Source organism: Triticum aestivum, chromosome 6B (genome assembly GCF_018294505.1).
Source record: "Triticum aestivum cultivar Chinese Spring chromosome 6B, IWGSC CS RefSeq v2.1, whole genome shotgun sequence".
Taxonomy (NCBI): Eukaryota; Viridiplantae; Streptophyta; class Magnoliopsida; order Poales; family Poaceae; genus Triticum; species Triticum aestivum.
In genome coordinates this window covers 283302703-283374791 of record NC_057810.1, presented here as the reverse complement: position 1 = coordinate 283374791, position 72089 = coordinate 283302703, and the positions used below count along the sequence as shown (strand labels likewise).

The 72089-nt window shown below is 44.7% G+C and overlaps 1 protein-coding gene across 1 annotated transcript; it reads right to left on the bottom strand.

Moving 5' to 3' along the window:
- Positions 1-43024: 43024 nt before the first annotated feature.
- On the bottom strand, positions 43025-69729 carry LOC123136939 (nuclear pore complex protein NUP205). Its single transcript, XM_044556455.1, has 44 exons — positions 69446-69729; positions 69254-69349; positions 68608-68682; positions 68404-68508; positions 68209-68319; positions 67076-67235; positions 66787-66869; positions 66550-66672; positions 66217-66444; positions 63612-63701; positions 63273-63428; positions 62223-62339; positions 61946-62152; positions 61208-61309; positions 60991-61122; positions 57481-57611; positions 57274-57393; positions 56884-57001; positions 55963-56160; positions 55759-55877; positions 55291-55441; positions 55090-55202; positions 54937-55018; positions 54759-54845; positions 54594-54671; positions 52345-52539; positions 49838-49930; positions 49657-49770; positions 49424-49582; positions 49289-49344; positions 49135-49207; positions 48843-49033; positions 48529-48739; positions 47671-47835; positions 46639-46809; positions 46422-46556; positions 45658-45801; positions 45461-45583; positions 45290-45382; positions 44542-44670; positions 44224-44324; positions 43724-43843; positions 43558-43633; positions 43025-43353 (listed from the first exon to the last, which is right to left on the bottom strand). Exons 1-44 carry the CDS (start codon positions 69590-69592, stop codon positions 43270-43272), a joined length of 5562 nt encoding a protein of 1853 aa, XP_044412390.1. The 5' UTR covers positions 69593-69729; the 3' UTR covers positions 43025-43269.
- Positions 69730-72089: the final 2360 nt, after the last annotated feature.

Below are 72089 nucleotides of genomic sequence, written 5' to 3'. Positions count from 1 at the left end.
TGAATTGTATTATCATCGACCACTCTATTGCCTTCCCACCAACACAAGCTTGTTCATGCTTGGTGTAATACCTTGAGCTCCTTGCTACCCAGCATTTGATCTTCCTTACCTCGGGAGTATTACCATCTTTTATGTCAAGAAGGTCGTGAGGGTTACTCCACCTCTTAAGAATTCTTGGTATGGTGATACTTCTCACCCTCACCATTCTTTCTTGGTACCCGTGTTATTTCTAACCAGAATACCGACAATTGAACTATGAGGTGTGAATTCAAAACTTCTAGCAACCCTATTGCTTTGAAGTAATGGTCGAGTTTCATTCTAATTCTTTTGTTCGTCAAGTCACCACTCTAACATTGATCGTGTGACCCAACCCATATTCGGGTGCACCTTTCAACCAATGTTTAATTGAGTATGTTTCCTCGAGCATACATCATTATACCATTTGATCTGACAAATGTTATCTCCTTGTTCACATAATTGTGGAAATCCATCTTGTCGGAAATCTCGATGGATTATCGCCGAGCCCATCAGCCACCTCCTCATCCTCAACTTGGTTTAATGATGGACTATTGCTTTAGGAACCCGCTCCCATAGTTCATTTCCCGAGAATCTTGCAATGTCATTTTGTCGATTTGCGTTGCACCTTTCCTTCTCAGGTATCCTAAGTCTGAGGTATCCTGACACCAATCGGATCTGAATCTCGGTCAGATATGATGGTTGGGACAACTTTCCAAGAGTTATGATGTTGATCCTTTGATGACCCGGTAACATGATGTCATGCCTAGCACCCCCCCCCCCCCGGCTGGAGGACCTATCATTATAGATACCTTTTCAGCAAGGTTATCCATTCGTCCATGAGGAAATTGTAAGACTTATTCTACAAGTTATTCCTGATGGATCCTTCGTGTTTTCCAAAGTCTGATCTTCATCTGATGACCATGTCAATGCTATCTCGAAGCATGTCTATGGTACTCCGATTTTCAACAAGAACATTTGAAGCCCAATGCCAAATGTTTCTTGCTCAATTATCCAAACACCGTTGTATGGTTAATGGCAGGAAATTTCTCTCCCCTTACCTAAATGGTATTCTACTTTCTATCTTATCATGGATATGATACTCTGCTTGTCCTTGGGAAGGATATACCCCTGAAATATGTGTTTAAACACATTTTTCCCATTCCATTGTTCTGTATAACCTGATGATCACATTTTCCTTTCCATTGGTTTGTTTGACCTTTTCTTGTGATCTTATAATCTAAGCAGTAATAATTCACTGCTTATGTAAACACCTCGGTGTACAACTCTTTCAGTGAGACCCTGTTTCTACTGTTGATGACTTTCCGGTAACCGCCGATGGACGAGAACTTTGCCTATTGGTCCGCCTTGTTCAACGAGCAGGAAAATGGTTCTCTTCGTCCCTCGCCCTTGGTACCATTGTTGTTGCCGACATAACTGACAGGCTATCCTCTGACATGTCTGCTTACATGATCGTGCGAGACATTACCCCCCCCCCCCTTCCTACTTTTGACCACATGGTGGGCCCATAACCCACAGTTCCACAAGATCGAAACCTGACTCCCATGTACACCCCCTGTTCCCAAGGTTGTTCCTCGCACGTGACCTCGCATGTAATTCACGAGCCACCTTCAGTTCTGATATCAGACACAATACTTATTCCCGTTGTTTTGACCCTTTCACGCCCTATAACAGACATCGAACGATTGCCTGCCCGCTCGAAACTTCCCAGGTTACCTCCTTACTTTGCTCTCGATAATTTCTTAAGATTCGATTCGAGAGTTACTTTCCGCCGCCTTCCTCGATGTTGTCGACCCGATAGTCAACCTTGCCGACGTCCGTTCTCCCAGAATGCCTACCCTTTATTCTTTCGTAAGTACAATGGAGTTCCTGAAGAAAGGGCGTTGACTTCATCATGATGACCTGAAACAGAGAAATGAAGACATCAACGTAATGGATCGACCTCTTCGAGAAGAGCAACCAAGATCGAGAAGACCCGTCAGAATTTCGTAACCAGAATTTTCCCCTTAGTCCCCCTCTTAAATCTTGGGACGAGATTTCTTGTAGTGGAGGAGATTTGTAATGCCCGGATAATCTGCTACAGTAATCCCGCGCTAATCATGGCACGTCATCCCGATTCACTGTTACTATCCTCGCAATAATTCGAAACCGTTCAAATTCAAAATTCAAATTGATGAAGACAATAAAAGTTTTCAAAAATTAAAATAAAATTGTTCGGTGGTTGACGAATATTACAAAGGTAATTATAGTGCAACAGACATATTTATATAAAATGGCTAAATGGATTAAATGATTTAAACAGAAAAGAAATAATAAAAGAAAATACAAAAGGAAAGAAAAACAGAAAACCAAAAAAAAAAGAACACCCCCTCCCCCCCCCCACTGGGCTTCGGCCCAGCAGGCCACCGGGCCGCCTGGCAAACCCACCCCCTCTCTCCTTATTCCCCCCCCCCCCCGGGTGAGACCCTGAAACCCTAGCCACCCCCCCCCACTCGCATCCACTCTCCCCCTCCCTCCCGATTGGATCGGGAGGATAACGGCGCCGCGCCCCGGCCTGCCCCCGTCCTCCTCGCCGTGGAACGACGCCGCCGCCCGGAGCTCCTACCCCGCCGGCCTGCTCCCCGTCGCCCGCTCGTCCCCGACGGCCTCCCCAACCTCCCCCGAGCTCGCTCCCGAGACCCTACGCGTCCCTCCCCGTGAGCTCCTCTCCTCCCTTTCCCCTCTGTCGCCGGCAACGTCCGCACCCAGTCGCCGCGCCCGACGGCGTGCGCCGCGCGCCCCTCGCGCGTCCAGGCCACGCGCCCGACGCCTCGACCTCCTCAACTGCCCGCACGGGCGCCCCTCCTCCCTGCTCGCCCCCCCCTCCGTGCCGACTGCGCCATGGCCTCGCGCGCCCCGGCCGTCCTCCCTCGCCGTGGCCCGCGTCCCGCTTCGTCTCCCCTCGCCTTGGCCTCGCCTCTCCACGCCGGCCTGCGCGTGGCTTTGGTCGCCGACGCCCGCGGCCGGCCACCACCGCTACCTGCCGGCCTCACCCGCCTGTGCCCCGCCTCCTCTGCACACGGCACCCGGCCCCGTGGCGCCCCTGTTTCCCCCGCTCCGCCCTGTGCGCCGTCGCCGCCACCGGCGAGCCTGCGCCCCGGCTCGCCGTGCCCCCCCTTCCCCGTTGGCCGCAGACGGGCGCCCGCTGCGCCAATTCGGGCGGGTGCCCAGCACCCGCTAACACCGAAACCACTCTGGCCACTAGTGCCAATGACATGGGGGCCCCACGGCCCCAGAACGTTTTATTAAAAAAAAGGGAATTAAAATTAATAATAATAAAAATAATTAATTATTTATTTAATTAATTAATTAAGTTAATTAATCATAATTAGATTAATCAAATTAACTAATTAGTCTAATTAAACTGTGATTAGTTTAGCTAAAACCTGATTAGCCTAAACAGGGTATGACAGGTGGGCCCCGCTGGACCCACACGTCAGTTTGACCAGTCAACGCCCCTGTTGACTGCTGACGTCATGCTGACGTCATGATGACGTCAGCAAACACTGTTTTGGATAAGGTTGGATTTAAATGAATAAATAAAATCAGAAAATGATTTAAATCTTTAGAAAATCATATCTTTTAATCCGTAACTCGGATGAAAATACTTTCTACATGAAAGTTGCTCAGAACGACGAGACGAACCCGGATACACAGTCCGTTTGTCCACCACACACCCCTAACCTATCTAACTCGCAACTTTCCCCCTTCGGCTCCTCTGCCCGAAAACACGAAACACCGGGGATATTTTCCCGGATGTTTCCCCCTTCACCGGTATCGCCCATCCTACGTTAGGTCACCCCTAGCACAACGTATTGCCGCGTCTTGCTTTGTGTTACATTTGATTGCTCTGTTATTTATTGTGTTCCCCCTCCATTACTCCTTTCCGGTAGACTCCGAGACCGATGCTGATGCCCCAGTTCGACTACGGAGTTGACGACCCCTCTCTCTTGCCAGAGCAACCAGGCAAGCCCCCCCCCCCCTTGATCACCAGATATCGCCTACTCTTCTCTATACTGTTTGCATTAGAGTAGTGTAGCTTGTTACTGCTTTCCGTTAATCATATCCTGATGCATAGCCTGTCCTTGCTACTACTGTTGTTACCATTACCTACTATCCTACTGCTTAGTATAGGATGCTAGTGTTTCATCATTGGCCCTACATTCTTGTCAGTCTGCCTTGCTATACTATTGGGCCGTGATCACTCGGGAGGTGATGACGGGTATATACTATACATACATACATACTATACAGACAGTGACTAAAGTCGGGTCAGTTCGATGAGTACCCGCAAGTGATTCTGATGAGGGGGCTGAAGGGACAGGTGGCTCCATCCCGGTAGAGGTGGGCCTGGGTTCCCGACGGCCCCCGACTATTACTTTGTGGCGGAGCGGCAGGGCAGGTTGAGACCACCTAGGAGACAGGTGGGCCTGGCCCTGTTCGGCGTTCGTGGATACTTAACACGCTTAACAAGATCTTGGTATTTGATCTGAGTCGGCTACGAGCCTATACGCACTAACCATCTAGGCGGGAGTAGTTATGGGTATCCCGGCGTCGTGGTATCAGCCGAAGCCTTCTTGACGTCAGCGACTGAGTGGCGCGCGCCGGGTTGGACTGCGTTAACGCAACTTCCTTTGTAATGGAGGTTGCTAGGTCTGCTCACCGGCCGCGTACGCAACGTGCAGGTGTGCAATGGGCGATGGTCCCAAACCCCTGCGCGCATAGGATTTAGACCGGCGTGCTGACCTCTCTGTTGTGCCTAGGTGGGGCTGCGACGTGTTGATCTTCCAAGGCCGGGCATGACCCAGGAAAGTGTGTCCGGCCAAATGGGATCGAGCGTGTTGGGCTATGTGGTGCACCCCTGCAGGGAAGTTAATCTATTCGAATAGCCGTGATCTTCGGTAACAGGACGACTTGGAGTTGTACCTTGACCTTATGACAACTAGAACCGGATACTTAATAAAACACACCCTTCCAAGTGCCAGATACAACCCGGTGATCGCTTTTCTATAGGGCGACGAGGAGAGGATCACCGGGTAGGATTATGCTACTGCGATGCTGCTGGAGATGCTACTTGGAGATGCTACTTGGAGATACTACTTGGAGGACTCAATCTACTCTCTTCTACATGCTGCAAGACGGAGGCTGCCAGAAGCGTAGTCTTCGACAGGATTAGCTATCCCCCTTTTATTCTGGCATTCTGCAGTTCAGTCCACCGATATGGCCTTTTACACATATACCCATGCATATGTAGTGTAGATCCTTGCTTGCGAGTACTTTGGATGAGTACTCACGGTTGCTTTCTCCCCCCTTTTCCCCCCTTCCTTTCTTTCTGGTTGTCGCAACCAGATGCTGGAGTCTAGGAGCCAGACGCCACCGTCGACGACGACCCCTACTACACCGGAGGTGCCTACTTCTACGTGCAGCCCGCTGACGACGACCAGGAGTAGTTAGGAGGATCCCAGGCAGGAGGCCTGCGCCTCTTTCGATCTGTATCCCAGTTTGTGCTAGCCTTCTTAAGGCAAACTTGTTTAACTTATGTATGTACTCAGATATTGTTGCTTCCGCTGACTCGTCTATGATCGAGCACTTGTATTCGAGCCCTCGAGGCCCCTGGCTTGTATTATGATGCTTGTATGACTTATTTTATTTGTAGAGTTGTGTTGTGATATCTTCCCGTGAGTCCCTGATCTTGATCGTACACATTTGCGTGCATGATTAGTGTACGATTGAATCGGGGGCGTCACATTACTCCAGCTTGGTAACGTGGTAAATATTTTGTTTGGTGATGATCAAACACTAAGGTAATGCTGATCACCAAAAAGCAGGCTAAGAGAAGGAGTTTCGATGAGGGTTGCTGTAGAAAGTGCCATAATGGCCAGAAATGGTGATTTGGATGATGCACTCACATGGAGTATCAACTTAAGCTCAATTTGGACAACACATAGTTATTTGATCATATGAAGATGTTGCAAAAGGTTTCATACCATTTGGATAAACCAAAATGGTACTTCCTTCACAAACATTTCCACTGACCAGAAACTTGCAAACATCCTATAGGAATAATGGCTTGATTAAATATGCCCAAAATGGGTGGATGTAGGTTATATTGATAATATAAGGCCTAGAAAAATTTGCAGCCACAATGGAGCAAGATAAAATATACTTGCTTCACAGACTGAAATTTTGGACAGAAATTAAGATTTGAAGTTGTGCTCACATGGAGGCATGACATGAGCTCAACTTTGGTGGAGGGCTATGATATGATGATATGAAGGATCCTGCAAAATGGCAACTCATTTGGATGTGCCTAGCTTGTACCTCCTTCACAAAGTTTCTTTCTGGACAGAAACTTTGGAAAATCATAATTAAATAATTACTAGGCAAATGAGGTTGCATTTTGGCATGTGGCAATTATATGGACATGAAAATATGTCCAAGGAGTTTTAGGTCAATTGGGAAAAGGAAAATAGCACTTGCTTCACAATGTGCCATTCAGGGCGGAATAGGAAATGAATTATTTGAGCTTGATTATAAACATGACAAATGAAATATTTTGCCATATTTGAGAAAGATATGACCCAAACAATTTATGAGAACTATTTGGGAATTTTAGGAGTGATGAAAATATAGGGTGCTTCACAACCTAGGGCAATTTGAGTTATTCCTTTAATAGAAAAGGAATATTCTCAATAAAAAAGAATATTGGGATTTGGGCTAGGATGAAAATTACAGGGTCTACGGAAGGATTTGGGAATGACAAGCCACTCTGGAAACAAAGAAGAGGGCATCTTCTTCAGTTTCCAGACCACAAAGACACGGAAAAAGAAAACTCAAGCAAAAACCTCAGAAAAACAAAAGAAAAAGAAAGGGCCAAAAATCAGGTTGTCACAAACCTTACCCCCTTAAAGAAATCTCGTCCTCGAGATTTGGTTGCTCAGGGAACAAGTATGAATATACTGACTTAAGGAAACCGTTTCCAGCTCGTGTCTCCTTTTTCCTGTATTGTTGTTCCCACTAAATTTTTACTTGAGTGGCTCTGGGTGGTCTGATCACTGTATCCATATTCTAACAGATCCTACCTGGCTGGTTCATGTTTATATATGCTCCCATTTCTTTTAAGATCTGCTGACTTAGGTAAGTATGATTTGTTATCATGCTGAAATATATGCCCGTCTCACAAATCCGGGAGTGATTTCCGCTGGGTGTGTCATCCGGCACTGACAATCTTTCATAAAGTGGTGATCAGATTTTTCTAGTGGACACCCAAGCTCCATTGGGTTTCTCCACTAAATGCATGTCCTTCGGGTTCCAAACAGTGAGTTGGGTCATAACCGCTGGCTTATCATGGAAGTTTCTGAATCATCTTAACTGGTTGCACTGTCTTGAGTACCGGGTACATACCAAATATTTGATTGTCGCCTGTCGTGGCTAGCACAAGAGTTTGACATGTATGATAATATCTGCAGACTTGTCTATCGATGGTTCTGCACCACGCGGGTCTTGCAACAGTTTTCATACCTACATCACTGGTCTTGCTCCTTCATTATTGTTTTCTTGGTCTGGATTCTTGGCTGAAAGAGCTAGGCCATATTGCTTCTTCGTATGACCATAGGTACTATCGGTGCAATTTTTTGGCAATCATAGCTTATCCTCATTTTTCTGACAGGGTAACCCATTAAATGGCAGTTTCAACACCTCTCAAGTTGGGAAATGATCATCTGAACTGTTGCAAGAAATCAGCAAATAAATCATTAGCCACCAGAATGGTCTTTACAACTCAGATCTGGGACATTACTGAAATAACTCAACCACGGCTCATCAGGATCATTTTCCAGGTTCACAGGTACTTGTACTGAGCTCATTGATGTCGTCAATCCTCATAATCCTTTGGCACACTATGGTGTATACTGGTTTTCTTCTCTTAACCATCCTCACGTGGTTGTCAGATCCTCATCCGAGTGACTTGTAAGATCTTGGTGGTATGCTCACCGCATATATATGAGAATCTGATTCCCGAGACAGCCGTGTATTCTGACTGATTCTTGCTTCTGACCAAAATGTTGCGGATCTGATTCTTGGGATTCACTGCCATATGATGTCAATTCACAGCGTACTACCTTGTACCAATGTCTTACTGAGGAAGATTGGCTGGCTTGTGCTCGAAACTTTCATCGGACGGCTTGCTAAAGAAGACTGGGTATCGTGCTTCAGAAGCTTACCCCCTTAAAGACTTTGCTGGGGAAAGACTCAGTACCTTATGTCGGAAGCTTTTGCGGTTGCTTACTAAAGAAGATAGGGTACCTTGCGCGAGAAGTCATCCATGTATCGTACTGAGGAAGATAGATGAATCTTGCCTTGGAAGCTTCTTGGGTATCGTGCGAGGGAAGATTGGGTTGCTTACACCAGAAACTTCTTATTGTGATATGCGGACCGATTTCCACATATATAACCATCTTAATATTTTTGTTATTGATTTCTTGTATGAAACGGGGTTTTGCAGGACTATCCTCCTTTCTGAGTACATGCCATATTTTTGCTTGCTTCCAGGTACATCGGGTTCCAAAATCATCCCCAACGAAAAATTAAACTTGTATCTGAGCCATACCTTTGATAATATTCTGTCAATCTTTCACACAATTTATCTTCTTGCTGATTTGATCATTTCTGCTACGAGGAATACACGCTGAGGGAGACTTGACACTCAGTAACATGATCAGATATTCCCCAATCTGAATGCAGTCGGCTGAGAATTCCATACTGTTGTGAGGAGTGCATGTTAATGCAAACTTTATACTAACATTCCATCCAGGATTTCTTTTGTATTCAGACGAGCTATTTCCAATTTCACTGCAGTCTGCTGACAATCCCATTTTGTTTAGCTGAGTTTCCAAATATATGAATTTCTTGCTGACTCTTCGGGTCCGGTGTCGGTTGACGAGAAACTTTAATAGGGGGAAATTTGTAACACCGAAGGCCCAAAGAAAGAAACAAAAGAAATGACTAAAACAAAAGCACACAAGCATACTACTAATATAATTAATCAAGCAGTCATCACATATTACTGCTACTCACACAATTGTCACACCCAATATGCGATACTATCCTAAAGAGACTCGAAGGTCCCACCAAGGATAGAACCGCATATTGAAACGATTTTGCAAGGTGGATATCATTACATCAACATTACATAATAGATGGGGATACATACAAGAGACATACAATGCCACATGAATACAACAATACATCATACATAAGACTAACATCCGACTACGGATGAAACACAAACAGAAGCTCAAACGACATCCACCCTGCTAGCCCAGACTGCCGACCTGGAACCTATCCCCTGATCGAAGAGGAAGCAGAAGAAGAACTCCAAAACAAGCAAACATCGCTCTCGCGTCATGGTCATCGCATAACCTGTACCTGCAACTGTTGTTGTAGTAAACTGTGAGCCACGCGGACTCACCAATCCCATTACCCTGGGTATCAAGACTAGCAAAGCTTAATGGGAAAGGAAGGGGTAAAGTGGTGAGGTTGCAGCAGCGACTAAGCATGATATGGTGGCTAACATACGCAAATGAGAGCGAGAAGAGAAACAAAGGAATGGTCGTGAAGCTAGTAATGATCAAGAGGTGATCCTGAACTCCTACTTACGACAATCATAACACAGAAACTGTGTTCGCTTCCCGGACTCCGCCGAGAAGAGACCATCACGGCTACACACGCGGTTGACGCGTTTTAATTCGGATCTGGTGTCAAGTTATCTACAACCGGACATTAACAAATTCCCATCTGCCACATAACCGAGGGCACGGCTTTCGAAAGATAATACCCTGCAGGGGTGTCCCAACTTAGCCCATGATAAGCTCTCGCGATCAACGAAGGATATTCCTTCTCCCAGGAAGACCCGACCAGTCTCGGAATCCCGGTTTACAAGACATTTCGACAATGGTAAAACAAGACCAGCAAGACCGCCTGATGCGCCGACATCCCGATAGGAGCTGCACATATCTCGTTCTCAGGGCAACACCGAATGAGCAATCCGTACAACTAAAACCAGACCTCAAGTTTCCCTGAGGGGGCGCTGCAAAGGGTTCTAGTTCAAACTAGCACTTAGAGAAGCACTGGCCCGGGGGGGCTATAATAAAGATGACCCTCGAGAGAGCGACTCCCAAGGGAAAAGTAGGTGGTGGTGAGGCAAATGGTAAAACCAAGGTTGGGCCTTGCTGGAGGAGTTTTATTCAAAGTGAACTGTCAAGGGGGGTCCCATAAATCACTCGACCGCGTAAGGAAAGCAAAATCCGGGAACATAACACTGGTATGACGGAAACTAGGGCGGCAAGAGTGGAACAAAACACCAGGCATAAGGCCGAGCCTTCCACCCTTTACCAAATATATAGATGCATTAATAATATAAGAGATATTGTGATATCCCAACATAACCCTGTCCACCATGGAGCAATCTTCAACTTCACCTGCAACTAACAACACTATAAGAGGGGCTGAGCAAAGCGGTAACATAGCCAAACAACGGTTTGCTAGGAAGGGTGTCAAAGGTTAGAGGTTCATGGCAACTTGGGGAGGCTTGAAGAACAAGTGATAGGAGGCGCAGCATAGCGATAGAACGAAGCAACTAGCATAGCAATGATAGTAGTGAGATCTAGGGTAGCGGTCATCTTGCCTGAAATCTCGCAAGGAAGAAGAACGAGTCCATGAAGAATATGAAGCCATGAAGACGAACCAGGCGTAGACGAAGGAATCCTCACGATCGCAACGAAACGGGAACTATTGAGAAGAAGCACACAACATGGTAAACACACCACACATAAACAAGACATGATGCACACTCAACCATGATGCATGACAAAGGCTACATGAAGCTACTCATGGCAAGAGATGATGCAAACAAGAACAACACAACAAAGCAAGTTTAAATGAGGCCGGAAACAACATATAACAATTCCGGTAAGTCCCCATATGCAAATTTAGAAATTGGTCCAGATCTGAACAGATATTAAGTTGAAGTTATTAAACAGCAAGTTAAGATGCACCAAGATGATCTACACGAGATTCTAGTCAAGTTACATATAAAGTTCATTTAGTTCGGAGCTACGGCCTAGAAGATATGAGCAAAACAAGTTAAACATGGCATTGATGCAAAATGCACCCAAACATCAATTAAACACCTCAAAACAAGGATGCAACATGATAATATGAATCTACATGCAAAATCAAGCAAGTTTCATATAAAGCACACTCAAAACGGAGCAACGGTTCAACACATACACTCTATACAAGTTTAAAGGACAAGCTGTCCAAAACAGCAACTAGGCATATTGCAAGCATCAAAACAATATGCTACAGCATCTCAACATAATAACAAAAGGCATGGGCATGAAGTACAGGTAAAGCATGACAAAACATGAACACTGAGCTATCTCCAGAAAACACTATAACATGCTCAAAAGGACATGACAAGATTGCAAATAATAACAGTTTCAGGCTTAGCAGAAATAACATCAGGTTGCAATGTTTAGAGCTATCAAACAACAAGCTACAGGAACTTATCATGGCAAACAAAGGCATGGCATGAATCTACTAATTGCATAGAACAAAAGCCCCTTACTAACCATGAGCCAAAAAGGATCAGAAGATATGATGACACCCATGTAAACATGGCAAGTTATATGACAGATTCATACATGGCAGGAACAACAATAAGTAGGCATGTTGGTGAGCTTGAACCACTCACCACAGAGCAATGCATGGCATGACAAGGCAACCAACAGTAAGAATACATGTTTATGAAGCTAAGCATGGCAAGAGCAAGTTCATAGGGTGCATGGATCACTAGCAACAATCATGGCAACATTGTACTTAATGTTAACAGGCTGACAACAACATTATTTAGCAACTTTGGAGCAAGATTACAACATGTTACAGTAGGCTATAAATGCAACCAGGGGCATGAATGGATATAGCATGACATGTATAACAAAACATCCTTAGTGGACATCTCCAGATTATGCATGGAATGACTTGTAGCAGCAGGTTTACATGGCAACAAAATATAACAGAATCAGCCTAGCAAAACAGCAACAACAAGTACTCTACTTAACAAGCTTGATGCACTCACTACACAACTCGCAAAAATACATGGATGGCACCCCTGTAAAGATGGCATGACATAGATCAAAACACATGTAGACATCAACCTCATAGGATGCACACATCAAACATGGCAAAAATGACAAATGAGCAAGTTCTATTAACAGACAGCAGATAACATTATATTGCACGCTTCCAACGATGATTCAGGCATCAAGATGGACTCAAATGAACATGATGCAACATAATGAAATGAAGTACTCGTTGAGGCAAACAATTTTACATATTACACGCACGAAACGGAGCAGTATGCAACAAGATATGGCAGGTCAAAGCATGCATCAGAATATGCAAATTTCGGGGACTTGGCAGATTTTCAGGAGAAAAATAGACGAGCGTTATATAGTGAAATGTGCACTGGTGGGTTTTGAGGGTGGCTCACCATGGGCCAAGGCCCAGGTTGGAAGGGGAGGCCAGGCGGGCTGAGGGAGATGGGCCGGGGAGGCCGAGGCCCACGCGGGACTGGGTAGCCGCGAGCGGAGGCCGGCTGGATCGGGCTCCTCCCGATCCGCGGCGGCGGCGCGTTCTCCAGCGGCGGGGAGGTGCTCCGGTGAGGGGCGGAGGCCGGGGATGGCCGGAATGGGGAGATCCGGCGGTGGGGATCCCAGATCCGGCGAAGATCGAGGGCGAGGAGGTCGGCGACGACGACGGCTAACTCCGGCGATGGGCCCGGTGACCCTGTGCGAGAGAGAGAGAGACGGGGTCAGGGAGAGAGAGAAGGAAGAACGAGGGAGGAGGAGGCGGGGCGGCGCTCATCTGGTCTCTGGCGGCGGGGATGCAAGGCGGTGAGGGAGCACGACGCCGGCGAGGTGGAGGCGCGCCGGCGGCGGGGACGAGTCGGGCGCGGGCGGCTGACGGCAGCGAACCGCGGCGGAGCGCGCGGGCTGCGCGGGCCGGGCGGCGGCGGCGGCCGGGCCCCGCGGGCCTGCAGCGGGATCGCGCGGGCCGGCGGCGGCGGAGGGCGCGGGGAGGGCGACGTGGCAGCTACCCGTTGGCTGCGGGCGGCGGTGCGGACATGTCCGATCCAGATCGGACGTGTCCGGCGGGCGAGAGGAGCGGGGCTAGGGTTTCGGGGGGAAATTGATCCGAAAATGGAGAGGGGAAGACGTTTTTATAGGTAGATGGAGTTAGGAGAGTCCAAATGGGGAGCGGTTTTTGCCCACACGATCGTGATCGAACGACCGAGAGCATGGAGGGGGTTAGGATGGGTTTTGGGCCACTTTGGAGGGGTGTTGGGCTGCAAAGAGAAAGGGCTTTAACGGTTCCCCGGTTAACCGTTGGAGTACCAAACGACCTCCAAATGGCACGAAACTTGACAGGCGGTCTACCGGTGCTATACCAAGGCCGCTTGGCAAACATTGGTCCATTCCGAGAACGTTTAACACCTGCACACGAAAAGAGGCAAAAGGGGAACGCCGAAGGGCATAGGAGTGCCGGATTGCAAAACGGACAACGGGGAAAATGCTCGGATGCCTGAGGCGAACACGTATGCAAAATGAAATGCACATGATGACATGATATGAAATGTAGATGATGACATGGCAATGACGGTGAATAACTGGCAGACACCTGGCGCATCAGATCCGGGGCGTTACAACACTCCTCCACTAACAAGAGATCTCGTCCCGAGATCTTAGGACCGAGACGAAGGGGAAAAGGGATGAGGTGAAACAAGAACTCAAGAGAAGAAGCAAAGAATCAAGAGCACTCGATAAGAAGAGAGGAACGACGAGAATGACGAGAATCGAAAGCTCACGGAATCAGATAGACTATGAAACCACTCCGGTTAGAACGAGATAAGAAGCGAATAAGACTGAAAAGGATTTAGGCAGCACTCCGGTTGAAATATGGAGGAATAGAACACGAGCTTGAGAGGATGGAATGATACTTGATGAAGACATGACACGAAACCTCCGGAAAGAATTGAAAGAGTTGAATGAAAAGAACGGAGAAGAAAATGACAACTTGTGCCACGAATGAAATTTAAAGCATCTTTAGAAGGAAGGATTGAATGGAGTTGTTGAGAAAATCAACAACGAAAAGAATAAGCTTGTTGTGGTCTTATAGGTAACATCTCAAGATCATAAGGTGATAACCGGCCACAAACGGAAATGATTGGATAGCTGAGAAGAACGAAGAAATGCAAAACTCCACTTCAAAAGAAATACGGAGAATTAATTGCACTTCGAGACGCGAGAAGAAAAGATACTTGAACTCCATCAACAAAATCTTGATGAGCTCTTGAAGAATGAATTAAATTTTGACGAGCCACCGTGAAGAACTCCGGTAACAAAAGGATGATGAGATACAATTGGAGGATGGAAAGAATAAGGATTAAGCCTTGCTATGATTTAGATGGAGGTTCCGACGAGATGGCCGAGGTAATTTGAACTCCGGAAAAGAAAAGATGGAAACACTTGGAACTAGAATTTATTCACCAAGAACAAACTCCGAAGAAAAGGATTAATCACTTGGATGAAATAAGAATAAGATTTATTGTATGCTTATCCTTCATCAAAATGGATTTTGCATACCACTTATTCCTCTTGAAAAGGATTGAGAAGTGACATATCGCGAACTTGAGAAGGTCTTCATGAACCACCGGTAGGATTGAAAAGAACGAATGGATTAATATGATAAACAAGGAAAATAATCTTGAATGAACCACCGTAAGAATTCGAAAATGACTGATGAAAGAGACTTAATCACCGGGAAGAATTAGAAGAACAAATATGCTTGATGGGGATTTAGATGCAAAAGAACAAAGAGATCATGAGCTGATTAAAGAACACTTGAGCGAAGCACCGGAAGAATATTGATACGAACGAAGGGGCACGGATATAGAATAATTGGAGAACGAATCTGAAAACATAGAATGAAGAAATCTTCCGAAAAGATGGCCTCCGGATGATCGAGAGAGAAAGCAACTCCTGAAATGCTCCGGGTGGATGAAAAGAATTTGCATGACTAGAAACAATTTGATAGCATAACATCGAGCTAGGACCGCGAATCTCCGGGGGAATGGACAAGATTTACGAGAAATCTTCTTCGATCTTCAAATGATGACGAGAAACACCACCAAAATTACTGAGATACTCCGGGGAAATGAAAAGCGAAGGGGTTTGAACCAACAATGAAAATGATTTGAAATCGATCTTGGAGAAGGCATGTGACTGATGTGATCCATTCTTACATCACACTTGAAAAGAATTGAGAATAACTCCGGGGAAAAGAAAAGAGTCAGGTATGATCCTGGGAAAAGACCTGTGGGTTAGGGCCCACTAAAAGAAAACACCGTTGAAAAGGATTGTTGAAGAGATAGATGATGCACCAGAACAATTGAAATATTTGAATGAGGTGACACCCTCGAATTAATTCAAACACAGACGAATCTCCTGAGATTTCTTGAACACTCCAGAAGGATAAACTGGCAAGAGGCGAACGAGCAAGGAAAACACTTAAGCCGAGGAAAAGAATATGATCACTACCAAAAATTGGAATTGAATCCACCTGAAAAGAAAAAAGAGATGAAGAATGTCCACCGAGACGAGAATTCACCGGTTGAAATGATTGATGGAAGACTGAAGAGACTCCGCACGAATGAAATTGATGGTCGAAACAGACTCAGACTCCGGGAAGAAGAGGGTGGGAGGGCGGGAAAAAACAAAGGCAACTTGGAAGTGGGAGAGAAAACACCGGTTGAAATCATTGAGGAAAGAAAGCAACAACTTTGCACGAGTAGGATGGATACTCGATTACAGACTCCGGATCCGAGATGAAAACGGGTGGGCGGGTGGGAAAAGAAAACAACTGAGGATTGAACTTGGCAAAGGTGAAGAGACTCGAATCAACTTGACGAGAAATGCACCGGACAAAAGATGATGGACAACTCACGAAACTAACCACGTGATCCTAAAGAAAAATTTGAACGGGAAGAGGAGTAATTCAAAACACCTACGTCAAGATTCCTCACCAGAGCGACGAAGGGCTGAGGAGTAAAAAGAATTCCTACTCTCCGATATAACTAGACTCCGAAAAAGTTTTCTTCTAGACTCGACAACGGCCAAACTACACGATCAATCAAGGGGGCTCCTATGGTCGGTCGAGGCTCTGATACCAACTTGTCACGCCCAATATGCGATACTATCATAAAGAGACTCGAAGGTCCCACCAAGGATAGAACCGCATATTGAAATGCTTTTGCAAGGTGGATACCATTACATCAACATTACATAATAGATGGGGATACATACAAGAGACATACAATGCCACATGAATACAACAATACATCATACATAAGACTAACATCCGACTACGGATGAAACACAAACAGAAGCTCAAACAACATCCACCCTGCTAGCCCAGGTTGCCGACCTGGAACCTATCCCCTGATCGAAGAGGAAGCAGAAGAAGAACTCCAAAACAAGAAAACATCGCTCTCGCGTCATAATCATCGCATAACCTGTACCTGCAACTGTTGTTGTAGTAAACTGTGAGCCACGAGGACTCAGCAATCCCATTACCCTGGGTATCAAGACTAGCAAAGCTTAATGGGAAAGGAAGGGGTAAAGTGGTGAGGTTGTAGCAGCGACTAAGCATGATATGGTGGCTAACATACGCAAATGAGAGCGAGAAGAGAAACAAAGGAACGGTCGTGAAGCTAGTAATGATCAAGAGGTGATACTGAACTCCTACTTACGACAATCATAACACAGAAACCGTGTTCATTTCCCGGACTCCGCCGAGAAGAGACCATCATGGCTACACACGCGGTTGATGCGTTTTAATTCGGATCTGGTGTCAAGTTATCTACAACCGGACATTAACAAATTCCCATCCGCCACATAACCGCGGGCACGGCTTTCGAAAGATAATACCCTGCAGGGGTGTCCCAACTTAGCCCATGATAAGCTCTCGCGATCAACGAAGGATATTCCTTCTCCCAGGAAGACCCGATCAGTCTCGGAATCCCGGTTTACAAGACATTTCGACAATGGTAAAACAAGACCAGCAAGACCGCCCGATGCGCCGACATCCCGATAGGAGCTGCACATATCTCGTTCTCAGGGCAACACCAGATGAGCAATCTGTACAACTAAAACCAGACCTCAAGTTTCCCTGAGGGGGCGCTGCAAAGGGCTCTAGTTCAGACCAGCACTTAGAGAAGTACTGGCCCGGGGGGGCTATAATAAAGATGACCCTCGAGAGAGCGACTCCCAAGGGAAAAGTAGGTGGTGGTGAGGCAAATGGTAAAACCAAGGTTGGGCCTTGCTGGAGGAGTTTTATTCAAAGCGAACTGTCAAGGGGGTCCCATAAATCACCCGATCGCGTAAGGAACGCAAAATCCGGGAACATAACACCAGTATGATGGAAACTAGGGCAGCAAGAGTGGAACAAAACACCAGGCATAAGGCCGAGCCTTCCACCCTTTACCAAATATATAGATGCATTAATAATATAAGAGATATTGTGATATCCCAACATAACCCTGTCCACCATGGAGCAATCTTCAACTTCACCTGCAACTAACAACGCTATAAGAGGGGCTGAGCAAAGCGGTAACATAGCCAAACAACGGTTTGCTAGGAAGGGTGTCAAAGGTTAGAGGTTCATGGCAATTTGGGGAGGCTTGAAGAACAAGTGATAGGAGGCGCAGCATAGCGATAGAATGAAGCAACTAGCATAGCAATGATAGTAGTGAGATCTAGGGTAGCGGTCATCTTGCCTGAAATCTCGCAAGGAAGAAGAACGAGTCCATGAAGAAGATGAAGCCATGAAGACAAACCAGGCGTAGACGAAGGAATCCTCATGATCACAACGAAACGGGAACTATCGAGAAGAAGCACACAACATGGTAAACACACCACACATAAACAAGACATGATGCACACTCAACCATGATGCATGACAAAGGCTACATGAAGCTACTCATGGCAAGAGATGATGCAAACAAGAACAACACAACAAAGCAAGTTTAAATGAGGCCGGAAACAACATATAACAATTCCGGTAAGTCCTCATATGCAAATTTAGAAATTGGTCCAGATCTGAATAGATATTAAGTTGAAGTTATTAAACAGCAAGTTAAGATGCACCAAGATGATCTACACGAGATTCTAGTCAAGTTACATATAAAGTTCATTTAGTTCGGAGCTACGGCCTAGAAGATATGAGCAAAACAAGTTAAACATGGCATTGATGCAAAATGCACCCAAACATCAAGCAAACACCTCAAAACAAGGATGCAACATGATAATATGAATCTACATGCAAAATCAAGCAAGTTTCATATAAAGCACACTCAAAACGGAGCAACGGTTCAACACATACACTCTATACAAGTTTAAAGGACAAGCTGTCCAAAACAGCAACTAGGCATATTGCAAGCATCAAAACAATATGCTACAGCATCTCAACGTAATAACAAAAGGCATGGGCATGAAGTACAGGTAAAGCATGACAAAACATGAACACTGAGCTATCTCCAGAAAACACTATAACATGCTCAAAAGGACATGGACAAGATTGCAAATAATAACAGTTTCAGGCTTAGCAGAAATAACATCAGGTTGCAATGTTTAGAGCTATCAAACAACAAGCTACAGGAACTTATCATGGCAAACAAAGGCATGGCATGAATCTACTAATTGCATAGAACAAAAGCCCCTTACTGACCATGAGCCAAAAAGGATCAGAAGATATGATGACACCCATGTAAACATGGCAAGTTATATGACAGATTCATACATGGCAGGAACAACAATAAGTAGGCATGTTGGTGAGCTTGAACCACTCACCACAGAGCAATGCATGGCATGACAAGGCAACCAACGGTAAGAATACATGTTTATGAAGCTAAGCATGGCAAGAGCAAATTCATAGGGTGCATGGATCACTAGCAACAATCATGGCAACATTGTACTTAATGTTAACAGGCTGACAACAACATTATTTAGCAACTTTGGAGCAAGATTACAACATGTTACAGCAGGCTATAAATGCAACCAGGGGCATGAATGGATATAGAATGACATTTATAACAAAACATCCTTAGTGAACATCTCCAGATTATGCATGGAATGACTTGTAGCAGCAGGTTTACATGGCAACAAAATATAACAGAATCAGCCTAGCAAAACAGCAACAGCAAGTACTCTACTTAACAAGCTTGATGCACTCACTACACAACTCGCAAAAATACATGGATGGCACCCCTGTAAAGATGGCATGACATAGATCAAAACACATGTAGACATCAACCTCATAGGATGCACACATCAAACATGGAAAAAATGACAAATGAGCAAGTTCTGTTAACAGACAGCAGATAACATTATATAGCACTCTTCCAATGATGATTCAGGCATCAAGATGGTCTCAAATGAACATGATGCAGTGGAATGAAATGAAGTACTCATTGAGACGAACAATTTGACATATTACACGCACGAAACGGAGCAGTATGCAACAAGATATGGCAGGTCAAAGCATGCATCAGAATATGCAAATTTCGGGGACTTGGCAGATTTTCAGAAAAAAACAGACGAGCGTTATATAGTAAAATGTGCACGGGCGGGTTTTGAGGGTGGCTCACCAAGGTTGGAAGGGGAGGCCAGGCGGGCCGAGGGAGATGGGCCGGGGAGGCCGAGGCCCACGCGGGACTGGGCAGCCCCGAGCGGAGGCCGGCTGGATCGGGCTCCTCCAGATCCGCGGCGGCGGTGCATTCTCCGGCGGCGGGGAGGTGCTCCGGTGAGGGGCGGAGGCCGGGGATGGTCGGAATGGGGAGATCCGGCGGCGGGGATCCCGGATCCGGCGAAGATCGAGGGCGAGGAGGTCGGCGACGAGCTCGGCGACGGCGACGACTAACTCCGGAGATGGGGCCGGTGACCCTGTGCGAGAGAGAGAGAGAGAGAGAGACGGGGTCAGGGAGAGAGAGGAGGAAGAACGAGAGAGGAGGAGGCGGGGCGGCGCTCATCTGGTCGCTGGGGGAGGGGCTGCAAGGCGGCGAGGGAGCACGACGCCGGCGAGGTGGAGGCGCGCCGGCGGCGGGGACGAGTCGGGCGCGGGCGGCTGACGGCGGCGAACGGCGGCGGAGCGCGCGGGCTGTGCGGGCCGGGCGGCGGCGGCGGCCGGGCCCCGCGGGCCTGCAGCGGGATCGCGCGGGCCGGCGGCGGCGGAGGGCGCGGGGAGGGCGACATGGCAGCTACCCGTTGGCTGCGGGCGGCGGCACGGACATGTCCGGTCCAGATCGGACGTGTCCGGCAGGGGAAAGGAGCGGGGCTAGGGTTTCGGGGGGAAATTGATCCGAAAATGGAGAGGGGAAGACGGTTTTATAGGTAGATGAAGCTAGGAGAGTTCAAATGGGGAGCGGTTTTTGCCCACACGATCGTGATCGAACGACCGAGAGCATGGAGGGGGTTAGGATGGGTTTTGGGCCACTTTGGAGGGGTGTTGGGCTGCAAAGAGAAAGGGCTTTAACGGTTCACCGGTTAACCGTCGGAGTATCAAACGACCTCCAAATGGCACAAAACTTGACAGGAGGTCTACCGGTGCTATACCAAGGCCGCTTGGCAAACATCGGTCCATTCCGAGAACGTTTAACACCCGCACACGAAAAGAGGCAAAAGGGGAACGCCGGAGGGCATAGGAGTGCCGGATTGCAAAACGGACAACGGGGAAGATGCTCGGATGCATGAGGCGAACACGTATGCAAAATGAAATGCACATGATGACATGATATGAAATGCAGATGATGACATGGCAAAATGCAACACGCAAGCACATGACATGGCAATGATGGCGAATAACTGGCAGACACCTGGCGCATCAGATCCGGGGCGTTACAACAATAATATGCATGCACACCTAAGCACACTAATCTCGCGGAAACTCCGGTATTGCGGTCTAATATGTTGTGGCGGAGTGCATGAATATTATATACATGTGTGGAAGTTGGCGTAACCGAAGCTACACCAAGCACTGGCTGAACACTGGCTGGATCTGGATGGATACACAGGTGAGGACGGACTTGACGATCAAGTAGTGATACACAAAAGTCACGACCACATCATCATCAAGCGTACGAAAGAGATTCGTACACGTCCAAAGAATAAAATGACTGGGTAGGGTAGCAGTGGAAAGCAAGGCTCGCTGGCATTGCCCTTTTGTGATAACCAAGATCAGTAAGGGTTGCTAGATGGACGAGATGGATGGCATAATTCGGGATAGAAACAAGTCTATCACCGAAATAATATGGGTGGGTGGCGGAAAAAATATACGCGATACCTGAGCATAACTCCTACAAATGGTGTCTGGAACACTGGGTACCAGGGCATCACTCTGCTGGGACAGAGATGACGCCGAACACCAAAGAGCAGACATGCTAAGAAGGAGGGTGCAGGCCGTGGATCGAAAACGACGCCACTTACACTCACAAGATTAACCATTAGTGACAAAATAATAATCCATATGCATGCTATGCGACAAACAAATGCAGCAATCAAGTGCAACAAACCAACTGGGGTCTATACTACCGCTTTCTAACGTTCGCGCGGTCTAGGGTGTCCTACAGCCAGACCTGCTCTAATACCAAGCATGTGGCACCCCGGCTCAGAGAAAACCGGAACGCCCCGTATTCCAGCCCAGAGATCGAGATGAAGTCTTCTGGAATACGGCACTACTTAGCATAGAACAAACTAGCTCTTTATTACAATCTATTTGGGTACAAGGGGTTACATTGGCACGGCGACACTATGTCTGCCACGGTTGCTCCATGTAAGCAGTAGAACAACACGATGCAGCGGAAGAACTCTAGCGGCAGAACAACGACGACGGTGGTGAACTCCACTCCGCAGGGACTCTGGCTAGAACGCTTATCCTAGCTCACAAACAAGGACTCCACGGCAAACAAGCAATCAAATCTAGAATGACCTGCAAACTGGCATGACACGCCAGGTCAGTACATTGAATGTACTTGCAAGCTTACAATAACCAGAAGCATTCAAGACGAACAACAGCATGGCAATTACAGGTTAAGCAGGAATTATCATGAAGTCATCAGGATAACATGGCATGAACAACATGAACATAATACTGCTAGAACAATATGAGCATGGCATGTACAAATAAATCTGACGATACTAACATGATGACACTATATGCACTATTTATTCTGCTCGGGTTACTTCGTAACCATCACGTGCATCACTTACCAACCTCGGACTTCACACGGTTATCTCAGGATCACATCAAGCTTGGTATAAATAATACCGTAGTAATCATTAAATGACCACAAGGAGCTTGATTTTTACCCATGATTCTCGCACAACATCACGAATATACAACAACTCGGTATCCTCGATACCATGGTGATGATTCACGGATCATAAACGGAACCACTCTGGGTTCAACGGCCTACCTCATAACCAAACGGTGATCTTTCCGGCGATCACAACCATGACCAACACTTGGTCTCAAACGGTGATATTTCCGGCGATCCCAACCAACTTATCTCATCATCGAACCGGGGTTGTTATTAAGCACATTATTATTAATACTGTTGACTCATAGTGTGACCGACACGAACTGGTCCCTTATCTGCGGATAGATTTAATATACACTTTGCAGAGGTTAGTACACTGTACCCACACTACGGAACCCATGGCCTCGCACTCCCATTTGGGTGGACCAACGGCGTTCCGATAGACCCGTCCTACTGCCATGACACTCTCCCGGCCACTCCGACCAACTCCCCTTTGGGCTAAGTCCTGGGTGGCCCCGTGCCTACCAAAGGCACCAACAACCACCGTCGTGGCCAAAACATAAACGGTCCCAAACAGGGACTACCCGGGTACAACAACAACAACAGGCACACAAGGTTATGTCTGCTTACCGTGCCAGGGTACCGCACGCCCATAACCTTCCCTCGTTAGAGGCACCGGCGAGAGGCATGACAATAGTCCCAGTTAGGACCTTCCCATAAAGGCAAGCGTGGTTGCACTGGTCAGCTCGATATGGTGGCACCATGACTCGGCCAATAGTTGTTCAAGTTCAATTTAATCCGGTTAAACTTGAATGCAAATATGTTGAGCCATGATAAAATGACATGATGCAAATTACAATGCATGAACATGATATCAACATAATCATGAGGGTATCACATAACTATCCACCATATCAACAATGAATCATATCCATTGAGCATGGCATACTGACTAGCATGAACATCACCAGTACATACTTCTCTGAAACATAGCATGACCACTAGCATCAACAATAAATATCATGGAACATATCAACAATGCCATCATGCAAGCATTTAACCAACTGGATGCAATGGAACATGCATAACAACGGTACTCGGGACAGACGGCAGTCATGCACCGAAGACCATCACCAACATCAACATGAACTACTAACAAGCATAAACATATGAAAGGAAGTACTAGCAGGTAGAACATGAAAACAGAGTACAAGACAACATAGCACTAAAGTGAACAAGCAACTCTAAACATCACCGGAACAACGATAACCATCTTTTCAACAAGCAAACATTTAATAAAGATTCAATTTGAAAACCATGGCTACTGCATGACTATCATGCAAGTGGGTATTGTGGCTTTCGTGGGGGTGAAGAAGGCACCGGGGAGAAGTGTGGTGAAGCCATGGAAAGATTTGCCGGAAATAGTTCTCTCCCAGAGAGGGTTGTTTACATGCAAGGACAAAAAAGTCATTTTCACAGAACCATAGTGAAAATGAAAGCAACAGAACGGGCTCGACGAAATGAAGAAGTGAGCGCTAGTTTCAGCTTAAATGGAGTTACGATTGCGGAGTTATGAGGTGTAGAAGATCATGGACTTTTCTATAAAAATTTCATCACAAATAAGTCCCTGAGTGTTAGGCAGAAAAGCATATAAGGAAATACGTTTTCAGAAGTTGAAAACGTACTTACCGGAATACGTGTCCACTTATCCACGTCATCAGATGCGGGGCTGGGCGCGTGCGGGTCCCATGGGGTGGGGCCCGTCACTTATCCACGTGGACCGGGCGGGGTCAACGCGCTGACTGGCTCACGGGTGGGTCCGCGGGGCCCATCATCCAGCTGGAGGGGGGCCAGCCATCGCCGTCTTCTTCCTCGCCCTGTCCCCACGCGGGACAGAGGAGGAGCAGGGGAGGGGAGCCACCGGCCGACGGCCTGGCCGGCTTCGGCCGTCCCCGACCAGGGAGAGGCCACCGGCGGGTGCGGCCCGGCGAGGCGCCTCCGTCCCCACGGTCAGCCGGCACCGAGGCGGCCGAGGGCGACTGCGAGAAACGGCAACAGAAGGAGGACATAGGAAGGCAGAGGCAGATGGCCGGCGAGGGAACAGGCGACTCCGACGGGCTCTGGCCGATCTGAGGACACCGGCGGGACTGGAGAACCATGTTGCATCTGTTCAAACGGCTAGTACGCGCCGGGGAGGAGTGGAACGGAGGGGAGGGGCGGCGCCATGGGGAGGCAGAGAGCTTCTGGTGGTGGTGGTGCTCGGCGGAGCAGGGCACTCCGGTGAGGGGAGAGCGGAGGAGAGGCTCGTCAGGAGGTGGGGAAGCTAGTGGGAGGCTCGGCAGGAGGAGAGGAGGGCTGTGGTGGTCGGAACCGAGGCCAACCCCGGCAAGGTTACGGCGGTCCAAGGAAGAAACGGCTAGATTGGGCGATTTCGGAGGGCAAACGAGGCGGGGGAGGAATGGATGAGCTGCGGAGGAGTTTGGTGGTCCTTAAATAACCGCGGGGGAGAGCTCTAGAGCTTCACGACAAGCTCTAATGGTGGACAGAGGTTGGGCATCGCTCGGGCATGGCCTTTGCGGCTCATTTATGGCGAACCACGATGAGCCGTCGATGCAGGGAGACGCAGGGCATCACGGGGGAGCTCCAGGACATGGTTGGACGTCGAGACGAGGAGGGAGGAGACGATCACAGGGGCAAGAACCAGCCAGAGCATGCAATGTGCATGACGCCAACGTGATTGATGTCTACTACACAACCTTCTTCTTGTAGACGTTGTTGGGCCTGCAAGTGCACAGGTTTGTAGGACAGTAGCAAATTTCCCTCAAGTGGATGACCTAAGGTTTATGAATCCGTAGGAGGCGTAGGACGAAGATGGTCTCTCTCAAACAACCCTGCAAACCAAATAACAAAGAGTCTCTTGTGTCCCCAATACACCCAATACAATGGCAAATTGTATAGGTGCACTAGTTCGGCAAAGAGATGGTGATACAAGTGCAATATGGATGGTAGATATAGGTTTTTGTAATCTGAAATAATAAAAAACAGCAAGGTAACTAATGATAAAAGTGAGTGTAAACGGTATTGCAATGATAGGAAACAAGGCCTAGGGTTCATACTTTCACTAGTGCAAGTTCTCTCAACAATAATAACATAGATAGATAATATAACAAGCCCTCAACATGCAAAAAAGAGTCACTCTGAAGCCACTAATAGCGGAGAACAAACGTAGAGATTATGGTAGGGTACGAAACCACCTCAAAGTTATTCTTTCGGATCAATCTATAAAAGAGTTCGTACTAGAATAACACCTTAAGACACAAATCAACCAAAACCCTAATGTCACCTAGATACTCCATTGTCACCTCAAGTATCCGTGGGCATGATTATACGATATGCATCACACAATCTCTGATTCATCCAACCAACACAAAGTACTTCAAAGAGTGCCCCAAAGTTTCTACCGGAGAGTCAAGAACGTGTGCCAACCCCTATGCATAGGTTCCCAATGTCACGAAACCCGCAGGTTGATCGCCAAAACATACATCAAGTGGCACATGATATCCCATTGTCACCATAGATAATCACGGCAAGACATACATCAAGTGTTCTCATAAAAGACTCAATCCGATAAGATAACTTCAAAGGGGAAACTCAATTCATCACAAGAGAGTAGAGGGGGAGAAACATCATAAGATCCAACTACAATAGCGAAGCTCGGGATACATCAAGATCGTGCCAGGGAACACGAGAGAGAGAGAGATCAAACACATAGCTACTGGTACATACCCTCAGCCCCGAGGGTGAACTACTCCCTCCTCGTCATGGATAGCATCGGGATGATGAAGATGGCCACCGGTGATGGGTTCCCCCTCCGGCAGGGCGCCGGAACGGGCTCCTGAGAGGTTTTTGGTGGCTATAGAGGCTTGCGGCGGCGGAACTCCCGATCTATCTTCTGTTCTGGAAGTTTTAGGATACGTAGGTATATATGGGTGCAGGGCATACGTCGGTGGAGCTATGGGGGCCCCACGAGGTAGGGGGCGTGCCCAGGGGGGTGGGCGCGCCCCCCACCCTCGTGTGCAGCCCGTATCTCCCCTGACGTGCACTCCAAGTTCCCTGGGTTGCTTTCCTTCCAAAAATAACTTCTCCAGTTGATTTCGTTCCGTTTTGACTCCTTCTGATATTCCTTTTCCTCGAAACACTGAAATAGGCATAAAACAGCAAATCTGGGATGGGCCTCCGGTTAATAGGTTAGTCCCAAAAATAATATAAATGTGGATAATAAAGCCCAATATTGCCTAAAACAGTAGATAAAGTAGCATGGAGCAATCAAAAATTATAGATACGTTGGAGACGTATCAAGCATCCACAAGCTTAATTCCTGCTCGTCCTCGAGTAGGTAAATGATAAAAAGGAATTTTTGATGCGGAGTGATACTTTGGCATAGTTTCAATGTAAATCTTCTTAATTGTGGCATGAATATTCAGATCCGAAAGATTCAAGACAAAAGTTCATATTGACACAAAAATAATAATACTTCAAAAGCAATCATGTCTTCTCAAAATAGCATGGCAGAAGAAAGTTCATCCCTACAAAATCATATTGTTAGGTTATGCTTCATTTTCGTCACACAAAGATGTTCCCAACTTCTATACCCCCGATGACAAGCCAAGCAATTGTTTCATACTTAAATAATCTCAAACTTTTTCAACCTTCACGCTATACATGAGCGTGAGCCATGGTTATAGCACTATGGGTGGAATAGAATATGATGGTGGGAATTGTGTGGAGAAGACAAAAAGGAGAAAGTCTCACATTGACGAGGATAATCAACGGGCTATGGAGATGCCCATCAACTGATGTCAACATGAGGAGTAGGGATTGCCATGCAACGGATGCACTAGAGCTATGAATGCTCAACAAAAGAAAACTAGTGGGTGTGCATCCAACTTGCTTGCTCATGAAGACCTAGGGCATTTGAGGAAGCCCATCGTAGGAATATACAAGCCAAGTTCTATAATGAAAAATTCCCACTAGTATAAAAAGACAACTTATGGGACTCACTACATGAAGAACAAGGTGCTACTTTGAAGCACAATATATGAGACTCACTATATGAAGAACAAGGTGCTACTTTGAAGCACAAGTGTGGAAAAAGAGATAGTAGCATTACCCTTTTTATTTATTTCCTTTTTTGGGCCTTTTTTTGGCCTTTCTCTTTTTTTTGGGCAATGCTCTAATAATGATGATCATCACACTTCTATTGATTACAACATAAGGATTACAACTCGAAACTTAGAACAAGATATGACTCTATATGAATGCCTCCGGTGGTGTACCGGGATGGTGCAATGAATCAAGAGTGACATGTATGAAAAATAATGCATGGTGGCTTTGCCACAAAAACAATGTCAACTACATGATCATGCAATGGCAATATGACAAAAGTAGAGTATGTCATGATGATGATGAACGGAACGGTGTAAAGTTGCATGGCAATATATCTCGGAATGGCTATGGAAATGCCATAATAGGTAGGTATGGTGGCTGTTTTGAGGAAGATATAAGGAGGTTTATGTGTGATAGAGCGTATCGTATCACGGGGTTTGGATGCACCGGCGAAGTTTGCACCAACTCTCAAGGTGAGAAAGGGCAATGCACGGTACCGAAGAGGCTAGCAATGGAGGAAAGGTAAAAGTGCGTATAATCCATGGACTCAACATTAGTCAAAAGAACTCATATACTTATTGCAAAAATTTAGAAGTCATCAAAAACCAAGTACTATGCGCATGCTCCTAGGGGGGTAGATTGGTAGGAAAAGACCATCGCTCGTCCCTGACCGCCACTCATAAGGATGCACAAGCCAGGTACACTTCATGTTTCAAATTTGTTACACAACTTTAACCATACGTGCATGCTACAGGACTTGCTAACTTCAACACAAGAATTCTTTGAATTCATAATCACCCAACTAGCATGACTTTAATATCACTACCTCCATATCTCAAAACAATTATCAATTATCAAACTTTTCTTAGTATTCAACACACTCATAAGAAAGTTTCACATATCTTGAATACCAAGTATATTAATATTAAGCAAATTACCATGCTATTAACGACTCTCAAAATAATCTAAGTGAAGTATGAGAGTTCATCTATTTCTTCAAAATAAAACTACCACCATGCTCTCGAAGGTATAAGTGAAGCACTAGAGCAAAAACAAACTACTCCGAAAGATATAAGTGAAGGTCAATGAGTAGCTAAATAATTATGCAACTATGCGAAGACTCTCTCTCATTTAATAATTTCATATCTTGATACTTTATTCAAACATCAAGCAAAGCTAAAGAAAACTACATTGCAAGGATAGCACAACTCATGTGAAGAAGCAAAAACTTAGGCTCAACCGATACTAACCGATAGTTGTTGAAGAAGAAAGGTGGGATGCCTACCGGGGCATCCCCAAGCTTAGATGCTTGAGACTTCTTGAAATATTATCTTGGGGTGCCTTGGGCATCCGCAAGCTTGAGCTTTTATGTCTCCTTAATTCCTCTCATATCATGGTTTCTCTTTTTATCAAAAGCTTCATTCACAACAAACTCAACAAGAACTCGTGAGATAGGTTAGTATAAACCAATGCAAAACCTTATCATTTTCTACTGTAACAAATCACTTAAATAATTATTCAACATTGCATACTAAATGCCTCTGCATATTTAATACTCCTATCTTCAAATAGAATCATTAATCAAGCAAACATATGCAAAAATGCAACCATAACAGCAATCTGCCAAAACAGTACAGTCTGTAAAGAATGCAAGAGTATCAAACTTCCCTAACTCCAAAAATTATGAAATAAAATTCACACTGCAGTAAATTTATCAGATATCATTATGCAAAAAGTTTCAACCTTATATCATGCTCTGACTTTTCTAGGGAATTTTTGCAACAGTGGTAAATTTGTGTTTTCAAACAGCAACATGTATACTAGCAAAATAAGCATGGTAAAGGCTATCCTTGACTTCTTTATTGAAACTAAAGATGCAAAACACTAATCTAAATAACATAAAGAAAATACTAACAAAATAAAATGACGCTCCAAGCAAAACACATATCATGTGGTGAATAAAAATATAGCTCCAAGTAAGGTTACCGATGAACGAAGACGAAAGAGGGGATGCCTTCCGGGGCATCCCCAAGCTTAGGCTCTTGGTTGTCCTTGAATATTACCTTGGGGTGCCTTGGGCATCCCTAAGCTTAGGCTCTTGCCACTCCTTATTCCATAGTCCATCAAAGCTTTACCCAAAACTTGAAAACTCCACAACACAAAACTCAACAGAAAACTCATAAGCTCCGTTAGTATAAGAAAATAAAACCACCACTTAGGTACTGTAATGAACTCATTCTAAATTCATATTGTTGTGATATCTACTGTATTCTAACTTATCTATGGTTCATACCCTCCGATACTACTCATAGATACATCAAAATAAGCAAACAACACATAGAAAACAGAATCTGTCAAAAACAGAATAGTCTGTAGTAATCTGTATCAAAAGTATACTTCTGGAACTCCAAAAATCCTAACAAATTAGGAAGTCCTAAGAAATTTGTGTAACAATCCAGAGCAAAAAGAATCAGATCAATATCACGTTTCTGCGAATTAACAAAACTAATTTACTGGGTGCAAAAGTTTCTGATTTTCAGCAGGATCAACACAACTATCACCAAAAGCCATCCTAAAGGTCTTACTTGGCACTTTATTGAAACAAAAGCTATAAAACATGATTAGTGCAGTAGCCTAATCATGTGGACACACAGAAACAGTAAGGATAAATATTGGGTTGTCTCCCAACAAGCGCTTTTCTTTAATGCCTTTCTAGCTAGGCATGATGATCACAATGATGCTCACATAAAAGATAAGGATTGAAACATAATGGGAGCATCATGAAGCACATGACTAGCACATTTAAGTCTAACCCACTTCCTATGCATAGGGATTTTGTGAGCAAATAACTTATGGGAACAATAATCAAGTAGCATAGGAAGGTAAAACAAGTATAGCTTCAAGATTTTAAGCACATAGAGAGGAAACTTGACATTATTGCAATTCCTACAAGCATATTTTCCTCCCTCAAAGTAATTTTCAGTAGCATCATGAATGAATTCAACAATATAACCAGCACCTAAAGCATTCTTTTCATGATCTACAAGCATAGAAAATTTACTACTCTCCACATAAGCAAAATTCCTCTCATTCAGAATAGTAGGAGTATCATAAGAGACTTGAACACTAAAAATTGTTTCCACATTAAAAGAGTAATTTTCAGAAAAAGGGAAATCATAATCATGACAAGATTTATAAATATAATCATCACTACTTTTTATAGCATAAGTTTCATCACAATAATCATCATAAGTAGCAACTTCGTTCTCATCATAATCGATTGAAACCTCTCCCAAGATAGTGGAATCACTAAATAAAGTTGACACTCTTCCAAATCCACTTTCACATTCATCACAATAAAATTCAACATCCTCCAAAATAGTGGGATCGCTACTTCCTAAAGTTGACTCTCTTCCGAACCCACTTTCATCAATATAATCATCATAGGTAGGAGGCATGCTATCATCATAACAACTTTGCATATCAAAACTTGGGATGCTAAAAATATCATCTTCATTAAACATAGCATCCCCAAGCTTGGGACAAACATTAATTTCATCAAATATATTTTCAAATATTTCAATATCATCAAACATAGCTTCCCCAAGCTTGGGCCCTTTCATATCATAAGCATAATCACTCTCATCATTAAAAATATGGATAGCACCAATAGTAAAGCAATTATCATCATCACAATGAGTAGTAGGAGCAACATCATTTGGGAGGGATACCTTTCTACCTCTGTTGATCCTTCTTTTCTTTTTCTTCTTCACATTATGTGTGGGTTCAACCTTCCTCTTTGAGCTCCCTATTGACGAGATTGGTTGAATAGAAAGCTCCTCCTCGTTACCTGAATCATCATAAGAAATAATAGTAGGAGATTGGGAAGTCTCTTCCCTTTCATTAGTATTCTATTCATCTTCTATTTGTTTTCTTTTCTTTATGTAATTGGCAATATAAGGATTTTCAATGCAATTCACCGCACAATACATATAAATCATCTCTAGATCAAAATCAAGAAATCTATCAAGATTAAATTTTGGAATACCCTCAGTTATATGTTTCATTTATTCATAACCCAAAAGAAGGCTAAGCTCTTTATGATGCTCAAGGGTAATCAAATTATCACAATATTTGGAAACGACTTAATCATTAAACAAATAGCATTGGAGCTTTAAATGACCATGTTCATTGCAAAGTTCACAAGGGGTACTATAAATATTGAATCTTTCAGCACATTCATCTAGTTCTTCTTGCAACAATTTGGTTTCTAAGTACTTATGCCTCTTGCAATATATATCTTCTCTATTTGGTGCATTCAAGCAAACATGCACTCCACAAAAGTTGACATGCTCATAAGAGATATTTTCATCATAACTAGTGCAATCATCATTAGCATCATGGATATTCAAAGAATTCGTACTAACAACATTGCAATCATGCTCATCATTCACATATTTTATGCCAAGCATTCTATGTAATTCTTCTTCTAGTACTTGAGCACAATTTTCCTTCCCATCATACTCACGAAAGATATTAAAAAGATGAAGCATATGAGGCATCCTCAATTCCATTTTTTTGTAGTTTTCTTCTATAAACTAACTAGTGCTAAAACAAGAAACAAAAAGATTCGATTGCAAGATCTAAAGATATACCTTCAAGCGCTAACCTCCCCGGCAACGGCGCCAGAAAATAGCTTGATGTCTACTACACAACCTTCTTCTTGTAGACGTTGTTGGGCCTGCAAGTGCACAGGTTTGTAGGACAGTAGCAAACTTCCCTCAAGTGGATGACCTAAGGTTTATGAATCGGTAGGAGGCGTAGGACGAAGATGGTCTCTCTCAAACAACCCTGCAACCAAATAACAAAGAGTCTCTTGTGTACCCAACACACCCAATACAATGGCAAATTGTATAGATGCACTAGTTCGGCGAAGAGATGGTGATACAAGTACAATATGGATGGTAGATATAGGTTTTTGTAATCTGAAATAATAAAAAACAGCAAGGTAACTAATGACAAAAGTGAGCGTAAACGGTATTGCAATGATAGGAACAACGCCTAGGGTTCATACTTTCACTAGTGCAAGTTCTCTCAACAATAATAACATAGATAGATAATATAACAAGCCCTCAACATGCAACAAAGAGACACTCCGAAGCCACTAATAGCGGAGAACAAACATAGAGATTATGGTAGGGTACGAAACCACCTCAAAGTTATTCTTTCGGATCAATCTATAAAAGAGTTCGTACTAGAATAACACCTTAAGACACAAATCAACCAAAACCCTAATGTCACCTAGATACTCCATTGTCACCTCAAGTATATCCGTGGGCATGACTATACGATATGCATCACACAATCTCAGATTCATCCAACCAACACAAAGTACTTCAAAGAGTGCCCCAAAGTTTCTACCGGAGAGTCAAGAACGTGTGCCAACCCCTATGCATAGGTTCCCAATGTCACGAAACCCGCAAGTTGATCACCAAAACATACATCAAGTGGCACATGATATCCCATTGTCACCACAGATAATCACGGCAAGCCATACATCAAGTGTTCTCATAAAAGACTCAATCCGATAAGATAACTTCAAAGGGGAAACTCAATTCATCACAAGAGAGTAGAGGGGGAGATAGATCATAAGATCCAACTACAATAGCAAAGCTCGGGATACATCAAGATCGTGCCAGGGAACACGAGAGAGAACACGAGAGAGAGAGAGAGAGATCAAACACATAGCTACTGGTACATACCCTCAGCCCCGAGGGTGAACTACTCCCTCCTTGTCATGGATAGCGCCGGGATGATGAAGATGGCCACCGGTGATGGGTTCCCCCTCTGGCAGGGCGCCGGAACGGGCTCCCGAGAGGTTTTTGGTGGCTACAGAGGCTTGCGACGGCGTAACTCCCGATCTATCTTCTGTTCTGGAAGTTTTAGGATACGTAGGTATAGATGGGTGCAGGGGGTACGTTGGTGGAGCTACGGGGGCCCCACGAGGTAGGGGGCGCGCCTGGGAGGGTGGGCGCACCCCCCACCCTCGTGGGCAGCCCGTATCTCCCCTGACGTGCACTCCATGTTCCCTGGGTTGCTTTCCTTCCAAAAATAACTTCTCTGGTTGATTTCGTTCCGTTTTGACTCCTTCTGATATTCCTTTTCCTCGAAACACTGAAATAGGCATAAAACAGCAAATCTGGGCTGGGCCTCCGGTTTATAGGTTAGTCCCAAAAATAATATAAAAGTGGATAATAAATCCCAATATTGCCTAAAACATTAGATAAAGTAGCATGGAGCCATCGATGCAGGGAGACGCAGGGCATCATGGGGGAGCTCCAGGACATGGTTGGACATCGAGACGAGGAGGGAGGAGACAAGCACAGGGGCAAGAACCAGCCAGAGCACGCAATGTGCATGACGCCAACGTGATCACCACGGGCAGTGGTGCAAATGGCGCGTTCTGGACGGGCCGACCATGTCAAGTAGATAGATTGTTGTCCCCTTAGTCAAAATGAGGAAATATATCGGTCCAGGGGCAAAGAAGAGATTTGCACTTAGCTCCAAAGTAAACCAACAGGAAGGTGTTTGTAACTTGATGTGGTTACTCTAGCTTGGTAACATGGTAAATATTTTGTCTAGTGATGATCAAACACTAAGGTAATCTTGATCACCAAAAAGCAGGCTAAGAGAAGGAGTTTCGATGAGGGTTGCTGTAGAAAGTGCCATAATGGCCAGAAATGGTGATTTGGATGATGCACTCACATGGAGTATCAACTTAAGCTCAATTTGGGCAACGCATAGTTATTTGATCATATGAAGATGTTGCAAAATGTTTCATACCATTTGGATAAACCAAAATGGTACTTCCTTCACAAACATTTCCACTGACCAGAAACTTGCAAAAATTCTAGAGGAATAATGGCTGGATTAACTATGCCCAAAATGGGTGGAGGTAGGTTATATTGATAATATAAGGCCTAGAAATATTTTCAGCCACAATGGAGCAAGATAAAATATACTTGCTTCACAAACTGAAATTTTGGACAGAAACTAAGATTTGAAGTTGTGCTCACATGGAGGCATGACATGAGCTCAACTTTGGTGGAGGGCTGTGATATTATTATATGAAGGATCCTACAAAATGGCAACTCATTTGGATGTGCCTAGCTTGTACCTCCTTCACAAAGTTTCTTTCTGGACAGAAACTTTGAAAAATCATAATTAAATATTTAATAGGCAAATGAGGTTACATTTTGGCATGTGGCAATGATATGGACATGAAAATATGTCCAAGGAGTTTGAGGTCAATTGGGAAAAGGAAAATAGCACTTGCTTCACAATGTGCCATTCAGGGCAGAATAGGAAATGAATTATTTGAGCATGATTATAAACATGACAAATGAAATATTTTGCCATATTTGAGAAAGATATGACCCCAAAAAATTTATGAGAATTACTTGAGAATTTTAGGAGTGATGGAAATATAGGTTGCTTCACAACCTAGGGCAATTTGAGTTATTCCTTTAATAGAAAAGGAATATTCTCAATAAAAAATAATATTGGGATTTGGGCTAGGATGAAAATGACAGGGTCTAGGGAAGGATTTGGGAATGACAAGCCACTCTGGAAACAAAGAAGAGGGCATCTCTTCAGTTTCCAGACCACAAAGCCACGGAAAAAGAAAACTCAAGCAAAAACCTCAGAAAAACAAAAGAAAAAGAAAGGACCAAAAATCAGGCTGTCACACTGGAGTTGGCTGTGTTAGCGGAAACGAGGCAATTAGATATGCATGCTTTATAACTTCCACTTGGTCATAGGAGCTTTAAGTTGGGGAGACTAGTTACGAGCCTCCGAATAGTGTTCGGCATCAGCTGAAGTCAAGCCATTAACACTTTGGCCAGTTTCATAAAAGGCTCACTGTCTAACATGGGGTGACCTCTATCAATCTATAGTTTGACACAGTCATCAGATCGCTGACCAGTTTATGTTCATTAGGACAGTCAGTTTTCTGCTTTCTCCCTAAGGCGCATAACCATTCGAGCTGGAAGCACAATCGCAATGGTTCTCCCTTTGCATACCTAGCCGAACAAAGCAGAACGTAGGAGGCAAGCACAGGAGCCGAGCAACCCAACTATTGACCAAAGGCACAATTTGAAACCGATGCATATAAAGCAATATCCGAGAATGTTTTGCCGAGGACTCCATTTAATACCTCGACTTTTGGTGGGTTCAGCACTAGCTACAGTTCTCGTTGATATTGTCAATGCTTTAAAGATGTCCGGCATTTGTACTACGAGAGTTATGCTGCAGACACATAGGTTAAAAGTGCCACAAACTCATAAAACCGAAAAACTCACATAAAAACTTTACGTCTAATTTAAACCAAGCTTTTTGGTGTCAATCCAAAATTGGTCTTAAAAATTTTGTGCTTCTGTCGTGTTTTAACACGACACATTCGATCTCTAAACTTCAGTAGGTCAGCCTTCGGCTTCAACCTCCTTATCCCGAAGGTGGAGTGCTTCTCCAGGCCCAGTTTAACGAACTAAACTCGAGCGGCATTTGAGAGAAGCTAGACTATCCGGCTATTGACCATACGCTCGAGTCGAGAAAGGAGTGGCAGAAAAAGACTTTACAACGACTTAGAAGAAAATAGTTATTATAAAACGGCTCATATAAATTTTAAGAGCCCCTAGTTAACCTAGGAAAAGAAGTGTTTTTTAACAAACAACACTTTTAACAAATAAGTTTTAACATAAATATAATGCTTGGTCGAACCGAATAAAAAAATTAAGAATTGAGGAAATTTGAGCATGAAAGCGACTTAGCTAGTTAGTGTGCTCAGTGTTGATGAAGAGGTCCAGGCTTGTGGCAGGACGAAGACGTAGTCCTCGGCCTGGCCAAGGTCCCATCCCCCAAGCCTGAGGTGATCGAGTGAAGAGCTTGGCTTGACGAAGTGGCGAGGCAACATGGTTGACATGGTGAGGCAAAACCCCTGGTCCAGCCGAGGTGACGAAGTTGGTCGGCTGGTAATGCAGGACTCCCCGGAGTAGGTTGATGAGAAGAGATGACGAAGCCCCCGATCTAGATGAGGTGGCGGAGCAGGTCGGTAAGGCAACGTTGTAGCCCCCATGACAGTTGCGGTGTCGAAGCAGTTCAACATGGTTGGTTATCGATTCGAAGAAGCAACGGCGCGGCGATTTCGATGCAGGTCAGAACTTGTGGCATGGTCAATGCTGGCTTGAGAAGTGACCGGGCGGTGATGCTGGTGCGCCCAACCCGTGCAATCCATGGGCGACGGTCTTGTCTTGATGATTATCTCAGATGTTTCCCGGAGTTTGAACGGTCAGATCGAGTTGAAATTTTGAGGGGTGGCCGATATAGGAATTCCGCAGCCGGTGAACGGTTGGATCTTCCCAATGATATCCGAGCTGGACGCTGGACCCCTCTCCCTAAACTCGTCCAGATTCGACAGGGCTCTGGTATATCGGAGATCGCCGGAGATTCCTCCATCGGAACACGGTGAAATTTTACGGAGTTGTTGTAGACTATATTCGCACAATTCCCTTGAAGCAATCGTCAAAGCGCCACTTGAGGAGGCGGTGGCGGTGGATACAAGTTCGCTGTCCATAAAAACAGCATGGTCGCTCGAGGGAAATGTTGACGTTGATCCCCCGCGCTCCATGGATGATTCCTCCATGATCTTGATAGATATTGGAGTTGATGTTGATGAAGGCCCTCGTCCAAACATGATGATTTGGGGTGGGGCACAGTCCCCAGTCGAACCAAGGTGACTAATCGAGCATGTGACGAAGATGCTGACGTCGCAGTTGATCTGCAGGCGAGCCATTGATCCTTCGTCGATCCCACAATAGAACTCTCAATGAAAGCACCATTATCGGTGTCAAAACCGGTAGACCTCGGGGTAGGGGTCCCAAGCTATGGATTCTCGAATCAATGGTAATAGGAACGAAGGAGACGATGTCTTACCCAGGTTCGGGACCTCTTGATGGAGGTAAAACCCTACGTCTGCTCTTGTTTATATTGATGTAGTATCAAGTATAAAGTTGATCTACCTCGAGATCATATGTTGTGGTCTAAACCCTAAAGATATGATGAATGTCATCATAATCTAACGACTAGCCTGGCCTCGTCTTATATAATGTACCGGAGGCCTAGGATAACAAGAGTCCTAGTCAGCTACGTCGGTGGAGAGGAGTCCTTGTCTTGATCACCAAGTCTTGTGGAATCTTCGGCGTATATGTCATCGACTGTCTGAACTAGCCCAATAGTGAACCGACATGGGGGTCCTCAGCCTGATCCACCTGGCCGGAAGACGACGTGGTGAGTACCCCTTAGTCCAGGACACTGTCACTTTGTACCCCATTATATCAATACAAGCAAAGCAGGACGTAGGTTTTTACTTCCTTGAGAGGGCCCAAACCTGGGTAAACATCGTGTCCCTATCCTTCCTGTTACCATCTAGCGGAGAACACCATCTCGGGACCCCCTACCCGAGATCTGTCGGATTTAGCTCCGACACCGGTGTCCTTCCCAACAGCGTGATATGCCTTTGAATAGCCGTCAGATCAAACAACTCATGATTCTTGTTCTTGCACCTCACGACATGCATCTCTCTCCACCAAAAGAGCACAGAAAAGGGAGAAAAAAGTAGTGCCCCTGCTTGCATGTGTCATCACTCGCTTGGACCACCAGTGACGCTACTCATCGCCATGTCGTCAATGTTGCTCCCGCCTCGTTGTTGTTGGTTGCAGTGTGGCTCGCCCCCGGTCACAGATCCGCATGCTCGCGGTCACAACACCCCCGGTCGTCGTGGCTCTTGCTAGCTTCACCGCATGCAGCTCCCATTGGCGACGATCACACCTTCGGTGGAGCAGCGGCGCCACCATAAGCTTGTAGCAATGCCGTCCATAATTTTCAACATTATCGTGTCAGGGTTGCAGCACTGCAGTTGCCTAGTACCAACAACTATACTTAACAAGCCAAAAGTTGCAATGTTTAGTTTCCTTGGTACTTAGGAAGATTTTATCACAAGTTAAGTGGCACAATTCAGTCTACACATGCATATCTAGAGTATGGTCAGCATTTGGTGAGCAACATGCAAGTGCAAGAAAGTAAAGGGGTAGAGTTTGGAAGATCAAATGCAATGAAGACACCGTGATTTTTGTCGTGGTTCTCATAGGTGGTGCTATCGTACGTCCACGCATATGGAGACTTCAACCAATGGAGGGTAATGGATGCGCAAGTCCACTGAGGGCTTCACCCACAAAGGATCCCCGAAGAAGCAACCATGTCTATGCCATCACGGCTGACACCCACAAAGGACTAGCCTCGCTCGGGGTAGATCTTCACGAAGTAGGCTGCCTCCTTGCCCTTACGAACTCCTTGGTTCAACTCCACAAGCTTGGAGGCTCCCAAGTGACACATAACCAATCTATGAGACACCACTCTCCAAAAGGTAATAGATGTTGTTGTTAATGATGAACTCCTTACTCTTGTGCATCAAAAGATAGTCTCATCAACACTCAATCACTCTCTCAGAGATTTGGCTATGTGGTAGGAGAAGGATTGGAGTGGAAAGCAACTTAGGAGGCTAGAAATCAAGGATCAAAGGTTGGAGTGGAATACCCTTGATCTCAACACAAGTGTAGGTGGTTCTCTCTCAGAAAATGGATATGAGAAGTGGTGGTTTCATCCTAGTTGCTTTCTGAGAGTTGTTGGAATGGGTGGGGGTATATATAGCAACAGCAAAATTTTAACCATTATACACCTTTATGCACTACTCAGTGGGACCAGGTGAAAACACTCGGTGAGACCCACTGGTATGAAAGGTTTGAACTTTAGGCTTTTCGGTGAGACCGGATGGAACATATCGGTGAGACCGATGGGTGATGACCTAATCACGTTCCACACTTTGGTGAGACCGATCGAAACCACTCAGAAATTCCGAGATGAAACCGATATGGAATGGAAGCTTGGCAAGTGCTCTTTGGTGAGACTGAAGGGTCATCTCAGTAAGACCGAGTTTCTAGGGTTTAGGAAGTGGCTATGTCAAGTGTTTCACAGTGGGTCCGGATAGGAGTAGTTTGGTGTGACCGAGGTAGATTTTAGGGTTTTGGACATAGATGAATGTGATGTTGTGGATGAGGGTTTTGGCGCACTATCTCTAAGCACTTGAGCAGTTAATCCATGATCAAAATCTCATCACATTTTAATAGTATTGGCTTTCCTATGGACTCAATGTGATCTTGGATCAAACAGAAAATGTAGAGTCTTGCTTTGCCAACACATGTCCTTAGTAGCTTGAGGATGAATTAACAAAACCACCAAGGGAGAAAATGTGCTTTCAACATCCTCGGTGTGTCACTACCCCATCACAACATCTCTCGTCGTCAATTGTAGCATCCGCATTCGTCGGTTCCAACATCCTTGATGCGTCGTCGTAGCTCACAACATTGCCACTCGTAGCATGTGTTGTGACCAGTCTAGCATCCTTGACTTATTGTGCGCCCGTCGCGACTTCCAGCGACGCCGATTCTAGCATTGCGCTGCCAAGGTTGCAGCACTCCGGTAGAACAGTTCCAGCAATGCCAGCCACGAGCACGACGACTTTTCATAGCTCCCGATGACACCGATCGTGGCATCGACGAGAGTTGGTAGTAGCACCGGTCATGTCTGGTTGTAGCATCATCTGCGTCACCTTCATAGCAACGACCGATGCTGGACTTAACACCCTCACCGGCTGGTTCTAGCTCCTGTTAGTGCCCATCATAGCACCCCAATGGCTGGTCACAGTTGCAACATCATCTCATCGATGTTTGTCGTCGTCAAACACGGTTGTAGCTTGCCGCCAGTTGCAGCATTAACACCACATACATGCAATGCTTGTCGTCGTCGCCCAACATGGTTGTAGCTTGCCGTAGGTTGCAGCATCAACACCACATGGATGCAACCCCCCCCCCCCCCCCCCCCCCCCCCACACACACACACACGGACATCACACCATCACCTCGGGCGTTCAACACTGACATAGCTTGCTGCCAGTTGCAGCATCAACACCACATGCCAATATTTGTCGTCGTTGCCCAACATGGTTGTAGCTTGCCGCCAGTTGCAGCATCAACCCCACATGCATGCCCCCCCCCCCCCCGGCGCGCACGCACACATGGTACCATCACCTCAGGCATCCAACCATTTACCACTGACACGCCAAAAGTGAAATTGGGCGTTGCTTTGAACAAGAGGGAGTATGGATCGCCGAAGGAAGCAACCGACCGGATCAAACCTGAACACAATTTGGCAGTATTTCTGATTCATCAAAAGGAAAGAGGAAGAGATGAGGGAGAAGAAACATGTGGAGACATCCGCTGGTGGACAAGAGAAGTGTCGCTTCGTTTTAGGCATGGGACTCACCACTCATGGAGTCTGCACAAGCGATCGGCGCGAGCGCGTGGCCGGTCGGCCAATTTTAATCAAGGGGAGCTCTAGGAAAGAGACGTCTGGTATTTTGCTTCCTATCAGACTCCTAGCCCGCCATTAGATTGATGCAGCCTGGACCGTGTGATTGGAGAGGCGGGCCTAGGTAGTTAGTTTGCATGTTGCACTAATTGCGATTTGTTTCCCATCAACTGCTCCCCAGAAATCACGCTAGACCTACATCATTGTACCTCCTCCTTACTGCTTCATCCATATGCACTTCCTCCTTACTGCTTCATCCATACGCACTTTGAAATTTGCAGAGAAACTGGTGCATCTGATGCATGTTGTTGGCCAATTTTTTGTGACTGGGAAGCACATATGGAAACGCGTTCTAGCACTTGAAATTCATTTTGCTTATATCTCCTAGCGAATTTGCTTCCATATCAACCGAAGATTGTCTCAATCCAGTGAGACTTTGTGTCCAGCGCGACCATTTATTTTGTTTAGATTGCAGGAGAATTTTACTTCAAATGACCATAGAGCTGTCACCAGTGCAACAATAAAATGCTTCCAACAATACAAATATATGATTCCATCAAACACCTTTTTACCATTGTTATTACTGGCGGTTTCGAAGAAATTAAATTGGGACTTTGCTTCCAAAGAATTTGGTATTTGCGTCCAAAGAAATGCGTCCAAAGAAATGGGAATTTGCTTCCAAAGAATTTCGAACTTGCATCTAAAAAAATGAGTATTTGCTTCCAAAGAATTTTTATTGCATCTAGAAAAATGAGGATTTGCTTCCATATTCCATATACAACAAAAATAATGCATCTAACCAGGTTTTGCATCGCCTAAGCACAATGCAGACGCCATGCTTCCAAAGATACATATTGTGCTTCTAAATCATTATGATACTATTTTCATATATCAGAGAATTGCTTTCATACAAACATATTTTTTTCAATACAAAAAGGAAATATATAATTTCCGCAATTGTGAAGATTTGCATCAGTTAAACAGAAAATTTGCTTCCATGGTGATCAAGAAGCACTGAACCATCTACATCAGTGACACAATCTGCAAGCATAAGTGCGAAGATTGTCACTGGCACCGTGGCCTTGTGGAAAGACGTGTTGCATCTTACTACCTTCTTCTATACTTCCTGCAATCAGAGACATAATCATGCGACTGAATTAACAAAATTTGATGAACAAATCCTAGAGCGATGGAGAAGAACCCTACATGCTTAAAATGATGAAAAGGCCCAAATGAAGAAAAGAACAATACAAACTATGCTCCTCCATTCATTCATGAAGATTTAATGATACATGCAATCCAGTTTCAAACTGCATCAATCAGGACTCACATGCGCTTCACCCCGGTCGCCTACTTGTACATGCAATGCAGAGATGCAACATCGCCGGGAAATCCACGCTCCTGTCTCCTGCATGGCGTAAGAGACTATCCCAGTTGGCCTCGTTTCCAAACCGAGACAGCGCTCAGGCAAGGTGGATCAGAGGCCAAAACTGCAGGTGTAACAGAGCCCAATCCTGGCACAATTAAGCACGGCGACGAGGGAGGTTACTAGCTTGTCGGTGAGCAGGTGGTGGATCAGTCCCCACGCCGGACAAGGGGACACAAGCACACAACCAGGTGGAATTCGTGCTTGGCGATAGAGGAGAAGCGGAGATGGGCATGGCGAGCTCTTCGATGTGCATGGGATGGACAGGAGAGATGGAGAGAGTTAATTCAGGGAAAGATTATGGGGCGTAGGCCAGAAAATCGGACGGTTAAGGGTATCTCTCAGCCATGAGATCAAATACAAATTGACGTTGTCCGACGAGTCTGACAAATGATTCACATCAGACTACTGTAGGGAAGTGTTTCCCTTCATGTAAACAGCCAAAATAAGGATAATCCATACCTTTAATAATAAATCCTCCAAATTATGAATGTTAAGCCTAGATCTCAAGGATGGAGATCAATTTACAATTCGACCAAACTATTGAATTCCCCAATCAACAACATATCAGAGCAGAAATTGGCCTCTCACCAGAGCAATAACATTACGATACGCCAGTAAGTCACCATATACAACAACATTGTTACACATATCCTACAAATCATTTCTATTGTATGCTCCCCGTTATCCATCACATGGTCATGCTTCTTACGGTCATCTCTTTCAAAGTGCTAACAGATCTGTAGAACAACTTGAGATTACGTCCAACTTTGTCCTGCAAAGGCAGCCAAAGAAATTGTATCATTTTCAGAGCACACCAACCCCAACAAAGCCAAGCATGAGAAAGAAGTAGATAGACCCCAAACTTCTCAGCAAGTTCAATAGAAGTTTTTATATTCACCTGGCCCAATTTTGCTTACATACATACATTAATTTAAAGCTGAGCAAATAGATTGAGACATTTATATGAGTTCCGTACCTCTTTTAAATGCTCTAACCTCTCCAATAAAGGGAGTAGTTCATCGGAAAATGAAGACAAGTCTTCTGCACAAGCTCTACAAACATATGAACGTAATGGTGTTTCAGACTTCAAGAATAAAACAGTAAAAAAACAAAGTGTTTGCAAAATCAATAAATATTCATACTCATCGTGGAAATGAACAAGGAGAATAGTGATGGCACATTCAGCGACTTGGAGTAGAAGTGTTATAAGCTGGTCTCGGTTGCCAGCCATGCAACACAAATCTATCATTGCAATATATCTCCTACAAAGAGAGAAACAGTCTCGTGGTTACCTACTGAAAGTGATGTTGATGAGTAGATAGCATCAACCATTGATACAATATAAACTTACGATCATTGCAGGATAGCTAATGCATGATACAGTGCCTAGTAATAGCATGATAACACATGAGAGAAAAAACTTTACCAAGGTCAAATAATGATGTACTTGTATATTTTCGCTATTGTCATCCCAAGCAGAATAAAGATCATTTAGTCAAGGGACCAGGAATATTATTTTTAGTTCTCTATTATGCTTTCCCCTTCGAAATGTGCGCATTATTGCTGAGATGTTTGAATGACAAGATAGCGTATATCTGAACCAAGATTGTGGGTAAGAATCCAGAACAAAATAAAGTGGTACCTTTTACGGATGTTATCGTTGGGCGAGATGCAATCTTGCTTCATGCATACTTTTATTATCTCATCGACCTCCTTCCTAGATAACTCATTCAAATCACGAACCTGTAGCATGAAGCAAACAAATCAACTCTTGTCGAATCAAAGATTGAGAGCATACACATAGTTACTTTCAAATCCAAAGAACTAAACCACCATATCATTTCCATCAACTCCAGATATGTATTCAACTTCCAACTACATATTCAGTGGATATGCTCCTTACTTGGAATCCGCTCTAAGTAACATATTTAGTGTCAAGGTAGCTTAGCAAATTAAATACCTTATTCAACAACAAATATTTTTCTTCACCTACTCTCTCAAGAGCAAGTGTTATAGAGTTCAGAAGATTTGAAACCATTTGTAGTGTTGGTTGCTGCTGACCAAGTTTGTTGTTATCACCGTCTGAAATCTGCAAGGTCAGGTTGCAGCATGTTATCAACAATGTATGAAAACATATAAAGCACCAAACAATTGGACTCTGCAATTGGTCACTTAGTTCAATTCCGTAACCCCCTGCGTTGATTTGGTAGTAAATGCCAAGCGTTATGCAGGATTGCAGACAGCCATATCACATGATAGAATTTTTGTATATTTATTTTGACAATATCATAAGTTTATGTGTTTACCAGCATATTACTTCAAAATAAACAATCAAAGTTCCATACTGGAGACCGCCAAAGCAACTATTACGGACATGTGCAGTAACATGTGGAACAAAATTGTTTTTTTTTTCACCGCCTTTTTTTTGGAAATATCGAGTAGAAAGCAGCATAGAAGTTGCATTGAATATAAATTTATGAGAAAGATGTCACAACTCACAAGCCTCATGCCTGATCACTACAAGCACGAGTTTATTAACTAACAGATTATTACGAGCAAGGTTCTAACCAATCAAAAAGTAGGATGACTGCAACCAAATAGCAAAATCACCAAAATACTTTTTTTCCTTTATTGTACTTAAACCTGACTGTACAGAGAACACGACCATGAACAAAAAACATAATAGGGGTTTAAACAGCATCACTTACTTGAAACCGCATGTTCTTCTTTGTAGCCAGAAAATATAGGTAAGAGATTAGGCCAAAGCAGATACCAAATAATACCAACTCTGACTTCTGATTCTGGTGGGCAGTGATATTTACATGTATTAGAAGAGACCCAAGTGCATAACAGTACACAAATAGAAGATTAGGACTTGCCTCAATCATATTTGGTGATTGAATGAAATTCAGAGATCCAAAATCAAGACTAAAAAGAGAATGCATCATGGAGAATAGATCTTGGATGTAGCTGCATTCATCATTTTCCTCGTATGCCCATATCTATAAAGTATATAAAGAAGGTGAACCCACCATAATGTAGAAGACGAAAATCAAATGAGAAGCAAATAACAAACCTTGCTGAGAATAGAAACCACCATATTAAGCCGCTCCAAGCTGAAGGCATTAGCTTCAGATATGTTCTCTCTTAAAATGCTATTAAAAATGGACTGATGCTGCTTGGCAAAATCCACTATCTCACGTACAATTTTGTTCTTCACCTGAATCAAGATTTAAATTTCTAGTGGAACAGAAATACAGAAATTTCACAGACTAACATCAAAGCAAAGGATGCGTCTCAAGTAGAACTCATCACAACCAATAGCCCACGGTCCCAATGAAACCATTGATTATGCCCAATGCTACTTAGAAGGAATTGCTATTTAACTTAAACAGTAAAATGTCCCTGAAGTTACGTCACTGCAATGGCCATTGACAAAATAGCAAGACTACAGCAAGATAGTTAAGCTAATCATATTTAGCCATCGATCGTCATAATTAAATACGAAACAATATAGAAATGCCTAGAAGTAGTGCTATGTACTTCATGTTAGCTTATAGCTCATCAAAATTTATATTTCTAATTTTCCTTTTTACATTCTTTTATTTAATGCTTTTTTTGCAGGGCCATCGCCTGCCGTATACGACTATCAAAAAGAAATTGAACTTCACAGAGATCAAATGCCATTTAATCTTCATTGTTTGGTTCTCGTGCAAATAATTTTTTCCCCAAATGTAACTAGGCATATGGCATGAAAAAGAAGGGGATACCCACAATAGTACACATTTATGTTTCCAAATGCTCGGCGCAGATGACATAAGAAAATGTGGACATACTGACCTCAAGAAAATCAGCTGAGTCCACGAGGGATGTGAAAGATGTGATTATCCGCAGTACTGGTGCAGTAAGTGACCACTTCTTGTCAGTTTCCCCAGCTCGTTCCTTCACAACATTAGAGTTTAGCCTTGAACTTCCCTGATAATATACAAATATTGTAAGTGCATCTGCATAAACAATAAGCATTTAACAGCTAAACGGTACAGACTTCATAGCACACCTTTTTCTGATAACCCAAGAGGTTGCACGATGAAAGATTTTGTAAAGCACCCATGGATAACAAAATCTGAGAGCCATGTTTGCCATAATGGTGAGTGATTCTCAGAAGTAATGAAAACTGAGCATCAATAGTGCAAAACCGCTGTGAAAACTCTGATGAGAATGACATGTCCTACAAAAACAAAAGAAAGTTGATGAAACAGGACAGTAGGAAAAGCAAGACAAAGAACTATAGGCAGCAAACTTCATTGCTAATGCTAATTACAAAACCACGAGCACACTGACAATAAACGAAATCTTTCAAAGAGAAACTCCACTAAACTTTTCCACACAAACCCTATCGTACTGTGGCTGTTCACCTTTAATACTCCATGTGTACAAACAGACAAAGATAATGGAAAATAATGCAGTTATCAGGCTTCATAAAACAATAGAGATATGTTATCACTGCCTTCTAGAAAAAAAGAACATAGGCATACCTAGAGTTCCTTGTTTCAGACAGATAAAATAAAAGCCATAAAACAATCAGATGTAAGAACATTGGCTGTCGGACCATATCTTCATGGTTCAGACAGATAAAAATAAAAGCCACAAAATAATCACATTTAACAACACTGGCTGTCAGACCCAAGGAGGACCATATCTTTGTGGTTTGAAACGGCCAATAAAGCAACCAACATTTATCCAGAAAATCCATAACAATTTCACCTTTAAATTCCTATCCATGTGTACCTTTTAGTAAAATGGAAGACACCCCTGCTTGAATTGCACTATCCAAATCTGATATGGTGGCCTAGACTAGTTTTTACTTCTCATTGTCCTATTTTTGTAGTTATTATTAGATACACTCCCAAGTGGTAGCTCTATCCCACATAGAGAGTGAGAAGGAAAAAGAAAGCTTCACAACACAAGCACAGATTCATTTTCAAAGGAGGTTAGCAATAAGTCAGTGGCATATAATAAAATAATGCCTAAAACTAGCCAGCAGATTCTCAAAAAACAAATTTACAGCAGTTGGAAACAAAGTCTGCACCTTTGACAAATAGTTGCTAACATCAGTTAGACATGATCTGAGAATTCCTCGACTTTGAAGCTGGTTTAAGAAATACTTTTCATGGTCAATACTAACTAATGAATCAAGAACATAGAACGAAATTGCTTTCCCAGTTTCGCTCCCATGGATAGCATCCTTAGTAACCTGTAATAGAACAAAATGAAAATGAACCATATAACATTCAACAATGTGCTTAGTAAATGTAGTCAACTTACAATAAGACATGAAATTTCATGAATATTAGGGTTGGTGGACAACATAAGAAGAATACAGCAATGCACACTTCAGTAAGTATAATTGGAGAATGTTGTATTTAGGGTCCAAAACCATCTCGCCATACAGAAGACCAGAACCATGTTGGTGTGGTGATGAAAGGCAGAGATATGCATATAAGAAGTTCACACAGCCGCTTTGATTGGGACTGAGTGGTGCAACATATCCATGTCACAGATGTACAGCAAACTTGCAATACCTTATGCTTCTCTTCAACATAATCGCAATAGAAATTTTGCCTAGATCTCTAATTAGAACATAAGGCCAGAGAAAGGAATGCTATCCAACACCAATAAGAGCATCATCTAAAGCATGACAAATAATACAGAAATTATCTACAATTTATCCAAACAATTTTGTCAGGCTCGCATATGGCAAACTTAGCCTAGTGTCAACTGAATAACTGTCAGTTGTCACTTCAGCTACCTGGCCTTAGTATTATGGCCCCAAGCTACCTCATATGCATCTTCAGACATGACAGGGTTTTAAAAGAAAATTCAACTGACTGGTGCAACACATCAAACAAAGCATCCATTGTTTTTTATTAACAGAAGAATGCCTAACCAAATCGATGACCGCTTGAGCTTCCTTCCTTATGATAGCAAAGTTGGCGCGTGCTAATTCACTTTGCTCCTTCAGAACATTTTGAAGAGTGAGTTCATCATCATCTCCCTCCTGTTCTTCAAGTAGCAAGAAACGGATAACTGACGGAGGAACATCAGAGTCGAGAATGCTACCACAATACTGGAAGTAACTCAATAGTAATGCATATTGGCTGCAAAAGACAATCCAAAGTCAGCATTTATACTGGAAAAGGAAAGAACAAGTTGGATAAAAAAGGTTCTTTGTGCTCTAGTCACCAATGATGGTGAAATTACCGTCTTCTCAAGGTTTCAGACGATTCATTTCTCATTATTGCCATAATGAGCTTGAACAACAATGAGTTACAGGCAGCATTTGACAACTGTTTTGCCGAAATAATGTCAAGGCACGAAACTGCATCAGAATCTGCACCAGTTGGGCATATGAATCTTTCATCCCGCAGTTTAGCCATACAGGTCAATGCTACCTTGAAAATGGCCACATGAACAAATTTAAGTAGTCTAAAGAAGGTACGGTACCCGATTAAGAGAATGATAATTGATACAGAGCAGCTAAAGGACAACTTACATTGGTTAAAATATACGCCATTTTCACTGAACAGTCTGGAGATGATGTGGCACCCAATGAAGCGTCAAGCAACCTGCAGCATTGTGTCCAATATGATTGTTACACTTATCAAGAACAAGAGTTTACATTCTACGAGAAGAGAGTCCAAACTCACTCAAACAATAACTGTGAACGATTCTCAAGCAATGACATCCTCCTTGATACAGCTACCTGAAATTAACAACAAGCGGGTTACTATATCAAATTTCCAACAGAAAAGATTAAGTGGTCATGCACACACACAACTCACTTCAACAATTTGAGACCAGCTAGTTAACATGTGAAGCTGGGCTGCCTGTTCTTCAAGATTTTTGTTATATCTCCAGGCCCATTTCAGCAAATGATGGAACGATTCTTTTAGCTCTCCTTTCTCAGACTCGCTCAATTGTGTTTGCAGTTCTTGTGACATCTGAACATCAAAAGAAGCAACTTGAAGAACATAATAATCTCAAAACCCAATATGAAAAGGACTGAACACGCAACCTGGATAAGCTTTTGATGGAACGCATCCAGATCAATCAGTCGATCACCTCTCTCCGAAAAATAATATACACCGCCAAATTCAGATGTTGCAGAATTCCGTAGGATCTCTTCAATCTAAGAATCAAAAAACTGATGAGATACCAAAAAACAAAATAATAATTTCAAAGGTTCAAATGCACACCTTTGATTCAACTCTCAGATTTGAAAGCAATTGAGGGTATTTCATTGAAGTGTCTGGACATCTGAACTGTACAACTTCAAGCAATTCCAAAACCTACATGAAACAAATAGTACATAAGATATTCTATCTGACAAATTGTCAAGACATCTTACTCTCACTGTTAAGGAATAAAAGTTTAGCAAGTCCGGATACTTCTGAAGTTTTCTGGTGTCCTGAATGGTGTGCAGGCATGAGTTTTATTAACGCCGGTGAAGCATTTGCGCTTCAAGCCACCTCTGACTCCATCGTTCACTGTTCAGCCAAATCTCCCTCCCTCCCTCCCTCCCTCCCTCTCTCTCTCATACTATGTATAATCACAAGTTCTCAACAATCATAACCCAGATGGTAGCAATAATTAGTGCATACAACCACACAAGTCAACATTAACAACAGATCGAGGTTTTCTCGATTTCAGCAACCACCAAAAAGCCAAAGGTTACTATGTGACTAAAAAAACTATCTTTACTGGAAACAAGCACCTCAAATAATTGACCACACCATGCTACTTCCTAGTGCACCTGAGAAGTAAAATTATATAACCTATGGTCCAAACTTCCAAAGCATCTCGATAGAGAATGCCGAAACTTGATCACTGGAACATGCAAGAAAACCAGGGATGCCTCGAATAGCACTTAAATAATGTAAACTGTCCCATTACATCTAGCAACCTCGGGTTCGCAAATCAAGAAAAGCAGGCAAAACTTAGAAACGGAAGTTGTGGGTACATGGTTCTATATCCTTGCAGATGACTCACAATAGCAAAACAAATTGACGCCTCAGAATCAAGCCTGCGAGGTGGGCGGCCGCATTCCTCTTCCTCTGTTCCTCAATGATGGTGAGCTTGATACCCTTGCCCTTGGTTGCGACTAGTCGCGACTCGTCGACATTTTTTTACGACTCATCGACTAGTCGTTCAACTAAAAAACAGTGCCTTGGGCAGGCTCACCAACGATGCAGTGTGGCACCTGCTACCGGTGTGTCTCCCGGCGCAAGAGCACCTGCAGAGATTCCACAGCGCAGCCATTGACTTCCCAATGGATCTTGTGTGTGCTCACCTTGCCGGGCTGCCACCCAGGTGTGGCCACCGCTGGCCAAAACCAGCCCTGGCCCCCTGCCTCCCCCTTCCACAAAATTTGCACATCGATGCTTGAGGTGCGCCCACGTGAGAGAGGAGGTGAGTATGTGAGAGGTTACTGGGTGAGAGGATGGAGCGGTGAGATTGGGAAGTCGCATGAGAGCACAGAACATGAGATTCTAGCAAGAACAAGACAGTCCGGCTGATTTGGTGTTACCTCAGCATCTGAGGGGAATATTCCTCTGTGTGGAACCACCTCATTGCATTCCACTCCTCCAACCAAACAGCCGAATGGCCCCAAATCTGGAACCAACCCATTACAATCCACTACATTCTCCGACCAAACGCACCTTAGGTGTGATACTAGCTTATGGTTCCTAAAAGGAACTGACAAAAATGCAGGCAGGCAGCTAAATCAAGTTGGGACTATTAAAGGCAGCAGCAATAATTATATCTAGGACGATCATCAACGAGTAAAACAGTAGCCATCGTATTTCCAGCCATATTTCTGGTTTGTTGGAGCTAACCTTGTTGTGACTTGAACAAGATAAGTCCAAGTTGGGTTCGTGCCAGAAGCTGCCAGCAACAGCTAGCTAGTTGCCTCAGTAGTGAGTAAGAAAGGGCTGCAGCAAGCAGTAGTAAAAGCGAAGTTGGAATTTACATTAGGTGTCAGAGTTGTACTCTTGTTTTGGTAGAAGATACTGATCATGTGCTAGCTGTATAAGAGTAGTCTAGCTAGGTCAGTTTGAGTAAAGTCTTATATAAGGACATGCGCCCCATGGATGTAAAAATAAGCATTGGTTACTAAGTGAAAGAGCAAGGGCATCTGTTGCCCAGAACAAGAACTTTCTTGTGTGTGTGTGTGTGTGTGTCCAGAAAGAAAGAAGAGAGGTTCAGGCTAACAGCCTTAATGGTACCAACAGATTTCGAAGCGTTTTCACTAAGAAACTAAGGGCTCGCAATAATTGCGCAGAGCTACAGTGAGGTAATAAAAAATAAGTCCTGCCCCAGAAAAAAACATTCCATCACAATGGAGATAACATCATACTTATCTAAGTACACATGTCCAACTGAATGCTTATGGTGACATCAGTTCCCTGGACAGTTTGTACTCCCTCCGTCCCATAATATAAGAACGTTTTTGACACTAGTGTAGTGTCAAAAACGTTCCTATATTATGGGACGGAGGGAGTAGTTCAGTATAATCCGTACACTTGGAGGCGGAAATCAAGTTCAACTCTCATAACCAGATCATCTTCTAACAAGCTGCATTTAATATGAAAATATACTGACAATAATCCAACACACACTAGATCACAGATTTACACCGCACAAAACTATTTCTTCATTCAAAAAACAAGCAAGTCACCAAACAAAAATAGCAGACATTTACCTTATTTCTATTCATCAGCCCACTGCTAGTGCAAATGGGAGTGCCAGGAGATTGGAACATGCTTGCATTCTTCATGTTCTCAGCGCAGTGACCAAAAGTATCATTGAGAATAGCCAAACAAGCTTCCCGATACACAGATGATGATATATCAGATACATGTAGTGCCAATGCTTGTATCTTTAGCAACCACGCCCTCTGAAACCGACAAAGTACAGTTTAATAACAGAACAAAAATACCAACAAGACCAAAATAGCAGTCAACCACCAAAATCAATAATATCCTGAAAATCAGACATTTGGTTTCGCAGGTGAGATATGATTGCTAAGTAGCAAAACAAGATCTCCAAAAATCCAGTTGTTTTTCCCATATCCCATCAGATAAAAGAATTGTGCTGTCAACTTGCTAGCACTTTTCAGTTATTGCAAAGTATTAGCAGTTCGGTAGTGTCCAAGTAGTTGCACAAATGCAACAAATTACCTGAAATGGAGAATACCTGAAGGTTGCTATTAAACTACCTAGCATGTCCTTAAGAGCATCTCCAATAGACGGTCCATATGTAAAAATAACTAACTTTTGGATCTTCTGAGGCAGAAAACAGCTCTCCAACAGATGGTTCATATGCAAAAAAAATATTACATCTCCGGGAGATACATCACCTCGCGGTGCAAATTTACATCTCCGGAGGCAGGAGACGTAAAAACCGCGGCCGCGCGCCAACGCTCAACCGCCCTTCAGTTCATCTCCCCCCCCCCCTCTTCCTCCCGCACGCAGCTCCCCGCCGCCGCCCCGCCGCCGATTCCACCCAGCCTGAGCCGCCGCCCGCCGTCATACGGGCGGATCGGGCCGTCGCCGCACCGCCACGGACGCCTCCGCCCGCACTGCACCTATGTTTTTAAGGCGTCTGTAAGGCGACGCCTAGGCGTCGAGGCACCCCCCCCCCCCCCCCCGCGCTTTGCAAATATGTCCGCTTTAGGCGCCTTAAAAACATAGCACTGCACGCCGCCGCCCCGCTCCGTCCGCCGCCGCCCCGCGCCGCACGCCGCCACCCGCTCGGCCGCCGCCCCGACCTCTCTCCACCCGCCACCTCTCTCCACCCGCCACCTCTCTCCACCCGCCACCGCCCGCTTCCCGCTCGGCTGCCGCCCCGACCTCTCTCCACCCGCCGCCACCCCGACTCGCTCCGGCCGCCGCCGCCACCCGATGGCGCCGAAGAAGACGCCAAAGGGCAAGTCGGGTTTCTTCGGCGTGAGGTTCGCCCTCCGGGAACTTCGGAGTGGAGTTCTCCGACGCCACGCGGCGTTGGTGGCTCCGCACGTATCCCACCGCCAACGAGGCCGCGCGTGCCTACGACGTGGCGGTGTGGCGTGCCAGACGGCCGAAGACGGACCTCAACTTCCCGGAGATCGAGACCCGGGCGGTGGCGGAGTGGCTCGTGCTACAGGGCATCCGGATGGAGGAGATGCCGGCGAAGAAGAAGAAGAGACCGGCGGTTGTCGTCACTCCCGGCGAGAGCGACGAGGCGGCGATGGCTCGGTTTGTGCGGGAGCATCCCGAGTACGTCCAGGCTGAGCAGGAGTTCTACTGGAAGCGTGATGCCGAGGAGAAGAAGAAGAAGGACGAGGTGAAGGAGGACGAGGCCGGCCCCTCGACAGTGATCCCCATCGGGTCATCGTCGAAGGAGGACGACGAGTTCTGGGGGTTCTCCGATGACTCCGAAGAGTCTTACTGGATGCCCTCGGATGACGAGTAGTACTGCTAGTTCAAAGTTATGTCATCTATGTTTGAACTATGTTTGAATTTGATGTTTGAACTATGTTGAGATGAAGTAATAGTTGGTCGTTTTCAGAATTTTACATCTTCGTTTTGGACCATCTGTTGGAGTTGCTCTTTTACATCCGTTTTGGACCATCTGTTGGAGTTGAGCCTTTTTCGGAGATGTAAAAAGCACTTTTTGGTGATGTAAATTTTTACATCACCGGTTTGGAGCACCAAAATATACATGATCTATTGGAGATGCTCTAACTGTTTTCAGATTGTGCTTCCCTACATTTCGTGACAAACTATAATTTGATATATATAAAGAATAATTCAAGGGAAGATTTAATCGCTCAATGGATTGACATCAAGTTTTTACCTAGATTGGTTCTCAGTTTTGTTAACTATTCAAAAAGGACTTCTAAATATTGATGATCGAGAAAGATTTTTTCTACAAAGAAAACAAGAAAGATAGATGTGTAGAGATTTATACCTCATGGAGCATGCTGATGCGAAGAGCTTGATTATTGTTCCTTTTGGGAAGTGGTGAAACACCGATGGTCCCAACATGCTGAAATCAGTAGGCACAGAAAACTACGAGTTTCAATTTAAGCATTTAGCTATGTTGATTGAACTGTAGAAAACAAGAAACGAGAACCTTTGAAAAGAACTGGTACTTCGTTGTACTCAGGAGATCCATGACAGGTCCACAAGTTAAAGGATCAAGACATAACTCGTACATCAGCTGAATTCAGACAAGGCAAATGATTTTTTGTGCAAAAAGACAAAAATTGTAAAATAAGATTATCTGATTTCTGTCAACTCAGAAAACAAACCTGAAAACTGAACTCGTGAAGTAAAGCATTTATATCTGGCTTTGTCACCTTTTCGAGATTGTCAAGGATTATCTTTAAACAACTGTAGTACAATGACAGTCAGTTCATCAACAAAGTACATCACTATATGTAAGCACGTGGCATGAATTTAACCTGTAGTGGGATTTTGGTTTTAGAACAGTTCGTTCTATAGGTCCATTGACATCAAATCTTAGGAGTAAATGTGTAATGTTGGGAGCTGGACGATAAATATTGTCAATAAGTAGCTGCATGAAACATGTCTAGCAGAGTTAAAAATGACAGGTACATTAAGTAATCCGTAAAAGAAACTCAAAGAAAGCTACAAATAGCAACCTGCAGTATTAGAACACCGACGTCATCTTTTGTGTTCTCTATGACCTGGAAATCGTCAAAACGGAACTCCAAGCAAGCAGCGTAATCCTCAATTACAGATTTAGCAACATCTTCTTTCAGAAGCAACTGTACAAGCCCAACTATTCTAGAACTATCATGGAAAGAAACTAGTAAACACATTGGCAATTTGCATATTTCTCTTCAGTAAATTGTAGATTATAGGGAATGAAATGCAGTACAAGCCCAACTATATTCTAGAACGGTCATGGGAAGAAATTATTAAGCACATTGGCAATTTGCATATTTCTCTTCAGTAAATTGTAGATGTTGATAGGGAATGAAATGTAGTCTCCAATATATAGCAAGTTGAAACAGGCAGCCGGAAGCAAAAAAAATGCAAGTAATATGGATTCCCAAGTGAAAATTTCCAGAAAATACTTCTACCAAAATATTAGAGAAAATCCATACCTCAGGATGCCCATAATTTTTATTGAACACTGCTGAATTTGAGGAAGATAATCATATCGAACAAACTCTAGCAAAGATATAATTTGTCTATGATTTTGAGATAATATGATCTCCAAGGGCTGCATAATTCAAAGGAAAAAACAATCAGATAGAGAAAGGAATGACCAACAAAAACTAGAAAATGGCATAAGAAAGAATAAAAACCTGGTAGAGTGGACGGAAAACATCAGCAAGAACCAGATCTCTCTCCATTACGAGAATAAATATTTCAAGTGAAAGATGGACAGCTTTCTCCAGAAGAATCCCGTAAGTTTGGGTAGTCCGTTCATTAATAAGAGTGTCAACACCCATTAGTATGATGTTCATAATATTGCGGAATGCAACCTTCCCACACATGAAATCCTGCACATATGAAGGTTGTTGTGTACAAGTTCATGAAAAATCTTTAGATCTTTGAAACAATGTCTAGATATATTTATGACATCGGAGATACACCATAAAGCATAAGCAGCAATCAGCTACTGGGGCAAAGAACATGAGTATATTATATAAATTCAAGAGCACAGAATATATACTCATCTGCTTTAAACCTTTGTTTCATTGAGAAATATATAGTCAAGAAAATAAATCTGTACACTGTACTTGACATTGATAAGCATGAGAATTAACAAATTAAATCAGGTAGTAATTCCTGAAAAGAGTTTTCTCTCGGATCATTATATTGCTAAGATGTACGACATACGGAAAGAAAGCTGACAGCACGCCTGATGACAAGTGCCAGAGACTATCTTGCAGCCTTCAATTTCTAAATACAGTAGAGGACGATCTTTGTTTTTTTTTACTTTTAGTAGCGTGCTCAAGGAAGTTATCAGCCACTATAATCAAGAAAACTATACAAACATATACAGCATAATGCCAGATGAGCCTTAACCAAAATAAAGTGAAAGGCTACTACAGAAATATAATAGGACATACTACTGTAGATCAATGCATTGGACAATGAGTAAGGACAAAAGTTGTGCACCGTTCACAAGGGATCAAAACGGCGAATAAGTTGTGATGAACTCCCAGGTACAATACTCATGTAAATTATATAAGATCTAAGGGCAAAAGAAATGGACATACTTTCACAAGTTCTAGCACCGGGAGCTGTTTCTCGACTGAGGCATTTGATGTTGAAGGCCCAGACGTGTTAAAAGCAGCATAAATATCATCATCCTTTATGTCGTACATGCGCAAAACCCTGGATTCAAACAATAGCCAACTTATTTGAAGAGCATAATAATTGCATTGTGTAGCAGAATAACTTCAGTATAATAGAAACTTCCATCAACAAAAAAACTGCTGAATTCTCTCACTAAGGAAGATACTTCCCACTGGCTGGGATAACATAGAGGAGTTATTTCCCACTTGCATATAGTTGGTCTTTCAATACAATATAAATACGCCTCTCCCGGCTGTTCACAAATAAACAAATTATAGATAAAAGAGAGAGAGATAAATCATTATACTCACATATGAAAGTGCTCCAAGCAGGCCAGTGCTAATTCCCACTTTTCCCGAGGGTCAGCATAGGCTCTTTGGGGAAAAGGCCCAAAGACATCCTCATATACAAATTTAAAGATACCCATGAACCTAGAAGGAAAAGATAATTACTATTCAAAATGTTTAAAATTGAGCATAAGTACAGAATAGATGATGATGATGATGATGATAACTTACCTCCGGCCTTTGTCACTTATGTTTCTTTCTTCTGCAATGAGAGCATTGACCAAGTTGAGAAATGATATGGTTGATGGATAACTCTCCCTCCTTGCTTCAACTTCATTCAACTCAAACCTCATGTCATAGACCTATGAAAAATACTTTCGTCAACAATGAAAAACACTAACCAAGCTACTTACACCTAGTATTATATAGGAAATTAGTAAGAACTCCATTTTACCCCCTCAAGTTCTCAATTCATGCCCAACAATAAAGGGCAGCCCGGTGCATGTAGCTCCCACTTGCACAGGGTCCGGGGAAGGGTGCGACCACTTTGGGTCTATTGTACGCAGTCTTTCCCTACATTTCTGCAAGAGGCTGTTTCCAGGACTCAAACCCGTGACTCCTGGTCACAATCCAGAACCAAAACCAGGTGTTCGACACCCTAAGACTATCAAAACTGGTGCAAAATCACTTGTAGGCTGGTCATTGCCATGTTGGCAGCTACACAACTGGTATTTGCTGAGCTCCTCTCCTACGGTGTACCTCTTCTATTCACCAATTTGGGCTTGCCAGTGACCAGAAAAGTGACACCACACTTTCTGTATCAGACCAGTGTGCTAGACTCAGCGACTTGACTAGGTTAGCTAGCCGGCGAGTTGAACTCCAAGTTGTTGACTTGGCTTGGAGAAGAGAGGAAAGTGAAGGGGGGTGAAATGAAGAAAGATGAAATGTAAGGGGGAAAGGAAGGGAGCAGTGGTGGCAGCGTTAACAGCTCCAACACATAGGTCATCATCACAGAAGGAGGTGAGCATGCTCACGGCCACAACAAGAGCAAATGGGCAGGTAACGGATACAAGTGTGGTTCCGTTGCCTAGCTTTACTTTTGGCAAAAGAAAAAAAAATTAGACGACTAATCGACGATTAATCCACCGGCCAGAGAAGCAGCCTCGACTGGGGCTCAACTCCACTTGCGGTCCTGGTTGCGCAATTGGGAGACTAATCATCGATTAGGCGCTGTTAATCAGAGATTCCTGGTTGTCCCACTTGAGGCTGCGCTGGATCTGGAGGAACCCACGTCGTTGTTAGCACTAATCATGTCATTAGGTATCTGCATGTTGAATATTGCATGTAGTTTAGTCTAGGGTCTGGTGAAGCTTCAGCTGTACGCGTGAAGGAGACGAGATGTCAGGCAGCCGTGCGATGCGGCAAGCACGACGAGATGTCGATGGTGCCGTGCGATGCGGCAACGCCGTGTGAAGCGGCAAGACGCGATGAAGCTGGAGCGGGACGGGCCACAAGACCAGGAGGAGTCAGGTGATCCGGCAAGTTCGGGTGAGTTCTGTGGCCGTTGATGAAGCTACCCAAGGACTAGACTTGGTCGTACAGGTAGCTAAGGTTGTTAGCTAGCCTCATGCATGGGTTGTTAGCCTGCTGCATGCAAGTGGTTAGCGTTGAAGAGAAGCTACGCAAGTTGGGGACACAACTAGTGATTAGTTTGTTAGTGCTAGTGAGTAGTGGCCGGTTGGCCAGGCCATCCACATCATGGAGTGATTTCAGGAGGTGGAGTTAGTGGCGTATGGCGTTAGTGCGTGGGTCTTGGCTGAGTGCCAAACTTTGTATAAATAGTCATCTGATTCAGTAATGGAATGAGAAGGCCGAGAGGGCTGAGAAAAAAGATGTAGCCACGGCTAACCAAGAGGAAGGTGTCTCTTGTCAAAGCTATTGCCTCCTTCTTCCTTGGTCCATGCGTGTGTGTGTGTGTTTCCTGAGAGTTTCTTCCATGGTGTGTGTTTGAGAGAAACCACAAGAGAGAGAGAGAGAGAGAGCTGTGAGACGCAGCTCGAGGTAGAAGAAGAAGCGGCGCTGCGAGAGGCGGCGCCAACAATTGGCATCAGAGCCTCGTCGATCCACGGCGGCAGCGGCGACGGCGACGCGGTGGACTCCATGTGAGGTGGAGGACATGAGTGCGAGGTAAAGGCCTTCGGTGGCGCGATGCCGCCAACAGCAGGTTGCGGTGCGATGCCGCTAGGAGGAGGCGGCGGTGTGATGCTGCCATGGCGACGGTGCGACGCCGTTACAAGGAGAGGCGGCGCGACGCTGCTAAGAAGCTGTACGACGGCGCGAGGTCGTCGAGGATCGGCGTGAAGCTGGTCGACGGTGGTGTTTAGGGTGGTGTGATGCCATCTGGTGATCGGCGTCGTGACGGCGTCGTCCACGTCAAGAGGTGGCCTATGTGTGTAGCATGACGGCCTAGTGACTGGCGCTGCGAGGGCGTCCTCCACGGCAAGTAGTTGCGGGTGATCCGGTTTGACAATTTGATGAGTTAGAATGACAAGATTAGGGAGGTGATTGTTAGCACTAATCATGTCATTAGGTATCTGCATGTTGAATATTGCATGTAGTTTAGTCTAGGGTCTCGTGAAGCTTCAGCTGTACGCGTGAAGGAGACGAGATGTCAGGCAGCCGTGCGATGCGGCGAGCACGACGAGATGTCGATGGTGCCGTGCGATGCGGCAACGCCGTGTGAAGCGGCAAGACGCGATGAAGCTGGAGCGGGACGGGCCACAAGACCAGGAGGAGTCGGGTGATCCGGCAAGTTCGGGTGAGTTCTGTGGCCGTTGATGAGGCTACCCAAGGACTAAACTTGTCGTACAGGTAGCTAAGGTTGTTGGCTAGCCTCATGCATGGGTTGTTAGCCTGCTGCATGCAAGTGGTTAGCGTTGAAGAGAAGCTACGCAAGTTGGGGACACAACTAGTGATTAGTTTGTTAGTGCTAGTGAGTAGTGGCCGGTTGGCCAGGCCATCCACATCATGGAGTGATTTCAGGAGGTTTGGTCGCAGTTTCTCACGGAGTTAGAGCAGAGAGAGATAGGGGCTTGAGTTGACGGTGCAGACTAATAGTTGTAGCATCCAGTGGCTCTTGACAATGGGAGAGGAAATGGCACTAGCTGGGTTGACCCAACAACTAACGGTCATTCTCCCTATTTTCGTATTTATTGTTATTAGGTATTGTATTTGTAGGATATAGTAGTCAACAACTAGTAAACGATCAGCCATGATTAATCTTAGCTAGTCTTGACCAATCCACAAGTCGGTACCCCCACGACTCCACTTGACTTTACGACTTGTAATCTTTGCTTTTGGCAAAGTGAGGTAGAACTTCCTTAATTCCTTGCTTTTGAGGAAGAAACAAATTGATCACCTCCACTAACAGTGATTGCATTGCCCACTTGCAAGTAGCAAGGGTAGTCAAAGGACGCAAATATGCCTCAAAAGAACCAAAAATATGCACTAGCATGCTAAACAACAGCAATATGAACAAGCAAAAAATGTAATTACCAAGAACTACAGTCCATTTAAGTATATTATATCATACGTTCTTAACATACAGGACAGAGAATAGGAACAATTTATTTTCCTTCACTTTGTATCGCTTTAGGACAAGTTAGAACTCAAGTCGCTGAGTAGCAAATATAACCCATGTGAGGTAAACATGAGTAATTTCAAAGTGAACTTTGAGGGTACCTGTGTTGCCACATGCTGCCCAGGTGGTGCCGTAACCACCGGAAGATCATATTGTTCAAGATAACTCCAAACAGCATCTTTCAACTGGGGTGAAACTTTGACAAATGCAGTGATTGAATTCCGCAAAGCCCCCTGGACATGAATTAGCACAAATTATGAAAAGCAACAACAAAAAAAGATACCAAAAGTACACATGTAGGCATAAAAAAACATGTACCTTCAAATACGGGGGCACATTTTCATAGCTTAGAAGCTTAAACAAAGGTTCAATGTCAGGGAACCATTTCCTTCTTTCAGATGGATTTCCATTTTCCACCACCTACAGTATGTTGACAATTTCCAAAAAAAACGGAAGTGAGTATTCCTTCGTAACCATAAAACATACTTTTTTAGGCAAGCCACAAATAGCTCCTTGCTTCAGAAAGAACATATGTAAGAAGCAGACTGAGACAACAGAAACAGATTAATTGAGAAACAGATGCATGTGCACAACTACCAAAAGCAGCATGAATTTAAATATTAATACATCATTGGCAAAAATAAACAAGCCTATAGAAAAGACAGTCTAGCTTAAATACAACATATACAGAGAGGAACATCAGGCGAAGGACAACTTGGACCATGATAGGCAGCAGGGATCAGTGAGATAACTTAGAACTAAAACAAATGTTTTATTAGCCTTGTTGAAAATCCTACTATTTCGGAATGCCGGTAATAACATAAACAAAGGAAGTAGTTAAAAGGTTAGAACAGATTGAATTTGCTAACATATAATCTTACTATGATTTCTCAACTTCACTAGAAAAATATATACTTGACAACATTTGTCCAGAACTAGAGAATTACAGCATGTATAATATGTCAGGGGGAACTAATACTGAAATATAAATTTGAAAATTTCCAACTATGAAAGATGATAGAAGGCACAAGAATAAGAGCAGCCGAAATTGCAAACCTTCTGAAGGACAGCTAAATACGCAACAAGTGCCTGTGCATCTCCCTCTGGAAAATCAGGCAACATGCTTGTGGAAGATTGAAGGGATTTCTTAAACTTCTCTTCGTAAATAGATAAGCAATCAAACAAAGTGTTCCATCCAACTGAGCGGTAAATTTTTCCCTGGAGCAATTCGTATACCTTGGCGGCACCCACGTCACTGGAAGCCTGAAAGTCCAAATAGTTCAGTCGGGGCAAAAGATGGAATATTCAACAGATTAGTAAACATTTTGCGTACCAAAGTACTTAGAAGTCCAAGGAAGGCCACAAGGGTTTGTGTATTGGTGTGATCTTCGCCTGCATATACGACAAAGGTCCAGAGTTCCTCGTTTCCATTCACTAGCTCAGGCTCTTTCTGATGAGAACACAAAAGGATGGAGTAATCATAGAAACAAGTTATCAAAACTAAGCTTATAAAGCAACGAAAATTATGATGTGAGCACATTTTTTTAAATGTAAATGTGAGCACACTTGGAGGTCCTTTTACTGACAACAATCAAAAAGTACATAGAAAGAGATAACAAAGGCAGTGAAGTTTCTTTGATGTAAAACAGGAATTCTATGTTAAGGTCAAGCAATTGATACAAAAACATTCATTCGATTGTCACAAAGGCAATGGCTGGTGGCAGTTGCTAGATGAAACTGGTCAAGAAGAGGTTTGGTGAAGCCTAAACCTAAACTCAACTTAAGAGAAAACATTGATTGATTCAGTCAGTACAAGCAGTGTGTCAACTAGCTTGACCACACTAAATCCTGGTCAAATTACTGCAATTGGCAACAAAAAAACAAATTGCATATCTTTGAGCATTACAGACATCAATATACACCAGCAGGTATTGAATTGGATGCCTAGGAATCTAGGTGCACCAAACACTTCATATTTGTAGATACAGTTTCCTAACCAATAAAAATAAAGGTTGCATCTAACTAGAAAAGCAAACTGTGGTTTGAGTCAGTATTGCTGGAGTGGATGGAAATATTGACAGAATCATTATCTGCGATTTAAATAGTATGTCAAATCTGTGCAAAGAAATTCCCAAAAACATGCACATCATACATAAATAGTTTCATAGCTTTACCAAAGAAACCGAAATCACACATCATATTGTATGGTGCACAGGATACTTAATGACACCTGTGTCTTCAGGAAACACTAAGTACTATAGCTAATTATACAAATTATTATAAAACCAAGACAAGGTTAAACACCATGACATCACGCTATCTCATGTACATTTTCAGGTCCATACATTTGACTGGAAGAACATATAAATGAATGAAGCAATACCTGGTAGATTTCCCCAACTAGTTCCAGTAGGGATACAAAAGGCTGGTTAGTAGGCTGACCAATCTGTTCCCCACTTATATTAGGATCTTCTCTATGATCCCGTGGAAGAGAGTATGGGCTGAGAGCAATCATTGCTTTTTCCTTGATTTCTTTTATCTGTTAAAGAAGATAATGTTATTGTTTTCTTTTCCTTTTTCTGTAACAAGAGTGACTAAAGGTACTTATCACATTATAAGCATTGTATAACAGTTACTAAATAATGATCACATTTGGTTGTAATAAAGAAATTAGAAATCATGTTGTGGCAAGTGTCAACATACATTGAGGAACTATTCTAACCTTATCTCTAGAAGTCGGATGGGAGAGAAAGCACATCATCAACTTGTGCGCATAGCCAGTGTACATGTAAACAATGTCATCATCGTCATTCTGCATCAAATGGAAAGAAACATGATATATTACCTCCATATCAAAAACTATTCGTACACAACAAATTTGACCAATAATATCAAAAAATCAAGATGGGCCAAAAGAGATATTGATCTCACTTTGCATGTGCACAATGGCCCAAATCTAGGTACTTCTGCATGTGTTGTGGTCAGATTTGGCCAAATTTTGATATGAAAATGGTAGCATTGTATCGACAAAATATTAACCCATTACTTGGCATCTAATGATAACCTCAGCTGTCCATATTACAAGTATTCATGAACAATATAACAACAAATAATATAGATGATTTGTTCACCAAGGCACTAGGCGATAGAGCAGCGCCTAATCAGCTCAAAGTTCTAAAAAGTGCTAGGTGCTGGTCGGGCAGCAGAGGGCTAACGAGCACCCAGCTCACCAAGGTGGCCAACTAGCTAAGGGGACTCGAGTGCAGGAAGGGAAGAGAGAATGGCTGTCGTCGAGATCAAGGCAGCAATGTGCCCTTAACTGCCATGGTGTCGAGCTCTTTCTCATCATGCCATGGCTCTGTGTGCAGGCGAAAACCCCAAGTGTCCGTTTGGATGTTGAAATTGAATTGGTCTACTGAAACCAGAGTACCAGTTCGATTCATGTGAAAATGGGAGCATCCCATACTTTGATATTATTTTATTGTGGTTCAGGAATATTATCATGGAAATGAAATCACAGCCTGGCTCCATTTTCTGTTTTGTTGCTGGCTATCCATATATACGCCTAGAAACTCATGCCACTCTTCCTCTTCTCATCTTCCCCCTGTCGCTCTTCCCAATTCCATCCATGGCCATTGCTTCCCTAGCATCCTGAGTTGCGACTCTAGCAACATGACCGAACTCTGGTAAACTCACCCTGCACACAATAGAGATTGAGAACTTCTTCCTCCAGATGTAACCTCGAGAGATGGAGACGGGGAGGTAAGGGGAGGTGCAGATCTTGAGCTCGCCAGATAACATGCAGGAGTCAGATTCGGATTATGACAGACTCTGCAACCATCTGCTTAATCAGCAAAGACAAAGAGGATGAGGTGGCACCTGTGACGGGGAAGAAGACGGAGCACCGACAATGGGAAATTACAGGTTGTGGGCCAGCAATGGGGAAGAAGAGGATCAGGTGGCGGCGGCGTGTCACAGGAGCTTGGCGGCAATGGTGGCGGGTCGACATGAGTTATTGAAGGAAATGAGAGGTGGCTGTTTCCAAACGATGCAGAGTGTCAAGCTCGCTATTGGTCCTAGTTGTTCAGCAAAGCCTGTCAAATTGGGCTCGAAATCCGGTCCTGGCCCTGCCCATCCAAACAGCAGATATGGCTGCGATACAACTCCAATTGCCAAATTCTCAGCTCAATTCCAGCATCCATATGGGGTGTAAGGGCAAGTGCAACATCTCTCTCCTCTCTATCTCTACTTTCATCACATATTCTTCAAAATTCCTGCATTTTTAGTGGTGCATCAAACACATATTTTGAATATTTTAATATTTTCTTTAACGCCGGTTTCTGCAGAACAGTACAAATGAACTGGACAGCATGACACTAAGGCCCCGTTCGGATGTCTCTTAGCTTCATCAAATCCACGAGTACGGCTTTGTGCGCCAGCTTCCCGCGAGGAGCTGCGTCCGCTCAGGAGGATGTGGTCAGCTTCTCCCCATGCTGCATGGGCTGTGGATGAGCTGCAGGCAGATAGCCAGTTAGGGGAGGCAGATGAAGACATGGGCTACAGACCCAATTTGGGGTGAAAGGCGTGGATGGCTGTGATGCGTCCACCTCGCATATCCAGCGGCTACTACGTCTCCTTCCACCTCCATTCATTGAAAATGGGCTTCTATGGTTCCTCCAAATGTGTGTCGGCGGCAAGCCTCTCTACAGCATGCCTCCTCCCGTAGGAGAGGAAGGCGACTGGGATCCGGACAGCCTGGGACGACGACTTCAGGTGAGCCCGGGGGAGAGGAGAACGACGGCGGGCGATAGGGGTGGAGTCTGCCTAGGGTTAGCGCGAGAGGAGAGGCGCTGGCGTCGGTCTGACTGGGCGAGGTCGAGGGTGCCTTCTAGCAAGATGAGACGGTAAGCACAACTTCGGGAGGGCATTCACACGTAATTTCGAGCAACTCCACGCTTCCTCTTTTGGCGAAGTTGGGCAAACGCAGCTCCACGAAGTTACACTGCAAGAGGCATGGGCTTCGCGGAGCTGCAGCATTTGGGCCAGCACCACGTGCAGATTTGGTTAAGCGCGGAGCCAGAGAGGATCTGTACAGGCCCTAAGTTCCCAATTTTTTTAAGTCATGTGTTTTATATGTCTATCTAACATTCTAAATGACCCTAAGGTGACACGGTTGTACAAATACAAATACTGAATGAGAAACATTTATATTCTTATGTACAAAACAAGCTTGCTGTGCTCAACCAGTGGTGGTCATAATGGTTAATTGGGTATACCACTACCAAATCAGAATACCAGGTGGTCTCAAGAGTGCAGAGTTGCCATACCTGGTAAGCAGCTGCTTGCATAACTCGCTCCCGTAAAAATTTAAAAGCATTCAGACGACAGATAATATCCAGACATGACCAAATATCAGTCACAGCTCTGGAGGAAGCATTAATGACTGAGTCTCTTGCGCTATTTCGATCTTGTGTTAACATCAAAAGAACAGTCCATGCAAGCCGCACAACACCAACAAATCCTTCAGCGGTGGTATCGTTACATGTCTTCATCACCTGGCATGACAACAATCCCAGCTTGCAATGAGCATAAATTTTGCTATATGTTCCAACATAGATTAGATTAATATGTAAATTTAAGCATATTTTTAAAAAGCTTACTAGTTCATGAAATTCATGTCTGAACGAGGAATCAGACGATGGCAAAGATGTTTTCTCATGGGAATTACTTAGGGCATCAGAAACAAAAGTTATTACAAGAGAGAATAGGATGCCATAGGTGATCTGCAAAGGTAAATGACAGTTATGCATTGCATCACAAGTTGAGAACACAAACAATTAAAAATTGCACAAATACCATGTCTACAAATGTCAAAGTAACTAATTCAAACTTCAAACCTGAAGCTCGACAGTAGAATTTTCATTTACTTCAGCTGCGCAGTCTTTTAATATTGAAAATGTATCCTTCACCTCCTTGGGACCTACATGAAGTTGCATCATTAGTGGTGGTTCGCTTTAAGTTGAAGTGAACAGAAGGATACACCTACATTTCCAGTCCAGGAAGGCTAATGAATAACAATGATTCATTTCCCTCAGAAAGAATAACAATGTAAGTCATCGCGCAAACGTATCAGAAGATCATAGCAGGTGATATGGCAAATTCAAATTCATATTGCATTTAACTCACCCATTAGTTTGATAAGTGCAGAAAGAGCAAGGCAGTGACTCAAACTTAATCTCTCTCGGGAGACAATGGCACGCCTCTCGACAAGAGCTCCTCTGAAATCAAGCACATAGCGCTCAGAGCTTGGTCGGCCAATGCCAGATGGTTCTTCCCGGTTAAGCTCCTTTATGGGGAAAGAGATAAAACTGTCAGTGGCCGTTTTTCAATAGAGTGAAAGAGAGATGCATCATAGAAATTAAAGAGAAATGACACCTGTACTAATGCATCATCCTGGAATGAATTGTTCAATACGCTACTCCTATTATTCAAACTTCAAAGATATACGGTGCTTTGGATATGGCAGTCCGTGATATGTTAAGACTATCACTTTCTGTAATAGTAATGTATTGACAAAATAATGTAAATATCTATAGTATGGAAGTACTTCTGGTGGTAAATTAAATGGCACTAGTTCGCAGTGTCAAATTAGATGGCTCTTTATTTGTGGACACGGTATGAGAAAACTGGCTACACATTTTCGAATGTAATGTATATATATTATTAACAGAGTAGACACTAAGACATGACTTTTATGGTCTGACTAGGAATACAGCTACAAGAATTTGAAGGGGGCAATGCCAGCAACAGCAACAGGGCTAGGTTATGGTGAAGTTGATGCATAAGCCCCCTCCTATTGTCCACTATTTTAGTTGATTTTAAACTAATCTTGAAGCGTCAGCTCAGCGAGAGCAAACTCCAACTCCTCATAGGGAGGAGGAGGGAGGTACACAAAATCAGCAAATGGAGCCTGTGTTCACTTGTTGCCACTGGAAACATAAGTATGTTTCAAAAAAAAAATAGAAAGAACCTGTAGATGTGTGTATACTTTATGTTGCCTGCAACTTTTCATGAAAAGCTAGCAACTTTGCAACCAAATTCAGTTGCTATGCATCAAGTACTCAAGCATTGGTATGTGTGTTTTCTTTCAGAATTTTCTAAAACCTAATATCGCATTTTTTAACTCAGGCCAAGACTTAGGAGCCAAATCACCACACTCTTACCTCCCATGATTGTAATATAATATATGTCAATATTGCTCGGAAAATAAAATGTGAAGGATGCAGCATATGGCATATTCAAGTTCCATAAAGTCCAACCTTTACAAGGGTGATTATCCGCTGTCGGAGACCATCGTTAAAAAGAGCCTCCATTTGATTTTGGATTTCATACATCAGATCAGCATCAAGCCCTTGGTCAAGTACAACAGACTACAGAAGATAAAGAAAACCAATGAAAGCGCCCTTTAATCTCAAATTCGGATGTAGCTAGGATGAACTCGATTGGTAGGCTACCCGCAACAAAATGTACAGAGAAGTTATCAGATCTCTCCTCTCCATGTACCAAAGGCCAGCTGCAAGCCTATATATTTCCAGTGGCTCCCGACCATATAGAACCCACTACAAAATCACAACAAGGCGTGCATGTAAGGTAAATGGTCAAATACAAACATAGATAACATGTGGACATAAAGTAAACTTTAGTTCTGCAAATTGTACCTCTCTGTTGGCAGAAACTAGCAAGCGAACACACTCAATTTCATTAAGATTGAGTTCATCACTCAGCTTAAGGGCCTGGAAAAATCATAGATGCAAATCTTAGCATCAACAAAGCTACCAAAAAGGATGCCAGGAGCCATACTACAAACTGAATGTAAAGAATCGTAAGTATAATTAGAAGGTATGAAATTACAGGACACGTGAACAACAGTTTTCCATGGTTCAATAGGCACCTTGAGCTATGACGATTGTACGCAATCTCAATTGAGCGCTATAAGCCAAATTCACAACTCGTAGGTTTAAAAAATTGTGCATGGCCTACCAAAAGTAGACCCATCTGTTCATGCAACATTGTTGAATAAGCTACTTAGCACCACAATCACCACCTGAGAAAACATCAAAATCCAACCCATCCTTACAAAATCCCAACAAAATTCGTGCATTTGCAATAGCTAATCCCACTCAGTTATCTACCACAGTCCACAGACTAATCAAAGTTACAAGTTTACTCCAGGAATCAAGAGCTAACTATAGTAAGGTGTCACACAGTGATCAACATAAGCAGCATATATAACAAATTATGCAATTTGCGAGCGTTCCTTGCGTGTCTCGCACCAATATATCTGGACTGAGGGGGGAAACTTACAGTCTGCACGTCGGTGTCATCGAGCGTGATTGGTGGCATGTCCGAGAGCCGAACCTCCTTGGCCTCCACCTGAGTTCGATCGGACGCCTTTGGCACCTGCACGCGCGCGCACGGCAGAGACACCAAAGCCAAGTCGAATCAAACCGAGCTCACACCAGCCTAATTATACAACGCGGAGGGCACGGGACGAACCGGGTAAGAGAGGAGCGCGCGGAATGCGGGGGCGGCATCGCGGACGGCGTGGAGGAGCTCCACGCGCTGCGCCGGCGACGCCGGTGCGGGACCGAGCAGCGCCGCCTCGACGACGGCCAGGAGTTCGCGCGGCGGTGGCGGCGCCATAGCCGGTGAGCTCTCCCGTCGTAACCCTATAAATCGGCGGTGGCCGGCGGAATGGGAGGGGGGCGGATTAAACCCTAGGGGAGCTCGAGGCGGGCTTCTGGGTTTTGGAGTCGGGAATTTCGGGCTGCTTATTAGAGCCTAAAATCAAAGCATGGGACGAGTCGGCGCAAAAAAAACGACGGGGTGAGTTGGTCCCGAGTCGCCGGCCCCATGGCCGTCCCAGGCCTGTCTAATTTTTTTCAAAAAAAATTTGGCGAAGTTTGGTCAAACACGGCTAAATTTCGGCAAACTTTGGCATATATTACATGTTCGCGACGCGTTACATAGCAAGTATAACTAAAAAAGAAATCGTTGAACGCGGAGTAGTCGTCGTCGACGCCGCCATCCTCGCCTCCGTCGGCGGCGGCGGCCTTCTCCTTCTTGACGTGGCCGTCCCTGTTGGACCCCTGCCCGGCGTCGCCATGGCGGACTGGTGGCGGGGGAGGCGGCGCGTCATCATCGATGTCGTCGAGGACGAGGACTCCTCCTTCTTCACGGCCCCGGCGGCGCTGCTCGAAGCGCCGCAATGCGGCGACCTGGCGCTCCCTCTCAATCCTCAGAAAGTCCTTACGCGTCCATTTCAGGGCCGCATCGTCGTCGAGCTCCACCTCGCCGGGCTCCGTCTTCACGGCGGGGAGCCCCGACTCCGTTTTCACCGGCATGAGCCCCGGCTCCGTCTTTGGCTTGACGAAGCACGGAAGAGCCGACGAGGAGGCGCGCCGACCGCCCTCGTTGATGACGATACCGGCGCTGCGAGTGCGCCGGGCAAGCGGCGTCTCCGCCGCGGGCTCGGCATTGACACCGAGCAGCGCCGGAGAGCCGAAGGAGTGGGAAGAAGATCGCGACGAGGAGTGTGAGGAGGAAGACGACGAAGGGATGAACCTCCTGGGCAGCCATTGCCCTGCGCGTCGGCGGTGGGCCGGGGCCGGGGCCGCCGGGGGAGGGTATGCCAGCGGCGGGTCGTTGCCGCCCTCAAGGTGCGCCAACACGCCCTCGAGCGTGCGGCCGGGGAAGCCCCACCACACGCGGCGCCCCCTCGCTGTTCTTCGAGCCGCCCACCACCGGCGCCCCATTGGTGGATGCCAGTCTCTGCTCCTGATGGTGCTCGAAGTATGCCGCCCACGCTGCGTGGGTGTCGGCGGCGTACTGGGGGAGGGCGAGCTACTCGTCGGTGAGGGAGGCGGGGCGAGCTCGACCTCGGCGACGAAGTAGGGGGGCCGCGCCACGGCGTCGGGCAACGGGGGAACGGGCACTCCCCCGTTCTGAGCCGCCCCCCCGTCGGCCCGGCGCGCATGTCCGGCAGCGCCGGGGTGTTGGCCTTGAACAGGAGCCACAACTCCTGCTCGCGGAGCGAGCTTCGGCCGCCTCGTTGCCGGGGAAACGTTCGGCCATCTGGGCTGTCGGATTGAGGGAGGGCTCGGTGGCGGCGCGCGTAGAGGGAGAGGGAGAGGAAGGGCTCGGCGGCGGCGCATTGCAGAGGGAGAGCTCGGCGGCTAGGGCTGGTGTGGCCAGAGGCGAGGGAGGCCACCGACTTATATAGCCGCACCCGTGAGTACGCGTGGCGGGAGAGGAGGCGTCGCCGCGCCGCCCCGTGATGTGCCGCCCATGAGGAATCAATGGCAATGCTGACCGGCGGAGGCAGCGCGACAACCTTGGCATTGATTCCCGCGGGAACCAAGGCGACGAGGGGCGATGAAGCGCCCGTCTCGCTGACTCGGTGGGCCCGCGGCTGCTTCACGCCAAAACCACTTGCCCCGGCGCCCCCGGGCGCCCCCCAGTGCGCAGGGTTCGGCCTGGGTCCGCCGGCGCTGATTTCGGCCCAGGCCGGCGAAAATCAGGCTCCTAGGGGCGCGATTGGGCCATTTTTTCGGTGCCGGCGCGAAAAAATCGCCTGGGGAGGCCATTCTGGGGGCGCGGCTGGTGATGCTCTTGGAGCAACTCCGACAACTTAAGCGAACCAACCTGTGGTTGGATGGTTAGAGGGACTGTGGTATCCCCAACCCACCAGGGTTCAAATCCTGGTGCTCGCATTTATTCCTAGATTTATTTCAGGATTTCCGGCGATGCGCATTCAGTGGGAGGAGACGTTCCCGTCTACGACGAGGTGCCTACGGTGACTCATAGGGGTAGGGTGTGCATGTGTGCGTTTATAGGGGTGAGTGTATGCGCGTGTATATAAGCGCGTGTGTCTGTACTGATGTTCAAAAAAATCCGACAACTTAAAAAAACATCCCCAATAAACCATTTACTAGAGGGGCTAGGCACGCCCCACCGCACCAGTTTATTTTTAACACAGTGCAGACGCAAGCGCTCATACATACGCGCATACACTAACCTTTATGAATGCACACACGCGCATCCTACCCTTATGAGTACCTTCGAGAGACTGAGTCGGCATATCATACTACTACTACTGCTATTGCTACTGCTACGACGACCACCACCACCACCGCCGCCA

Bases quoted from the DNA above. Each gene is read 5' to 3' on its own strand.
- LOC123136939 (XM_044556455.1), bottom strand. From the start codon at position 69,592: ATGGCGCCGCCACCGCCGCGCGAACTCCTGGCCGTCGTCGAGGCGGCG. The intron at 61,310-61,945 runs GTTTGCAATTTC...AACATACTGTAG, and splicing joins ATTTAGCTGTCCTTCAGAAG to GTGGTGGAAAATGGAAATCC. The intron at 49,208-49,288 runs GTGAGTTTGGAC...ACAATGCTGCAG, and splicing joins CGTTCACAGTTATTGTTTGA to GTTGCTTGACGCTTCATTGG.